The following is a 72089-nucleotide window of genomic DNA, read 5'->3' as shown; positions in this document are numbered from 1 at the left end:
AGCAACAAGTGAAACCCTACTCATGCTCGCTTTCATAGCAAAGGTAGTCTCTCCTACTAAGGTTGGGATCCCTGCTTGGCAAAGGCAACATTTTCACAAAAAGAGTAATAGTGAAGAACAAAGGGCGGAATTAGACCTCATTGAGGAAAGGCAAAAGCAAGCGCATATGAGAATTGTTGTGTACCAACAAAAAGTGGCCAGGTACTACAACACTCGTGTTAAAGTACGGACATTCCACCCAGGAGAACTGGTCCTCAAGAAGAAGTGAACCAACCCGATAGAGCCTGGACCCAACAAGCTGAAGCCGAATTGGGAGGGGCCCTACCGAGTAGCATCAGAAGTAAAATCGGGAACATACACCTTGGAGGGCTTAGGGGGAGGGGAGATAAAAAAACACATGAAACTCTGATATGTTGAAAAAATATTACTCTTGAAATTTCATTGCTCAAAAAGCTGTACAGTAGAATTGAAATTCCATTACCCAAAATGTCATGCCTCGAACCCGCGAATGGGTCCCAAGTGTGATTTTAGTAACCTAACTTGTCTCTGTATCATTTAAAACATACATGATACTATATTGAATGAGGGTCTGATCCCATGGGGTACACGTACACCCTATACACATTCACACACACATATCCATACTCATCAAATACATAGTGAAAAATTTTCTTTCTATGCATACATCATACCATACCAGAGTCTATACATAGCGGGAAATATACATCCCAAAATACAAAACATACTTCGGGTGTCTACAAAACCCAACACTGACAGCCTGGTTACAAAACTCATACCTACTCAGGTACTAAACGTAGCTAAATGACACCCCCGCTTTCGGATGATAGGATGCTAGTTTCAGCTACCTAAAGGTCTTGAAAAACATTTGTATATTCAGGGTGAGGCACCTCTCAGTAAGGAAGAAAGCATGTTATATTAGTGTGTGGCATACGAATGTTATTTCAGCGTAAAACATAACACAATACAATACAATACAATACAATTAAATATAGTTCTAGTATTTTTCACAAATTCGTCCCAATACATACGATACCAAACATACGGTCAGTGTCGTCACACTCAAGCACCCGATACCCCACAATAACCGAAGCCTCGCAGCGATATCGTTGCCAGTACGGTATAGCTCACACCCATCAGTGACCAACCAAAAAGAACAGGTAATATTTCACACTCTCAGATATAGATTCGGACACTCTCACCCATGGTAATTAGCCAAAACATGGCGTCAGCATACGGTAATTAGCCGCCCCTAGCTGATTTACAAAATCTGGAACAATTTTTGAACTCGTGTCCCTATACTCATTAGCGCATGGTAATTAGCCACCCCTAGCTGTTTTTACAAAACTTGAAACATTTACATACAACAATTCATTCCACACTTATTTTGTATACAACAAATCATATCGTTTTCAGTTCAAGAATATAGTTTAATACAAATATGGGTACGGTCATCTCAATACTACAATATTAATACAACATATGGTTTCTCCAACAAAATAGAGATGATACTCGAAACCCTCAAATTTTCCCAAAAACTGTAATCCAAAAATCTTGCATTTTCACCCTATAGATTTTCCCCAATAAGTAATCAAAACATACATACGATCGTAACCTACAGGTTTACCGATCCTAGTTTCAAAAATAACTAATATAAATAGAATCCCTTTACCTTTTTCCCAAATACCAAAATACGAACTCTACGGCTCCAAAATTACAAACTGAGGCACCAAAACATAAACATCCAAGAACTATACTTCACTACAATTCGTACTACTACATATATTCCAAAACGAAACTGAAATTGGACCCTTACCTCGATTTTGGGTCAAAACTTGAAAATCATCGAAACGACTTTCTGATCTGCTAAAAATGTAGAGCTTCTCCTCCTGATCTACGTAGTAATGTCAGATTGTCAAATCAGGCAACAAACATCGAAGAATCAAAGAGAGAGAGAGAGAGAGAGAGAGAGAGAGAGAGAGAGAGTATGAGGTTTCTTAGCACCTAAGCAATGAAATCGGATATTTATAGCCCCTTTGACTTGGCCAACCTCGTCGACGAGATGGCGCCTTCGTCGACAAATCATCCATGCATTTCGTCGATGAACCGGATCCTTCGGCGACAAACCCTATTCCGATATTTTACAACACATTCGGTATCTCTTCATCGACGAGGCTATGAATTTCGGCAACAAAGATTATAGTGGCCTTCGTCGATGAGAACAATGGCTTTGTCGATGAAACCTACAGAATTTACCTTTTTACCCTTTCACTATTTAATCAATCTACATATCTCGGGTTGGGTTCTTACAACCTTCCCTTCTTACAAAAATTTTATCCTTGAAATTTGAAATCTCTCACTTACCAACTTACAACATACCCAAACGCATACTCGACTCTAGGAAGAGCAGGCGGCCACCCACATAGCAGCCCCGCCCCAAATATATATATATACCCTCACTTATTGTGGAGGAATATCGTGGTTACATACATACACTGTCTCGGGAGCTCACAATATCACATACTCTCCTTGTGACTAACCACACAATACTACTATGATAACAGAGTATTACATACATACATATATACCCATACCGACCCTGTTATCAAAACTACTACTCAAAACAGCTGCGAATATTTCTGGCATATTTCTGTCTCTAACTCCTAAGAAGCTTCCTTAACCGCGTGATTCCGCCACAATACCTTCACTAACGGTATCTCCTTGGTACGCAACTTCTAAAATTTATGGTCCAGAATCTGAATATGCTAAAGCATTCCCAATCTCTAAAGATTCATAACTAATCACATGCCATGAATTTGACACATACCTCCTCAACATGGATACGTGGAACACATCATGGATCCTCGAGAGCGCTGGGCGTAGTGCAACCCTGTAGGCCACTAGACCCACTCATTCCGGTACCTCGAATGGTCCGATATACCTCAAGCTAAACTTGCCCTTCTTCTCGAATCTCATCACCCCTTTCATCGGAGCAATTCTTAAAAATATCTTACCCCCAACCTCGAATTCCAACTCATGATAGCGAACATCCGCATAACTCTTCTGCTAACTCTGAACTGATCCAATCCTATCCCTGATCAATTTGACCTTCTTAGAAGCCTGTTGTATGAGTTTGAGACCTAATATTTGTCGTTCACCGACCTCATCCCAACACAGAGGAGACTGACACCTCTAACCATACAATGCCTCGAATGGTGCCATCCTGATACTAGCTTGGAAGCTGTTGTTATAGGCAAACTCCACCAATGGTAGAAATTGAATCCAACTACCACCGAAGTCTAATATACAAGCCCGTAACATATCCTTCAAGATATGTATCGTCTCTCTGATTGTCCATCAGTATGGGGGTGGAACGTTGTACTGAAAGTAAGCTTCATCCCTAGTGCTTCCTGTAAGCTCTTCCAGAATCAAGAAGTAAACCTCGGGTCTCGATCTGAAACAATGGACACCAGTACCCCATGCATTTTGACTATCTCATGTAAGTATAACCCTGCTAACCTACTCAAAGAGTAGCTAACCTTCATCGGTACAAAGTGAGCATATTTAGTCAACCTGTCCATGATTACCTAGATGGCATTCTGCCTGTGTAGTGCTGGTGGTAACCCGATGACAAAGTCCATGAAAATATGCTCCCATTTCCACTCCAAAATACTCAATGGTTGCAACGACCCTGCCGACCTCTGATGTTCAACCTTTACCTGCTGACACATCAGACATTGCTCCAAAAATTGAGCAATCTCCTCCTTCATACCACTCCACCAAAAGGACTCACGTAAACCTCGATACATCTTCTTACTACCTGAATGTATAGTATACAAAGAACGATGCGCCACCTCCAGAATCATCCTCTTTATCCCCTCATCGTTTGGAAGACACAGCCTGATCCCAAACCTCAGCACACCTCCCTTAGAGATGTTAAAGTCTAAAGTCAACCCTTGCTTCACTTTCTCTACAACCTCGACTAACTCCACATCATTAGCCTATGCAGCTTTAATTCTCTCAAATAATGTCGGCTGGATCACCAAGATAGAAATGAAAGCCTGATGATTACCATCCACCAACTCCACACCAAGACTTTCTAGATCTCATCTGATATGATGCTGACCTACTACTGCAGATACTGACACATGCTCTGACTTCCGACTCAACACATCAGCTACTATGTTAGCTTTTCTCGGGTGATAGCTAGTCGTGTAATCGTAGTCCTTGATCAGTTCCAACCACCTCCTCTACCTCATGTTCAACTCCTTCTATGTGAAAAGCTATCTGAGGCTCTTGTGGTCCGTGAAGATCTCACATTGTACACCATACAAGTAATGTCTCCAGATCTTCAACGCATATACTACTGCCGCCAACTTTAAATCGTGTGTGGGATAATTCTTCTCATACTCCTTGAGTTGTCAATAAGCATAAGCAATTACTTTCCCCTGTGGCATCAGCACACATCCCAACCCCTTCAGCGATGTGTCGCTATAAATCACAAATCCACCATCCCCAAATGGAATGGTTAAAACCGGAGCAGTGACCAGTTCGCGTTTCAACTTCTGGAAACTCTGCTCGAACTTGTCGGTCCAATCAAACCTCACACCCTTCCTCGTTAACTGTGTCAGAGGGCCAGATAGCTTAGAGAATCCCTCCACGAACCGCCGGTAATACCCAGCTAGTCCTAAGAAACTCCGAACATCCTGTACGCTTTTCGATGTCACCCAATCAACCATTGCTTCTATCTTACCAAGATCAATTGATATACTAAAATTAGGAATAGCTTCCCAAGAGAGGGGGGTGAATTGGCTTTTAAAATTTTCTTTTTAAAGTCCTTAACTTCTTTTAATATTTAACCAATTCTTTGACTTGTTTATCTATTTTTTTCAACCAAACAAGAGCTTGGTTTATTTTAAACAATCAACAAGACAACTAATAAAACATTTAATCTTCAACCATACAAATAATTAAACTAGTCAAACCAATCAACCACAATGCTCAAACCAACAACCAATTTGTTTGCCAAATATACGTTTACTGCAGCACTATTAGATTGATAAAATCATTCATGATTTAAGACTCTCGGAATATAAAACAAATCTTTTATACCATCCAATCACAATCAATATAATATATGTAACTTTCAGCTTTTGATGTTTTTAGCCCTGTGGTGAATGTGAGTTTTGAACAAAGCCCTGTATATATGAAATTTCTTCTTCAATATGATGTTTAATATAAAATCCAATTACTCTTTCCAAACTTCAGAATTCAAATAAACTATTAAGTTAATTTATCTTTGGGATGTTTAACCAAGTAACGTACTCCCGTATGGTTTCCGTAAAGTATGGTTTAAACAACATACTCCCTTTCGGTTTCCGCAACCCAAATCAAAATTAAACTTTAAGTTTACTTGATTCCCAAATATACGTAGTATATATGATTTCCAATTTAAACCATCCACGCAATTTAAATATATTGAAAATAAAGAGTAAGGGAAAGAGAAAGTGAGACCGGGATTTTTACAAGGTTCGGCTTACACCCAGCATACGTCCTCGCCTTTGGCAAACCACCAAAGGATTCACTAGACCTGTTCCGTTGATGGGCAAAACAAACCTTTACAACACTCCTTGGTTAAGGCTAGAGCCCGCCTTCTCCAAATGATATCCCCTCGTCTGGTCACTCCTTACATAGGCTAGAGCTCGCCTCTCTAAGCAATATTCCCTTGCTTAGCCAACCATCCAAACAATCCTTGGAATCGTCTATAAACAAGAATCAAGATAGAGAAAAGTTTGTGTACGAAAGACACTCTCACAGCAGAGTAGATTAGTACAACAATCAGCACAAGAATACTTCAAAGTAAATCAAATATAAAATGATTGAAGCTCAATACTGATTTTAGATCACCAAATATCTTCTAAGTATTGAAAGATTCAGACTTTGAAAGCTTTACTTCGGAGTTTGAATCAGCAGCAACTCAGTATTTGAAGTTGGATGAACACAAGAGAGTTTGAGAGCTTTTTGAGAACTTTGATTGCTGGAATATTTCTTGGTGTAAAAATCTTAGAAGTTTGGGGCTATTTATAGATGTTTAAAAGTAATTCCTTGCCCCCAAAGTTTCCTTGAAGTAATCCCTAAGTTTTTCAATATAGTAGTACCCAAAAAATCCATTTAAAAAATCTACCCATTGGAAGTTTTTAAGCAACGTTCGAGTGGCAGTCGCCTGCCATAAAAGAAACTTAAAACACAGAACATTGGCAGTCACTTGGCATGACCACCTAGGCACTTGGCAGTGCTCAGGTAGTCGTCGTGCACCCTACTACCTCTTTGAAAATAGTCATTTAATTTGGGCAGTCGCCTGGCAAGAGTAGGCAGTCGCCGACCCTTCTGTTTTGTTAAAAAAAAAAAAACTTTTATTATTTAAACCCTTCTTTTCTTTGATTTGAAAAACATACTTTAGGGTTTTACTAAAACTTTATTTCTAAGTTTCTTTTGATTTTATGAGAGCTTCAATTCAGTTTATATTTTGAAGTTCACTTGAAGTACTTACATACAAAACATCATTTAAAAACTCTATTTCTTTGATCTTCAAGTAAGTCATTGTTCTTCTATCATCTTTGAGCTTCTAGTCATCTTTCTTTCTTGATCTTTCCATGTTGTTCACTTGGGCTTTCATTCTCGAAGCTTTTTCTTTAATATCAATGCTCTCATGAACTTCAAGTTTTAATTCATGCCTCAAGCTTTGATATAGTCATCCTTCTTTGAAGTACATGCTTTCATGAGTTCTTTAACAGTGCATTCATTATTGAGTCCTAAAAATATATCACTTAAACAAAACATGTTAAGTTCTACTTGTTTGTTAGCATCAAAATAAGATGTTAAGTCTTATAAGGCCAACAATCTCTTCCTTTTTGATGATGATAAACAAGAAGCAAAAATTGGAGTGAGTCTTAAAAAAAAACTCTCCTTTTCAATAAGCATCATCTTAACAATATTTGCAAGATCAATATCAATTTCAAAACCTTTTTTACAATCATGCTCATCACTATCAAATACTTCTTCTTTAATATCAATGCTCTTTACTATCAAATACTTCTCCTTTTGATATATATTATGTTCATGCTCAGTTTTTGCAATTTGCAATACTATGCTCAATTTTTGCTTTAAAACTTCTCCCCCTTTTGACATCCATCAAAAAGGAAAAAAAAATGATTAAGTTCAAGTAAAATCACATGTTGAGCATATCATCAAACATGCGTATCAAACATATGAACATACTCAATTTATTATTTTTCAATATAGCATATGTAGTGTGTTATAACATTCAAGTATATGAGTTGTAACTTCATTACTAACAACTTTTTTCCTTTAGAAAATATTCAAGATTTCAATTGTTGATTTTATGATACCGATTTAAAATTGAATTCATGATATCTATTTAAAATTCATGATACCAATTGAAAATTTAATTCATGATACCAATTGAAAATTCTCTGAATTGATTAATAGGGAAACAATCATAATATAAGCAATATGACATAACACTCCCCCTGAATTAAATACATTCAGTTTTGTTATCAATTTTGCTTTCATCATCCTATATTTCAAAACATTGATTCTCATTATGTATCAAATATCAATATTATGCTCATATCATCAATGTCATACCATGCTCATAGATATAATTATTCTTGTCATGCTCAAAAGACAAATTGAACTTCTAGATTGTGATACAAAGTGAGCTTTTAAATTTTGATACCAATTAAAATTTTTAAAATGTGATACCAAAAATATTCATGGATACCAAAGACTTTATAGATACGAAAGTCATATTCACATTATGCATAACTTATGGATACCAATATAACCATTATATCTCTCTTAGCTCATGGATATCAATATAATCATTATATCTCTCATAGCTCATGGATATCAATATAAAAAGCAGTAAGTCTATCCATGTAATTCATCAATAGCATGCATGATCAAGAATTAATCTCATATCAGAATTCATGCTTATACTCAATAAACTCATGCTTAAATTTTCAACATAGTGAGCCATAAATTTTCAATATAAGTCAAGCATATCATATAGGCATGTAAGCATATAGCATCTCATATAGTTATTCATTCTCAAACTTATCTTAAACTTCTTCTTTAAGCTTTTCTATTTTAACTAGTTTGTTTGTTGATTATGAATTAAGTTACTTTCTCAATTTTTTAAAGGGAATGACTTAATACATGGAGTTTTTCATTTATGAACTAGTCTATCATTTCAGTACCCATACTTTCTTGGGTCCGGTTAGTTTCATAAAGGATGTTTCTTTAACTCTCCATATTTGTTTAGTTTTCACACCTTTTCTCTTAAATGGACATTCAAACTTTAGATGCCCTTTTTTCTTACATTGATAGCATATGGTGTTAGTGTAAGCATTAAGGGATGTGCTTGCATTATCTTTGGAGGCTTTAGAGAAATAAGCCATGTAAAGACTCTTTATCTTTTTATTTTCAACTCCATTGAAACCAATGCCTTCTTTGTTTAATGACATTCTTTGTGAGCAAATCATCTTATAAAAGTTTTCCTTTCCTTTTGTAAAGTTGTAAATAATTTTGTCCTTATCTTTGATTTGATTCTTGAGATCATTTAACTCTATGTTTTTCTTGTTATCAACCTTCTTTAATGATTTCTCTAGCTCTAGAGATAATTTTCTTATTCTATCCTCTAATCCAGAAATATACATATCTTTCTCATATACCATAGAGGATAGGGATCAAAGGTCTTCTATCATTTGTTCATTCTTGCTTTCTAGTTTCTAAATTTTCAAGTTGTTTTCTTTTTCAGCAAGATTTTTGGATTCTATTTCTTTCATTGCTGATTCATACTTATGTTCTATTTTCTTCATCCTTGAATTCTTTTCTCTTTTATTTTCTCTTTCAGCATTTCTAAGGGATTCTAATTCTTTCATTATACTTTCATTTTTATTCTTCAATGAAATATTTTGTTTATTTGTTTTGATCAACATCTTATGTACTTTAAATAAATTACTTTGAAGTTCATCATAAGATGGCATACCCTTATCACTTGATTCATCACTACAAGAATTATTTGAAGATTTAGTTGAGGAGCTTTCTTCATTATCCCATGCCATAAAGCACATGTAGGCAACCTCTTGGTCACTTATTTCATTCTCCGTTTCGCTGGAGCTTGAGTCATCCCAAGTAGCCTTCATGGCTTCCTTCTTTTTCTTCTTGTCTTTCTTAAGCAATGAGCAGTCCGGTTTGATATGCCCTGGTTTGTTATAGTGATAGCGTATAGGAGGTTCATTTTTTTTTTTTTTTTTCTTTTCTACTTGATTCTCCTTTTTCAGTTTTCCTTTTGTTGAACTTTCTAGGAAATCTTTTATTCCTTCTATAAAACTTTCCTAGTCTCTTAGTGATGAATGCTAATTCATCTCGATCTAAGTCACTTGTTTCACTTTCTTCCTCACTTGAGCTATGGCTTGAAGCTTTTAGTGCAATAGATTTCTTATGCTTTGGTTCAGGATTTCTTTCTTTTAGAGCCATTTCATAGGTAAGGAGTGAACCTATGAGTTTATCTAAGGAGGTGATCTTAAGGTTTCTTCCTTCAGTAATTGCTGCAGCCTTTGGTTCCCATATGGAGGGAAGGCCTCTCAAAATTTTCCTAATCATTTCATAGGTGGTATGAGTTTTTCCTAAGGCACTTAAGGAATTTATTATGTGGGTGAATCTAGCGTACATACTTGATATGGTTTCATCTTAATTCATCTTGAATGCTTCATATTCGCTTGTTAACATGTCTATCCTATTGTCCCTAACATCAATAGTTCCTTCATATGTAACTTCTAATTTGTCCCATATTTCTTTTGTCGTCTTATAAGTCATGACCCTATTAAATTCGTTAACGTCTAAAGCACAATATAGAGCATTTATAGCACTTGAATTTATTAGAAACATTTTATAATCTGAATCAATCATATCCTTTTTCTCTTTTGGAATTTGTTTTCCATCTACTATGTAGTGGGAATAAGATCTCCATCCATAACTACTTCCCATGCTATCCAATCCATGTGTTTGAGGTAGATTTGCATTCTCTTTTTCCAAAAGGTGTAATTGTGTCCATAAAAGATTGGTGGACGAGTTGAGGATTGGCCCTCTCCAAAAGGAGCTACTCCTATGTTTGCCATTTAGATCTTTTTATAACTTCTTGTTAGGAATTTGCTATAACTAGGCTCTGATACCAATTGAAATTAGGAATAGCTTCCCTAGAGAGGGGGGGGGGGGGCGGAGTGAATTGGCTTTTAAAAATTTCTTTTTAAAGTCCTTAACTTCTTTTAATATTTAACCAATTCTTTGACTTGTTTATCTATTTTGTCAATCAAACAAGAACGTGGTTTATTTTAAACAATTAACAAGACAACTAATAAAAACATTCAATCTTCAACCATACAAATAATTAAACTAGTCAAACCAATCAACAACAATGCTCAAACCAACAACCAATTTGTTTGCCAAATATATGTTTACTGCAGCACTATTAGATTGATGAAATCATTCAAGATTTAAGACTCTTGGAATATAAAACAAATCTTTTATACCATCAAATCACAATCAATATAATATATGTAACTCTAAGCTTTTAATGTTTTCAGCTCTGTGGTGAATGTGAGTTTTGAACAAAGCCCTGTATTTATGAAATTTTTTCTTCAATATGATGTTTAATATAAAATCCAACTACTCTTTCCAAACTTCAGAATTCAAATAAACTATTAAGTTAATTTATCTTTGGGATGTTTAACTAAGTAACGTACTCCCGTATGGTTTCCGCAAAGTATGGTTTAAACAACGTACTCCCTTTCGGTTTCCGCAACCCAAATCAAAATTAAACTTTAAGTTTACTTGATTCTCAAATATACGTAGTATATATGATTTCCAATTTAAACCATCCACGCAATTTAAATATGCTGAAAATAAGGAGTAAGGGAAAGAAAGAGTGAGACCGGGATTTTTACGAGGTTAAAGCTTATATCCAGCCTACGTCCTCAACTTTGGCAAACTACCAAAGGATTCACTAAACTTGTTCCGTTGACAGGCGGAACAAACCTTTACAATACTCTTTGGTTAAGGCTAGAGCCCGCCTTCTACAAACGATATCCCCTCGTCTGGTCACTCCTTACATAGGCTAGAGCCCGCCTCTCTAAGCAATATCCCATTGCTTAGCCAACGATCCAAACAATCCTTTGAATCATCTATAAACAAGAACCAAGATAGAGAAAAGTTTGTGTACAAAAGGCACTTTCACAGCAGAGTAGATTAGTACAACAATTAGTACAAGAATACTTCAAAGTAAATCAAATATAAAATGATTGAAGCTCAATACTGATTTTAGATCACCAAATATCTTCTAAGTATTGAAAGATTCAGACTTTGAAAGCTTTACTTCGGAGTTTGAATCAGCAGCAACTCAGTAATTGAAGTTGGATGAACACAAGAGAGTTTGAGAGCTTTTTGAGAACTTTGATTGCTGGAAAATTTCTTGGTGTAAAAATCTTAGAAGTTTGGGGCTATTTATAGATGTTTAAAAGTAATTCCTTGCCCCCAAAGTTTCCTTGAAGTAATCCCCAAGTTTTTCAAAATAGTAGTGCCCAAAAAATCCATTTAAAAAATCTTCCCATTGGAAGTTTTTAAAGCAACGTTCGAGTGGCAGTCGCCTGCCATAGAAGAAACTTAAAACACAGAATACTGGCAGTCACCTGCTAGAACTCAGGCAGTCGCCTGGCATGACCACCCAGGCGCCTGGTTATGCTCAGGTAGTCGCCTGGCACACTACTGCCTCTTTGAAAATATTCATTTAATTTGGGCAGTCACCTGGCAGGAGTAGGCAGTTGCCTGGCCCTTCTGTTTTGTAAAAATAAAATAAAAATTTAAACCCTTCTTTTCTTTGATTTGAAAAACATACTTTAGGGTTTTACTAAAACTTTATTTCCAAGTTTCTTTTGATTTTGTGAGAGCTTCAATTCAATTTATATTTAGAAGTTCACTTGAAGTACTTACATACAAAACATCCTTTAAAAACTATATTTCTTTGATCTTCAAGTAAGTCATTGTTCTTCTATCATCTTTGAACTTCTAATCGTCTTTCTTTCTTGATCTTTCCATGTTGCTCACTTGAGCTTTCATTCTTGAAACTTTTTCTTTAATATTAATGCTCTCATGAACTTCAAGTTTTAATCCATGCCTTAAGCTTTGATATAATCATCATTTCTTTGAAGTACAAGCTTTCATAAATTCTTTAACAATGCATTCATCATTGAGTCCTTACAATACATCACTTAAACAAAGCATGTTAAGTTCTACTTGTTTGTTAGCATCAAAATAAGATGTTAAGCCTTATAAGGCCAATAGATACCACCCTTCGACACGACATGGCCTATAAACGTGACTTGTATCATCCAAAACTCACAACTTAGCATATTGCTTCTTCTCTCGTAATACCTGAAGTACCAACCTCAAATGGTTTTCATGCTCTTTCGAACTCCTAGAGTATACCCGAATGTCGTCGATGAACACCATTACAAACTGATCCAGGTATTCATGAAAAACCCTGTTCATTAGGTCCATAAATACTTTTGGAGCGTTAGTCAACCCGAAAGGCATGAACAGAAACTCGCAGTGACCATATCTGGTTTGGAAAGCACTCTTTGCAACTTCTTTAGTCCTAACTCTCACCTGATGATACCTTGACCGTAGATTGATCTTCGAAAAGATGTGCGTTCCCTGCAGCTAGTCAAACAGATCATCTATATGAGGCAATAGGTACCGGTTCTTCACTATCACCTTGTTGATCTCACGGTAAAAAATGCACATTCGCATTGACTTGTCCTTCTTCTTTACGAACAATACCAGAACTCCCCAGGGCGAAACACTAGGTCAAATAAAGCCTTTGTCCAGTAGTTCGAACAACTACTCCTTCAACTCCCTAAGTTCAGCTGGAGCCATCCGGTATGGAGCTTTAGAAATCGGTGCCTTACCTGGCAGCAACTTGATAGCAAACTCCACCTCTCGATCAGGAGGTAAACTAGGTAAGTCTTTCGAGAATATATCCGGAAATTCGTTAACCACTCAGATATCTTCAAGTTTTTTTTCATCCCAAGGTGGTTCCTTCACGCAAGCTAGGTACCCATGACAACCCTCCAAGAGTAACCGTCTCGCCTGTATAACTGACAGAATATGTGGCATCGAACGTACACACGATCCCACGAACTCATACTCTTGCTCCCCAAGAGGTCTAAACACTACTACCTTCCTACGACAATCAATCACCACATAACTAGAGAATAACCAATCCATCCCAGTATGACGTCAAATCCATACATGTCATACATTACTAGGTTCCCCGGTAGCAGTCTTCCCTGAATAACCACTGGCCAGTTTCCTAACATCTTACTACAAATCGTTACACTCCCAGTCGGTGTAGCCATAGACAACCCCTCATCCATTACTTGAGTTTCAACCCCACACAGTTTCACAAAGCTAGCAAATATAAACAAATGGGTTGCTTCCGAATCAAATAAAACAACAACTCTATTTGAAAGCAATAACATGGTACTTGTCACCACATTCCCAACGTGTTCCGCATATGCTGGAGTAAGGGAGTACACCCTCGCCAGAGCCGTATTTGTTTGATAATTTCCCCGAGGCATCTAATTACTCCCACGGTTCTAGCTCTGTGCAGGCATATCACTCCTCTGTGCCTGACAGTTTTGGGATATGTAGCCTAGTTTGCCACAGTTGTAGCAATTACCCCAGAATGGTTGACATTCCCCATCATACCATTTACGACACTTGGCGCACGGTGTGGAGGATGGATCCCCCTGAGAACTCTGCCGCTTAGTATTATAGCGATAACCCGAACTATAGTTCTTCTTCTTCTTCCATTATCCCTGTCAAATACCAGTTTGAGAACCAGAAGATACCGACCTCTTCTTCTGTTCCCGTACCATCTCATCCCCCAGGAGGTCAGTTTCAACTATGGTGGCTTTATCCACCAGCACCGGAAACTCTCAGATCTGCAACATCCCCACAAGCCCGCAGCTGTCCTTCCTCAGACCCTTCTCGAACCTCCGAGCCTTCTCATACTCGTTCGAGACCAGGTATGATGCGAAACGAGATAAATCGATATACTGGTGGCATATCTCTACATCGTCAGGGTTCCTTACATCAGGCTCGAGAACTCATCAACCTTCGCGTCACAAGTGGAAGCTGGGAAGTATCTCTCAAAGAATACCTCCTTGAAGCGGCTCCACGTCATACCATATGGACTAGCTCTATGCTTCTCAAGCACACTCATAGTCATCCACCATCTTTCAGCCTCTCCTGCCAGCTGAAAAGTAGAATAGATAACTTTTTGCTAGTCGGTGTATTGCAGAACTTCCAATATCTTCTCGGTCTTCTGCACCCAGTTCTCTACCACTATCGGATTGGGTCCTCTCATAAACATCGGAGGGTGCAAGCGAGTGAACCTCTCTATGTTATAACCTATAGCAGTAGGAGAGTACTCACGTCTCCTAACACTCCGTCTGATCTCCCGCATAACCCGCCTCGTCAAACCCCGAGGCACAGAAGGAGACCCATCACTCACAGTCCCCTCGAAACTATTATCTAAGTTGTTATACTTAGGCTCCATTATGAAAATAAGATAGGAATTGGTTAGAATTCCTATATCCTATACAGTTATCACAATCATTGAAAGTTAATCATGTCAACTACTACTCTCATAGGTCCAAGTTTGTCCTACCACACCCATACGAAACCATCAATGGTTTGCTGTGATTTTACTGAAATCGTCATTCCAAGAAAAACACAAAATACTGCCAATGAGTCCCTATCTAGCAACACAACAACCCTCGACCTACTCTATCCATTTCCTACATCCTATACTTTGGTATGTACACATAGCTACGCCTAACCAAGTCTACAAGACCTAACAACCTAGTTTAGCTTTAATACCAAGTTGTCACGCCCTGAACCCGCGGATGGGTCCCAAATGTGATTTTAGTAATCTAACCTGTCTCTGTATTATTTAAAACATACATGATACTATACTGAATGAGGGTCCAACCCCGTGAGGTACACTTACACCCTATATACATTCACATACATATTCATACTCATCAAATACGCAACGGAAAATGTTCTTTCTATGCATACATCATACCATACCAGAGTCTATACATAACTAGAAATATACATCCCAAAATACAATACATACTTCGGGTGTCTACAAAACCAAATACTGACAACCCGGTTACAAAACTCGTACCTACTCAGGTACTAAACGTAGCTAAACGACACCCCCTCTTTCGGACGCTAGGATGCTAGTTTTGGCTACCCAAAGGACCTGAAAATACTTGTATATTCAAGGTGAGACACCTCTCAGTAAGGAAGAAAGCAGGTTATATCAGTATGTGGCATACGAGTGTTATTTCAATGTAAAACATAACACAATACAATACAGTACAACACAGTTCAATATAGTTCCAATATTTTTCACAAATTCATTCCAATACATACGATACCAAATATACGTTTAGTGTCGTCACACTTAAGCACCCGATACCCCGCAATAACCGAAACCTCATAGTGATATCGTTGCTAGTACAGTGTAGCTCACACCCATCGGTGACCAGCTGAAAAGAACATGCGATATTTCACACCTTCGAATATAGAGTCGGACACTCTCGCCCACGGTAATTAGTCGAGACATGGCGTCAGCGTATGGTAATTAGCCGCCCCTAACTGATTTAGCATATGATAATTAGCCACCCCTAGCTGATTTATAAAACCTGGAACAATTTTGGAACTCATGTCCCTATACTCATCAATGTACGGTAATTAGTCGCCCCTAGCTATTTTTACAAAACCTGGAACATTTACATACAACAGTTCATTCCACACTTATTTGGTATATGACAAATCATATCATTTTCAGTTCAAGAATACAGTTTAATACAAATATGGGTATGGTCATCTCAATACTACAGTTTTAATACAACATATGGTTTCTCCAACAAAATAGAGATGATACCCAAAACCCCCAAATTTTTCCAAAAACTGTAACCCAAAAATCCCGCATTTTCACTTGATCGATTTTCCCAAATAAGTAATCAAAACATACATACGATTGTAACCTACAAGTTTACCGATCCCGATTTCAAAAATAATTGATATAAACAGAATCCTCTTACCTTTTTCCTGAATACCAAAATACGAACTCTAGGACTCCAAAATTACGAACCGAGACACCAAAACCTAAACATCCAAGAACTATACTTCACTACAATTCATATTACTACATATATTCCAAAACGAAACTGAAATCGGACCCTTACCTTAGTTTTGGGTCAAAACCTCAAAATCCTTGAAACGACTTTCTGATCTACTAATAATGTAGAGCTACTCCTTTTGATCTACGTGGTAACATCGGATCGTCGGATTAGGCGACAAACAACGAAGAATCGAAGAGAGAGAGAGAGAGAGAGAGAGAGAGAGAGAGAGAGTTTGAGGTTTATTAGCACCTAAGTAAAGAAATAGGATATTTATAGCCCCTTTGACCCAGCCAACCTCGTCAACGAGATGGCGCCTTTGTTGACGAATCATCCATACATTTCATCAACAAACCAGCTCCTTCGGCAACGGACCCTATTCCAATATTTTACAACACGTTCGGTATCTCTTCGTCAACGAGGCTCTGAATTTCAGTGATGAAGATTATGATGGCCTTCGTCGATGAGAACAATGGCTTCATCGACGAAGCCTGCAAAATTTACCTTTTTATCCTTTCGCTATTTAGTCAATCTACATATCTCGGGTCAAGTTCTTACACAAAAAGTTGTACGATAAAAATTTCAAAAGCACAATATTAATAAAACCACTAGCTAGTCTATTCAATCATCAGCCTTGCTTCCTTCTGCAAAATCCTCTTCCCCAAGCTCATCCTCTTCGTCCATCTTCTCCTCTGATGCTGGACTCTCATTGTCGTAGCCATCTAAACACACGCTGGCAAGGGAAAGGTTAGGGTACATCGTTCTGACTTGTTCTCGGCACCTCTTGAAGCCTTCACGTTAGGTTCGCAGTATCCAGGATGAACTTCTTGGAGTGCCGGTACTCCAAAATAGCAACAGGGATCTCTTCACAGTGGATCCTCGCTATCGCCTCTTGATGAGCCCCCTCGCGGCATTCAGCATCAGCTCGAGCTTCATGCAACTTGTTCTGGACAACCACATACTTTTCCCTCGCATCGAGGGTCTAACGATTCATCTTGACCACCTTCTCCTCTTGGGCCAAGGCCATGGTCACCATCTGTAAGCAAGATTAGCCAGAGTAAGGAGACTCAAAAGCAAGGTTATGGACAAAGACTAAAAAACACACTTGATAGGAAGTATGTTGTATCGTCACGAACAAATGATCTGGAAGCGACATCTTAGCCTCCACAAGGTCCTTCATACGCACCACCTGGCGCAAGGTAGGACCAGTAAGAGTAGGCTCGTGAAAAATTAGGCCTGATGCTGGAATAGGCACAATCGAGTCCACCATAGGTGAGGGATCGCTAGTCACTATTAGGGCATCCCTCATTTGAGAGGAGCCCGCATCAAAATCTTTCTTCTTCTTCTTCTTCTTCTTACTTGACCTCTACTTCTTCGCCTCCGCCATCACTGCCTCATATTGGTTAAAGTCCATGTCTGCAAGAGGGAACAAGGGAAAATTGAGAAAATATAGCACGACGAAAATATGAGCATAAACATCATAAAACGGGAAAGGTAGTTACTCGAAGAGATGCGGCTAAGCCCGTACTGCACAAGAACCTGTTCCTTGAGCAGTTTGCTATGCGAGGCAATACCCTGCCGACTACTATCTAGCAGATCCTTAAGAATGGTTTGTTCTGCTTAGGAAAGAGTAGGTGCCAAGTGCCATAGACGATCTGAAACAAAGAGAAAAGATTAGAGACAAACATATAAACACCAACATAACCCAGGCACACCAAAAAAAAAAAAAAAACAGACAAAGGAAGGAATATCACCATCAAGAGGAGTAGCCCAGATGTGGGGCCCACAATAGTTTAGCTCCCCCGAGGGAAAGAAGAATAGAAACTTCCACTCGTGAATGGAAGAACTATCAGGAGTAAATAGTTTATATTGGGGAAGGGAGCTGAAGTAGTACAGCTCCTTCTCTACGGAGTGCGTCCTCATCTAAAAGCAACATCGAAACAGAGGCACGGTGGGTTGGTGACCTCATTTTAGGAGGAGGACGGTGAATGACACCAATGATAGGTATGAGTTGGGGACGAGTTATGATTAAGCTATGTTATAAAATCGAAGGACATCGGAGAAGAAAGGATGAAAGGGCAACCGAAGACCTAAATCCATGAATTCAGTGTATAAACATATCTCATTGGGCCCCGGAGCAGACTCGGAGTCATTGGGCAACCTAGTGTGAATATCGTCAGGAATAGCAAATAAGCAATTAACATTACACATATCTTCCTCGGAAAGGTAACACCGGGCAATCTCTACAGTAACATGAGGCTTAGACTGAGCCCCCGAGGACTTCATGAGAATCAAAATCGAAGGAAAGCATAACAAACAACTTACAACACTCTATAGTTTGGATCAACAAAGCCTATTTTCTACAAATTTGCTAATAAACCCAATCGAAGGAAAAGAAAAATACGAAGAAAAATTACTAAGAACACCAAGAACAAGTGAAGAACAAAGAAAAACTTAACATACAAAAGCAAAGAAAGACACAGAGAAAGGCATAGGAAAAGCATACCTAATAAAGTGCCTCTGGAGCGGGACAAGAGGCAAATGAGCAAATAAATGCCTTTTATAGAAGGAAGCTTACTCAAATCTTGAGAAATTGCGCATCCCAAGAAGGCGGGAAGGTTTTAACTAGTTCACGTTTCCAAGGAAAAAAGCTAAGTCCCCGTACAAACACATTGTCTAAGAAAGATATATATATATATATATATATATATATATATATATATATATATATATATATCATGCTAGATGCAGAGGCTGACGTGACCCTATCCCATCCAGAGAGGACATCCAACTGGCGCGACCTCAAGTCCCAAGACATCTCAAATTCCTAGTTATGATGCAAATAACAAGAAATTTTTTGATACATTGTAGGCACTATTATGGAAGACCTTGAAAATCTACAAAAATTGGCCCAACATGACAAAGAAAGCTCATGAGGCCTTGACCAACAAATGAGCACAGCTCATTAGGCAAATTCGGCCCAACTACTGAGCAAAGCTCGTGAGGTCATGCCCAATAACTAAGCACAACTCATTAGAAAAATTTGGCCCAACTGATGAGCAAAACTCATGAGGCCATGCCCAGCAAATGAGCATAACTCATTTAGCAAGATTGGCCCAGATGACGAGCAAACTCGTGAGGCCGTGCCCACTAAATGAGCATAACTCATTAGGAAAATTGGCCCATTGACGAGCCAAGCACGCGAGGCCACAAGAAACAACACAGCAAAACATGCCACAAAGAGTAGCTCGGCAAGAATTGCCACAAAAAGCAGCTCGGCAAGAATGCAACCAAAAGCAGCTCAGTAAGAAATGCCGCAAAGAGCAGCTCGACAAGAAATTACCTGAAGAGCGGCTCGGCAGAAATGCCACCAAGAGCAGCTCGACAAGAATGCCCTAGAAGTAGTTCAGTAGAAACAGTTTGGTAAGAAATGCCCTGAAAAGCGGCTCGACAGAAATGCCACCAAGAGTAGCTCAGTAAGAAATGCCCTGAAGAGTAGCTCGGTAGAAACAACTTAGCAAGAATGCCACTAAGAGCAGCTTGGCAAGAAATGCCGCGAAGAGCAGCTCGGCAAGAAATTCACTAAAAAGAGGCTTGGAAAAAATGCCACCAAGAGCAGCTCAGCAAGAAATGCCTTGAAGAGCAATTCGGCAGAAACAACTCGATAAGAAATGCCCTGAAAAGCAATTCGACAGAAACAACTCGGCAAAAAATTCCACGAAGAATAGCTCGGCAAGAAATGCCACGGAGAGCAGCTTGGTAGAAACAACTCGACAATAATGCCACCAAGAGTAGCTCAGCAAGAAATGCTGCAAAAAGCGGCTTGACAAGAAATTCCCTAAAGAGCAACTTGACAAAAATGCCACAAAAAACAGCTCGACAAGAAATGCCACGAAGAGCAGCTCAGCAAGAAATGCCCTGAAGAGTAGCTCGGCAGAAATAGTTCAGCAAGAAATGCCCTGAAGAACAGCTCGGCAAGATATGCCACTAAAAGCAGCTCAGCTAAAATAGCTTGACAATAACGGCTTGGCAAGATCAGCTTAGCAAAGGCAACTCGGTAAGGGAAGCTTGGTGAAATGTCAGCATCGGCTCGGCAAGACCAACTCAGCCGAACATCAGCTCGACAAAATTGACCCAGCCGAACCCCCCATATCATAGGCTCGGCGCAACGCAACCCAGCTTGGCGGAGCAAAACAGAATTCCAACCAGCTCGGACCAGCCGACCTCAAAAAAAAAAAAAAAACACACACACACACACTAGTTCGAAATTTCAAGAACATGTTCCAAAATTTTGAAACTAGGGGGGACAACTGATATACCCTAAATGTATCAAGGTATAGTCAATTTGTAGCATTAAGGCACAACTACAATCAAGACCACCATCTCTCAAGGACAGCTGCCCTGAAGGGGTCAACCCCATATAAACCAAAGCAATCCATGCTCACACCATAGACAGTTGTTGTCGACTCATTAATGGCCAGAGCGATTCACTCCCGTGCCATAACTCGTCAATAAATGGCCATACACCATCGGGTCAACTTTTGCCATTATAAATAGGGACTTGGGCAAGAGGTCAAGGTAAGTCATTCTGAATCCACTTTACTGTTGCATTCAAACTCTTGAAAACGTTCCCTTACTTAGGCATCAGAGTGATCCCCCGGAGTACACCCCGGACCCTTCAAGCTTACTTTGTTTTCCCCATTTTCAGGTCATTGGAAGTTAGAGAGCAATGTCGCAGGTCCCAACCATTTTTATCCCGTAACAGTAGTAATTAGGATAAGGATAGGAATGGGTAAATTATGATAGTTTTAAACGTAAGATTACGTTAGATTTCAATTAGGGTTATATGTACCAAAATTTTGAGGACGAAATTCTTATGAGGGGATAATGTAACGACCCCTAAAATAATATACATGTAAGTGTAATTTTTTTTAAAAAAATAATTAATTAATTAAATTAAAAATAAATAAATAAATAAATTATTATTATTAATTAATTAATACAATATAATTTTTATATATATATATATATATATATTAAAAGAATCTGGATGCTTCTATAAGCATCCAAATCAACTCAATTTCAATTGAATTTCAAGCTACCCCAGTCGTACACTCTCTCTCTCTCTCTCTCTCTCAATTTCTCTACCATTTTTTGGCGGAATTGAAAAACAAACATCATTCTCGGGTCCCAACTCCGCTCTCCAAGGATTTAACAGGAGAGATTTCATCATCCACACACCGTAGGCACCACTCCATGATTAGGGTAAGTGGACTAGATTATGTCGTGTTTTATTTTAAAATATTTCCAATTAAATTTGAGTACGTGAATTTAACTATATTAATGTTATTTAAATATATGTCTATGTTAGATTAAATCGCGTGGGTTTTATCATATTGAGTTTTTTTTAGAATATATTGGAATTAAATTAAATATGTGAATTATTATACATTTTTCCTAATAATTTATTAAATTATAATTAATACACAAATTGTGTGGCATGAGTTTATTTTAAGCAAATTTGAGATTTTTGCGATGTTATGTTTATTACCTGATTTATTGTGAATAATGATGATATTTATGTACAAATTTTATATTGTAAAAAGTGATGAGTTTATTTTATTATGACTTTTATGTTGGTAAAATGATAAGGTCATTGTACATTTTAACTGTATAAATTGTATTATATGTTTAAGAACCCCGATGACCATGATTACAGATGAATATTAGTGCACCCACACTATTATGGAAGTGTTGACGGTTGATAGTTAGTTTGACCTGAATATGAGAATGAGTATGAGGACGTGATAGACAAATTGATCTTACAGACATAAACTTTTAATTTAGTATGGTTGGTTGGTGGTCAATCAGCTAAATCCAGGCTAACCAACTAAATTCAATTTTTGGACACCACAACTCGGTCATGGGGATTAAACATGACATGGTCAAAAAGGAGTTTTTTATACATATTTGTGTATTTATGTGATTATGATCATATGATAGACTTAAATTATGATTTGAAGTACGAATATTTGTTTATATGTGATTCACTGTTTTACAAATGCAGGTTTAAGAGTTAAATTATTAAATTAAATATTTACAAATGTGATTTTTTATTAAAATAGAATTATTGAATGTATTTTTATACTACAACTCATTTTAACCACACACTGATAATAATTTAGTCCATACTTACTTAGAGGTGTCTCACCCCAATTATTTTCATACATTTCAAATACCTTAAGAAGTATAATCGAAATCAAAGTAGCGTAGCGAAAGCATGAGTGGGATAAAAGAGTTATTTAGAATAGATATTAAATTAATTATGTTTTTAATGTTTTAGAATTTTTAGGGATGTTAATTTTGATATTAGAGATATTATTGTATAAGGGTTTTTAATATATACTCTAGTATAATATATTCGAGATCTTTCGCTATGCAAATATTCGGGTCATCACATTATTCATATGTGGGGTCAATTTACTGCCCTATAATAAAAATTATTATCTAAATACCTGTAACGACCTGAAAAATAATGGTATTTAAATAATAATAATAATAATAATAAAGAAAGAAAGAAATGAAAACAGTATCAGAAGGAGGTAGCCGACTTCATCGACGACATCGCATTTTGGATGGAATAACCCAAAAGATTTTCCACAGGGCCTTGTCGACGAAGCTACGACTCGTCGACGAGAAGATACCGAGAATAGAATTTGGGCTACTCTGAATTTCGTCGACGAAGGGCAAGGTTTGTCGACGAAATTATTTAAGGACTCGTCAACGAGATGACGTGGCTTGTTGATGAATTTCGCAGTATAAATAGTGAAAATTTGGATTTTTATCCTATTTTAGCTCAAATTACCCTCTCTCTTTCTCTCTCTCTTCTCTCTCTCTCCTATGGTCTCTCTCTCTCTCTTCTCTCTTTGATTTTGGCCCCGTCAGTCTCCAAATTGACGATCTGAGGCCACCACAACGTTCCTGGTGGAGTTCTCTTCAAGTCTGTTGGAATGGATCATTGGTGAAACGAAGTTGGAATTCATCCCAAATCTAGGGTAAGGTCTTTTATTCAGTTTTGGCCTTCTGACAGTTGTAAGAAATGATGTAGGCCAAGAAATATTGATGTTTTGTTTTGAAAAATGTGGTTTTCAGGATGTTGAGTGGAGAACCCTGTAGGTGTTGGACCCGTTACAGTAGGAGAGTTGAGCAAAAATTAGGTAAGGGAAATATGCTATGCTAGGTTATTTGAGTATGTTTTCAGTATAAAATTATAAATGTTCCATCAGAGTATTGTTTACAATAAAGATTTATACAGTTTATCAAATATGATTAATATGTTTTAGAATTACTGTGTGGCTTGAGAATATAGTATAGTATAAAAACATGCTTTATAGTATTTTTTTTAGATATGTGTTTTACAGAATATACAAACAGTGAATGTATTTTACAGAAATTATAGAAATACCATGATTATACAGTTTTACAGTACCATGACATACAGATTTACAGTTGATTATAGAAACACAGTTGATATAGACACAGTTTTCTATAGTGTCATGGTTTATACAGTTATTACAGAATCATGGTAAAACAGATAGTTGTATATAGAGATGTACTATATAGCATCAGACCTTGTTGGACCATACAGTTACAGAGCACGATACTGTAGCTACATATAGTTTATAGAGTGCAACCACCTATTCAGATAATACGTGGTATAAAGGTCGATCACATACAGCCCACGAGTGGACAGGCTCCCCATCAGATATGGGTAAAGGAGGGTTGATCAGACTATGGAGTATAGTGATTTATTCTTGATTGGCCAGCTAGGGTAAATTCTGTCTACAGGCCGCACAACCCTATCATGAGGGGTTAAATCATGACACAGTTATCCACAAGGAAGTTTACAGTTATTACTATGTTTATATAGGTTTACAAAAACAATATATATATATATATATATATATATATATGTTAGCAGTATTTTAAGTAGAAACCTAAAGTACAGAAATGTTAAGCAACAGGTAAAAGATGAAGATTATATTACCGGTATTGTACTTTATAGATTCAGTGATACATGTCTATATAATAATAGATTCACAGTATTGTAAGTTATTCGCCACACACTAGCAATAGCATATTTCGTCTTACTGAGCGTTGGCTCATCCAGTTGTTTTAACATTTTTTAGGTGATCCAAGTCGGCGAGCAGACCAAACTCGCAGATAGAGTGGCCACAGTACTGCCCTGTCAGTAGAGAGTGAGTATATTTTTTGTAGTATTTTTGTATAACCCTCACCAGTTGAGGATATTTGGGGAACAATCATATATGTATATTTTGGGAAATCTGTTAGCACTCTGATATTGTGTATAATTATTTATGGATATGTTTATTTGATTTCCACTTCTCGCTACTTAAGTTGATGGTTGCGTTTAATCCAGTTTGGTATTAGAGTATTATAAATGTTATAGTATATAAAAAATAAAAAAAACCCAAGTTAAATAGCAGGTCATTACAATACCACTTATTTTAAATACAACCAAACACTACTTATAACTTTCATCACTTTTCTAGTTCAATACTTACTAAATTCAACACCTTTCCTAAAAACACACTTCTACATAAGTGGTCCAAACAATCCTAAAACCTTTTGATGATCGGACCACTTACGCACTTAGTACAATTGGACACTTGAAAGAACAAATTTATTAATATTAAGTTATTTTGTTTCCATGATAACAGATGAATTTTTTTATTCATATCTCTCATTTTTTTGGCTAGGCATTCATATCTCCTAATTGATTCAATTAGAGAATATATATACACATACACACATGTATATGCTCACACAAGCTCCACTTAATGGGTTATCTCATATTTGTAAATTTATTATTTTTTTAGAGATAATGAGAAATAAAAAAAAATAATGAAAAGTTTAAAAATATTTAGTCCTCTAGAATATATTTGATTTTTATTTTTAGTTTTTTTTTGGAGATTTATACAAATATAAGCTTAGTTTTAGGTTTTTCATATTTGTATAGAAAAATAAAAAATAAAGATTTTGTCAAGTTTTGAATTTTAATTTTAATTTTAGATTCCAAAATAATTAAAATAAAGACAGCTGATTTTTAATTTTTCAAAAATTATATCAAGTTGTGTCTAAGAGAATGATTTTGAGGTTTGAATAATTTGGAAGAAGTTTAATATAATTTTATATTATACTTCGTCTAAATTCAGACATAAATTTTTAACAATACCTTTTTTTTTAAAAAAAAAATTTTATATAAATTTAAAAAAATTTTAAAATAAGGTGATTATTTTTATAATTATTTTAAAAATAAAAAAAAATAAAACTATTTTCACAAGCAAATAGTATCAAAATATTTTATTATCTATTATTAACCTCAAGCTCTATTACTCTCTCCCTTGGGATAAGGGATTACATCACACCCTCAATGTGTTTCATCATATTCTCCAGGCGTCAATGCTCTCCTCTAACATACCTCAAACTCTATTGGCCTCTTTATACAAATATTGCGCAACTAAAAAAATAGCTAACATTTTTGTGATTCTTTAAAAATTAAAAATAGAGAATAAAAAATATTTTTCAAGATTAAACAAGCACAAAGATTTTTTTTTTAATTTTAAATTAAAAAGTTATTGCTAAGTTATTTATAATTTGCAAAATTATAATAATGAGATAATTTATAAATTGAGGGTTTGTTTTAAAAAATTAAAAAACCTAATAAACTTCTCTATGTATATAATATTATAAATAAAAAGGAGAAAACTAAGAACCGAAGCATTTGTGTTATTAAATATTATTGGGAGGCATTAAAGTAAATAAAAATAATGTGTACTTATTATTATTATTATTATTATTATTATCTCCTATTCAATTTAACTTTCTCTTCTCTTTTAAAACCAACACACAATGATATTTATATGTGTAATATGATTCTTTTGCAATGATATATATATTAAATAAGATGACATTAATGTGTATCAAGTGCATTTGAAAAATTGAAATTTGTGAAAAGCCCGTTTTATTTAATTTAAAAAAAAAACATGAAGAAGTCGTGGAAGAATTTAAAATATTAAATAAAGTTAAATTTTTAAAAAATTTCACATCACAAGAATACTTTAAAAAACTTTTATGGAACATAAAAAAAAGAAAAATATTTTTATAATATTTCAATAATGTGACAACTTAGTGCTACAGAATAAGAACCCAACCAAATTATTAATTAGGCTATGTAGTTTCATAATTAAAATTTGCCTTTCAACATCCTTTTTCAACAGTTTATTTATAAAGCCTTCAATATCCTAACAAGAAACAATTAAGAGTGATATAACTTGTCTCCCACTTTATATTTTTTCATTATAAAAGTTTATGACTTTAAATCTATCAAGTTAGAGATGTTCTAGAAGTTCTTGAAAAGCAAAAATGAGAACTAGATACATATGATGAGTTTTATTTCCAAACTTGTATTTTGGTGCTAATTAAGAAGGCAATGCTATATTAATTGGGTTGGTATTGATGGTTGTCACCCATGCACCCATCTTGAGAAGAAATTATACAGGAACTCTCTCCATCCACGTGTTTATGTGTCTGTTTTCTTAATTATATATATTAGGACATGAGGAGCCTATGAGTGGGCTTGATACACATGAGTGAACACCAACTTGACCTAAAAGCTTAAACCTATTGGGTCTTGGACCTAACCATGTATATAAGCACCCATCATCCACTTTAATTTTCCAATGGGATAAGGTCACAAGTGGAATTCTCAATAATTTCCTCCTCACTTGTCAATTCCAACTGCTCCCCCATTGAACGGAAACCATCTCTCTTATGGGAGTAAGCCTGATTCCCCAACAATTGCTCAAGTAGACCTTACCACTAGCACCTTACATGTCTCAGATTGCATTTCACGTGCCTCTCAACCAATCCTACCTCCCACATTTTGACCCCATTCGAATCCATCTCAGGGTTAGTTGATCTTTATTGGTCTTGGTCACACACTTGGTGCTTTAACTGTTAGCACGTCAGGAGAATTAGATTCATGTCTCGACTTTTATGATGTCGCTTGCCCATAGGCCTGGCAAAATGGGCGGGCGGGCCGGGTTTGGGCGGGTCACTAATGGGTCGGGTCATAAACGAGCTGGGTCATTAATGGGTCGATGTTAAACGGATCACACACATGCCAACCCTAACCCGCCCATTTAATAAACGGGTGGGTAACGGGTCACCCGTTTAAAAAATATGATTTTTTTTTTTATTTTAAAATTTTTAAAAATTTCATATAAAATGACATTTTTTTTAAAAAAAAAATTTGCATTTTATTTATTAATTTCTAAATAAAAAGAACATAAAATGTAAAAAAAAAATACATCCCTTTAATGAATACAATTTTTAAAAAATGTAAAATTAAAAAAAACACACTCACACCTCTAAAAAAATTAAATATGCATAATGCATGCATAAAATATTTATATATAAATCTAAATTTAAATGAGTCCCATAATATTTACATACAGAGCTAAATGTAAAATATTTAATAAGTTCATTCATCATTCACATTTTTTTAATTCACGCATTATGTATAACACATGAATCAAATATTCAAGTCCCATAATCAAAAGATTCAAAACATAATCTTAAAAAATATAACAGTTAAATATTTAGAAACAAAACCAAATTTAAATGAGTTCCATAAAAATTCACAAAATTACAATTTTCAAAAGACAACAAAAAAACTTAATTAGTCATGATTGTTTGTAGAAGCTTCTCCCAAATCATTAATCAAAATATTTTCAAATTTGACTTCTAATTATTCAGCTTCTTCTCTTTCTTCACTTGGATCCACTGCAATGATAAAATAAATAGATAACAAATAAGAAACAATAACAATTGACAAAGGATATGAAAATAAATAAAATGTAATTATTGAAATTATTGAAATAATATTGGAAAAACTCAAAAAAAAAAAAAAAAATGCATACTTGCGTAATCAAACAACCAATTTCGAGTTGTTATCATGCTCCTGCATTTTCCGGCAAAAGTGATCTTCGATATTTGTTAAGAACCTGGGCTCCAATGCTGAATGCAGATTCTGATGCAACGCTTGTGATAGGAATAGTAAGTACATCACTCGCCATAAGAGATAAATCAGGATATCGAAATCGATTATCTTTCCAATACCGCAATATATCCATTTCACCATGTTCCACATGATTTAGCCTGGGCTCTTCCAAATATAAATCTAATTGAGATTTTTCTGTAGTAGCACAATATTGGCTTTCATAAAATTCAAATTCCTGTCATATATTAGAATAGAAAAACAAACAATATAAATATAACAACTAAAAATAATATATAAAATAAGAAATAAAAAATTAGAAAATATAAATGAAGTTACCGAAAGCTCATCTCTAATGAAATTGTCACTACCACCAGTACCCCCAGTAGATGTAGTAGATTTCAAAGAAGAGTTTGATTTGTTTGCATAATTTTGGAATAGAGAGTATAACTTCTGACGAAGGAGATTTAGCTTTTGTCGAGAAGTGGATGAATCAATATTTGAGTAACAAAATTCGACAAATTGAAGCTTGTAACGAGGATCAAGAACAATAGCAAATGCCAAAACAACACTGTAACACTTCCAATATTTATCGAACTTCTCTTTCATTTTTGCAGCCATACTATTAACAATGCAGTTCGGATTTTTCATTGTTTCAAGTAAATGCAATTGAATTTTCCATATATTTGAAAAATACAAATTAGATGTAGGATAATCCAAACCCGAGAAGAGTTTTGTCATGTCGTAAAATGGCTTCAAGAAATTGCAAATGACCTCAGCTCTATTCCACTCTTCATTTGACGGACAATACTTATAATTTGCATGAAGTAAAGCATAATGAATTAAAGCCCGTCGATATGTAAGTGCACTTTCTATCATCATGAAAGTTGAATTCCAACTAGTTGGTACATCCAAGCGCAAACTGATTGAAGCAAGTATACCAACTTGTTTAATGCACTCTTCAAACTTAAGTTTTCTGCCTTCTGAACCCTTAATGTACTTGACACTTTCTCTAATGTTATACACAACACGTTCAATCACTTTTAAGCCTTCTTGAACAATAAGATTCAAAATATGAGCACAACACCTTACATGAAAATATTCACTGCCACTTACTAAAGGTGCTTGCAAAGACAATTGACTTGAAAGAATATCTTGCATACTATCATTGGCAGTTGCATTATCCAATATGATGGAAAATATCTTCCTATCAATACCCCATTCCTTCAATACATTAAATGTTTTTTCTGACAAAGCAACTCCTGAATGTGGGGGTGGCATGTGAGAAAAGTTAATAATCTTACTATGCAATACCCAATTTTCATCCACAAAATGAGCTGTAATGCATAAATATCCTTCAGTCGTAGGAGAAGACCAACAATCAGAAGTCAAACACACTTTACCAAAAGCACTCTGTAGTGTAAGTTTAAGTTTCTCCTTCTCCCTTTTATGTATTTTCAATACATCAGCTTTAGCAGTGTTTCTAGTAATTGGTTTAACATCAGGATTAAGATATTTATGCACATCTCGATTTCCTTCATGCTCAACCCATGAAAAATGATAGCAATGTTTTATTACGACAATTGCCATCTTCTCACGATAAACATCTTGTTTAATTTTTTTCTCATGAAGTTTGGTTCCACAATCCAGATGCATCTGCTTCACATCATAGTTATCACGTAATGGACAACTATTAATGTGGCGTCTCAAATTTACCGTCCCATGGGTTGAAGCATTAGCAACATATTCAGCCCCACATTTTTTACATTTTGCCTTCTGTTTTCCATCAACATCTATAGGTAACAAATAGAATTCACCCCAAGCAGTTGATGTTTTTCTACGTTATCTCTTTTTGCTAGTGCCATCATTGATAGAAGAACTGTTCTTTTTAGATTTATCTGAAGATGGAGTAATATTACACTCATCATCAAAATCTAAGTTTATGGTATCCATTATTTGCAATTTGTATTCTTCCTAACAAAGAATAATTTTTTTGAATACAATGTCTTAGGCTTTCGCACCAGACTAATTTCCTAACAAAGAAAAATTGTTAAGACTCCGAAAAATAGTAAAATAAAGAAAATAATGAAAATTTTATACAACAAACACAAATCTGGGTTTTATAAAAATTATTAACTAAAAAATCGTTAGTTATTTGTGTGTATCTGTGTGTGTGTGTGACAACTAATTTATGTAGGGGAAACACAATAAACAATTATCTACTGTTTATTCATCAGTAATTCATGAAACCAACAGCCAAGAACACTTCTATTTATTTTTGTAGTTTAATAAAATATCAAAACAATGGAAGGTTTATGGTCCCACCCTTCTATTTACAGAACACCACAAGGTCCACAGGACCACAACACAGGACCAAAGCATAAACAGAAAAAACAAAAAGAACAACCATCTCTTTTTTAATTTCTGATTCCTTTCTATTAAAAAGCCATTCATGGCTTATTTATACTAAAAATTCATACCTATTTAAGTTTCGATATACAAATTCAAAAGCAAACATGAGATATGCAGATATCTAGATTTTAAATAAAATAATAATCACACTTTCAACAAAATTTCTGAACACAGAGTAATATAAGATTTTAAATATACACTTTCAATATACAAATTCAAAAGTCATTCATTGGTCATTTAATTAATGACCTAATTAGATAAAAATACTAAAAAATCTTACCTCCACGGCTCCACCTCTGGTCGGCTGCCGGTTGGTCCTCTGCGCGTGTCTGTGGATCGTTCGAAGGAGACGATGACTAGTAGCCTGGTAGATCCGGCACGTAGCAGCGCACCAGTCACCAGAAGAGAGGAAAGATTGTCGGAGGAAGAGGAGAATCTGAGAGAGTGAGAGCTGAGAGCTAAGAGCCGAGAGTCGAGAGCCTCTCTTAGAGACGATCCAGACGGCCAGACGAGGAGACTGGAGACTGGAGTGGAGTCTGGACTGTGGTCCGTGGAGAGGCGCGGCGTGGGTTAGGGTTAGGGGTTTCTTTTTTTCAAGTGTGTGTGATTGTGTTTGTGAAGAGAAGACTGAAGAGTGAATTGACTCCGTGAGGCACTGAGGCCGTGAGGCGTGAGTCGCGTGAAGGGCCGAAGCGGAAGGTACAGTGAATTAGCGGGTCACCCGCCGGGTGACCAGCCCAATTATTAAATGGGTTAACATTCTTAAACCCGAACCCGTTTTAAACGGGCGGATCCGGGTGACCCGACGGGTTATGACCCGTTTTGCCAGGCCTACTCGCCCATAGTTACGAATCGTTGGCTCTGATACCATTTCTTAGGATCGAAGGAGCCTATGAGTGGGTTTAATACACATGAGTGAATACCAACTTGACCCAAAAGCTTAAACCTATTAGGTTTTAGATCCAACCATAGCACACATCATCCACTCTAATTTTTTAGTGTGGGACAAGCTTATAAATAAAATTTTCAACAATATACTATCTAAAAACGGATCTCTCTTTTATATGAATGACTCTAGGACCAATTTGTCATATATATATATATATATATATATATATATATATATAACATTAAGAAAATAAACACATGCACACGTGCAGGAAGATGTGCACTGTATAATTTTTCCACCCTGAGCCATCAAATTTTCTTAATTCAGCCACTCATTTTTTATTACTTTATTTTTCATATAATTTTTTTTCATTGAAATGCAATTAATTCAACATATTTAATCAAATCAAAAAAGGACTGCAGCACCAGCGGTCCTCCTTGATGGCCATTTTCATTTTCTTGTTCTCGGTAAGCACGAGAGAGAGAGAGAGAGAGAGAGAGAGAGAGAGAGAGAGAGAGAGAGGAGGAAAACGTGGTTGAAGAGTGGGCAATTGAAACTGTAACTGTAAATGGGCGAACCTTCTTGGTAAGTGGGTGAAAGAAATTTGGGTATGGACTTTTTATTTTATTTATTTTTTATGGTCTGCAAAGGAAAGAAAATGGCGAAAATGAATTATACAACAGATGAAAGTCAGACCCTCTCTCCCTCTCCCAAATGCCAACAGCCAAGTTTTAACGAGGACCGCCGAATTCAGCGAGCCCAATAATTAGAATGAAAAGCCACCCGCACAAAAATACAAAAAAGAAAGAAAGGTACTTTACAATTTTTTTTTTATTATAAAATAAATAAATAATCAAAAATTATAATTTGTAAGAAAAAATAAATATAAAAATAATTATTCTCCAACTTTATAATTTATTTTGTATTGTACTTCACATTGAATTAACTTGGATCATTTATCTCTCTTCTTCTTTTTTTTTTTTTTTACCCAACCCAACCCAACCCCAACCTCTTAAAAAACAATTTACAATAAAAAAAATGAAATCCAGCTCATCATAAATTCAAAAACTAAAATTGATCTTAAGTTGTGGCGTTGCTGTGTTTCACATAAAATATTTTGCCAAAAAAAAATGTCAGCCGCGCACATGAAAAATTAATTAATTATTACACAATCAGTGAAGCTGACCATCGGAAGACTTAACCATGGTTAAGAGGGTTAGGTGGTTTGACCAGTCTAGTTTGGTAGGCGTTGGTTCGCTCCACCCTCCCTCTATAATACTTCCAACCTCTCCCCCCTCTCTCCCTCTCTGTCTGTATCAGAGAGTCTCTCCTACCTCCCCAACACCAACTCCTTCAGGAAGAGACTCTCTGCCCTTCTCCCCATTTCCCCCTGTTTCTACCCACTGTATCTGTTGCTTCTTTCTCTTCTGTTTCTTGGCTCACTGACTTCCGCGTCTCGCCGGTCTGTCAACGGGTTCCGGTCAGTTTGGATCCGACCTTTAACCATGCAATCGGGCTCAGTGAAGGTGTCGCCTCTGGATCTGATGTCGGCTATTCTCACGGGCGGTGGCGCAGCGGAGCAGTCCAACGTGTCCGCGGATTCCGGCGAGGCGTCGCCGGTGACGATGATCATGGAGAACCGTGAGCTACTGATGGTGCTGACGACGTCGTTCGCGGTGCTGATCGGCTGCGTCTTCGTGTACTTGTGGAGGCGATCGAGCGCCCAGAAGGGTTCGAAGGTCGCGGAGCTTCCAAAGAGGCCATTGATCGTGAAGCAACCAGAGACGGACGCTGATGAGGGAAAGAAGAAGGTTACCATCTTCTTTGGGACGCAGACTGGCACAGCCGAAGGCTTCGCAAAGGTTAGACTCTTTTGTTCTTCCCAGATTCCCTTGAATCTCCCTTGAAGATTAGCGCAATATTTATAGTGGATGATACAGGCATTTGAACTGTAGAATTTTTTTTTTTTAATGTATGGGTCCATGCTTTGATTAATCCTGTTCAGGCGCTAGCTGAGGAAGCGAAAGCACGCTATGATAAGGCCGTGTTTAAAGTGGTTGATTTGGTTAGTTTTCCTCTTTTTTCATTTCATTCCATTGATCTCTCTCTCTCTCTCTCTCTCTCCAAGACACGTGTGCGGTAAAACACACATACAGATGTATTTTTTTCGCAGACACAATATATGCTTTTCTGTTATGGAGTATGGGGTTAATCTTTTGAATTGAATTATTGATAGGATGATTATGGGGTTAATCTTTTGAATTGAATTATTGATAGGATGATTATGCAGCCGATGATGATGAATATGAGGAGAAGTTCAAGAAAGAGACTCTATCTTTTTTCTTTTTGGCCACGTGAGTTGAAGGAGTTTATTTTTTTTTGGTTGAAAATTTCTGTTTTTGGGGTCTAATCTGCTTATGTGTTAGTCTTTTAAAAATATTTGGTTAATTTGGGGATTGTTGATGTTGGTGTAGATACGGAGATGGCGAGCCAACAGATAATGCAGCGAGGTTCTATAAATGGTTTACAGAGGTAAACTTGGTTGATTATGCTGAAATGAGAGATGACTTTGGTTTATTCATTCAAGTATGTCTTGTATGGGGTGTTCTCTGATTGATCATTTGTGACCTTGGGCATAGGGAAAAGAAAGAGGGGAATGGCTACAGAACCTTCAATATGGAGTGTTTGGCCTAGGCAACCGGCAATATGAACATTTCAACAAGGTTCATAATACATAATCTTATGTTGTAGCTGTGTTTTTCATTATTAGGTTAAGGCCTTTGATTAATTCTCCTTTTTACGCGAACAGATTGCGAATGTGGTGGATGAGATTCTTTGTGAGCAAGGTATGTTTTCAAATTTTTTTTTTTTTTTTTTCTTTTGAACAAATATTTGCGTGGAAATGTGGACTTTGACATGGTTTAATTTAGCATCATCACCCATGCAATTGCCTTATTTATGATGTCTACACAGTGGACATACTGACAAGAATGTTACGACAATGCCATTTTTCCTCTTTCAAAACCTCAGCTTGCTTTACACTATTTTCTACATGTATATAAATAATTTTGACTGTAGTTTTTGGATTTTTGTGAATTTCTTGAACCTGTCTACGTTTGTGGGGCACTGAGTCATTGACAATTGGTGCTATCTTGAGCTAATATTAGCTAATTTATGTGGCATACACACAGCCTTGTTTTCATTTGACTGTCCTATTTCATCTACTTTAGCAAGGTTTTTACCCATCCATTTTGTTCTTCATGCTGTATCAGAAGAACTCAACTCTTTGTGGCATGTGCCTATGATTTTCCAAGGACACCATGGTTGGAATGTTGCTGGATTGAATAAAATCTATTGCCAAATCCTTTTCTGGATCATACACGATACATTTGGCCTAGTGCACTTGAAGTTTGCCTTACAAAATTATCTTCGTCGCAACCATTTTGATAAACCAAGATAGAAAGAATTTTAGGGCTTGTTTAGTTATGAAAAATAGTTTTCATTTCCCATTTCCCATTTTCCATCAAATTATGAAAATGCCACCTTGTTTTCTAACATCTCTATTTTGCACCGTAGTTATTGGTGCATTACAGTTAACACATCCCCTAGTGCTCCACCCACAAACACTCTTTATTTATGTTTTTACCCTTCTTTCCCTTTCACAGTAGCGATGGCATCTTGGTGGTTAACTGATGTCGCTGTTTTAATTTTATTTTTCCGTGAAATATTCCCAACTTTAAGCCATTTAGTGTATTGTGTGAATCTCAAATTTTCATACAAAACAGAAATGGTATAGCATATGCTGATATTTAAAGGTTATCCTTGGAAATTGTGTCCCAAGTATGGAAGAATGATTCTGTTGTTAGGCTGTTCATATTGTACTCTCTTTTTCACTTCATTTGTGGCTTTCTTTTCACAGCTAATATAATCTACTTATTCATGTACAGGTGGAAGGCGCATTGTGCCTGTGGGTCTTGGGGATGATGATCAATGCATTGAAGATGACTTCACTGCATGGTATTTTGAGAACAAGAAACACTATATCGAATTGAAAGCATGAACATTCCCTTTTTATTTTTAATTTGAAAGATTATTGTAGGAGACAAAAATTCACTTCCTTTTTTGCTGTGTGACTTGTTATTATGATAGGCGTGAGTTAGTGTGGCCAGAGTTGGATAATCTGCTTCGTGATGAGGATGATGCAGCTGTTTCTACTCCTTACACTGCTGCCATACTAGAGTATCGAGTTGTATTTCATGATTCTGCTGATGCATTCCTGCAGGAGAAGGGCTCTAGTTATGCAAATGGTCATGCTGTTCATGATGCTCAACATCCGTGCAGGTATCAAAGAGTTCTTTAGTTCCCAAATGCGGTATTTCTACCCCCCCTCTCTCCCTCTCCCTCTCCCTCTCCCTCTCCCTCTCCCTGTGTTTGTATGTGCACGTGTGATCTAAATTATTTTTTCTCTGCTTGAAGAGCTAATGTGGCTGTGAAGAAAGAACTACATACTCCTGCATCTGATCGTTCTTGCACCCATCTGGAGTTGGACATTTCTGGCACTGGACTTGTGTAAGTTGCTTCCCTAAGTCTCTTGGGACATAATTTTTACTGGAATATTTACAACTTTTCTGATGATTTATTTAACTTATGGATAGCTTCAACCATTTGATGTGTTTCAAAAATGAAAAAAATGGATTCTCAAATTCATTTTTAAGTTTTATACAACCCTTGTTCATGTATTTGTGTGCATTCTCTTCAGATATGAAACAGGAGATCATGTTGGCGTGTACTGTGACAATCTCATTGAAACTGTAGAAGAGGCTGAAAGGTTACTAGGTTTGTCACCGGACACCTTTTTTTCAATCCATGCTGATAAAGAGGACGGCACACCCCTTGGAGGTTCCTTGCTGCCTCCTTTCCCACCTTGCACATTGAGAACTGCACTGACTCGATATGCAGATCTTTTGAGCTCTCCCAAAAAGGTTTGTCCATTTTCACGAGTCCATTCATCATAGTAACAAAAAATTATCATTGTAATAAAAAATTATTGTAGTAACTAAAAACCTATTTGTGTGCATGTTGGATAGGCTGCTCTACTTGCTTTAGCAGCTCATGCTTCCGATCCAAGTGAAGGTGAAAGGTTGAGACATATTGCGTCCCCTGCTGGGAAGGTTGTGAATTCTCCATCAACTTTGATACTAAATTGGTCTCTGGCAATGATTCTTATTTGGATTTATATTTTGTTTTACAGGATGAATATGCACAATGGGTGGTTGCTAGTCAGAGAAGCCTTCTTGAGGTCATGGCTGAATTCCCATCAGTAAAGCCTCCACTTGGTGTTTTCTTTGCGGCGGTTGCCCCACGCTTACAGCCCAGATACTATTCTATCTCATCCTCCCCAAGGTAAATAGTTTTTCTTCCTCTCATGTATAACTTTTTTCCTAAGAGTATGAAATAAAGGCTGTGCCAGCTGCTACCGTTGCTTGAGGTTAATTGGATCCACTAAGGAGGTCCAAATATGATGGAAGTAGTCTAGTGGGTTTATGATGTACACTTGTTACTTGTGCCCATGCATTAATGTGGCTGATTCTAATTTATGATGTATCTATGTACTACAATACCCTTGAACATGGGAAACGTGTGTACTGCGTAGTGCCTACATGATGGCACCAGGAACACAAAAAAACTATGAGCTATGATTTTGTCATAGAATTTGAACTTCTCAGTTATACTTTTTCTATTTTAGTTTCTGGGCTGAACTTTGGAAAATTTGGTGTTGATTTCAGACCCTTTATTTTCTTTGACTTTGTTCTTTAACATCTGCAACTATGATCTACAGGATGGCACCATCTAGAATTCATGTTACTTGTGCATTGGTTTATGATAAAACACCAACTGGACGGATTCACCGGGGAGTGTGCTCAACTTGGATGAAGGTACTTAAATTTTATTATATTTTTCCTATGCATGTGGTAGCAGATGTTATATCTGAAATAATTAGACACATTTTGTGGGTCTTCTGTGGAAAAGAATGAGTTGGATTTGATTGAAAAATGAATACTAAAAATAGGCAGTCTTTTGAGTGGTAAAAGAGCGAAGTTTTTTATGGATGTGATTTTTTGTTCATGTGTCTTGACTGCCCACTCTAGCTGTATAAAGAGCCAAACCTTCCAATTCACGTCAATATAGTAATCAGTTTTATTGATTTGTATTGTTGGGTTAAGCCTGTATCCTACATGGTTATATATTTTAATTTTCTATTCTTTTGATTATCTTGTCATATTTTGTTAGACTGGGTTTTGCATTGTTTTGAGTAATTTTTCTCAATTGTAACATTTTACTTGTGTATTCATGTATGCAGACTCGAATGTTCTCATGGTTCAGATCTCATCTTCAGTGAATTTACTCTTTTGTTTCCTATTTTGCAGAATGCCATACCTCTGGAAGATAGCCATGATTGTAGCTGGGCACCTATTTTTGTTCGGCAATCTAACTTTAAACTTCCTGCAAACACTAGGGTGCCTGTTATTATGATTGGTCCTGGCACTGGATTGGCTCCTTTCAGGGGTTTCCTGCAGGTATTTCTACATTGAAATTAGTGAAGTTATTTGGTCCTTGTTACTAGTATTGCATCAACTGTTTTCATTTATTTTATGTATTGAATTTTCAGGAAAGATTAGCTCTGAAGGAAGCTGGAGCTGAACTGGGACCAGCCATATTATTCTTTGGATGCAGAAACCGCAGGATGGTAAGTGAATGTGCGCTCTAATAAATGCTCATGCATGATCTGTGGATGCATCAGCATAAAACTGTGACGTGCCTGCAGGATTACATTTATGAGGATGAGCTGGCCAACTTTGAAAAAAATGGTGCGCTTACAGAGCTGATTGTGGCTTTCTCACGGGAAGGACCCAACAAAGAATATGTCCAGCATAAGCTGATAGAAAAGGTATGGGCAACCAGGTTATTCACCACCATTTTTGATGAAATGTATGATCTTATATTAATCCTTCTTACAATCTGTGGATATTTATTTGAGATTGAACCACAAATTTTCTTTACGTGCAGGGCTCAGATGTTTGGAACATAATTTCTGAGGGAGGTTATATTTATGTATGCGGTGATGCCAAGGGCATGGCCAAGGATGTCCACCGAACTCTCCACACTATTGTGCAGGAGCAGGTACGGTTAAACTGAGCTTTGGAATTACTGAAAAAATGCATGTGGTTGCTGCGTCCAGCATGATAGTTATGTGGTTGAATAATATGACCAATAGTTTTATTTCACATAGGGAGGAGAGGGAGAGGGTTGCATCCCCCACTTTTCTGGTTTTTATGTTTCCGATGTTGGCAATAATCATCGAACAACAAATATGTGCACAAATGGATCAAAAATAGAAAAAAAAGATGTCATATCCCCGTGAAAATCTCATTATCAATCCACAGATCCATCATTCTCATTTTACTGGTATATGCATGTGGTTGCAGCATCCAGCATGATAGTTATGTGGTTGAATAATATGACCAGTAGTTTTATTTCACATAGGGAGGAGAGGGAGAGGGTTACATCCCCCACTTTTCTGGTTTTTATGTTTCCGATGTTGACAATAATCATCGACCAACAAATATGTGCACAGATGGATCAAAAATAGAAAAAAAAGATGTCATATCCCCGTGAAAATCTCATTATCAATCCACAGATCCATCATTCTCATTTTACTGGTATATGCATGTGGTTGCAGCATCCAGCATGATAGTTATGTGGTTGAATAATATGACCAGTAGTTTTATTTCACATAGGGTGGAGAGGGAGAGGGTTGCATCCCCCACTTTTCTGGTTTTTTTGTTTCTGATGTTGACAATAATCATCAAACGACAAATACGTGCACAAATGGATCAAAAATAGAAAAAAAAAAGAAGAAAAAAAATGTCATATCCTTGACAATCTCATTATCATCCATCATTCTCATTTTACTGGTATAATGTGAATTCAGGGATCCCTAGACAGCTCAAAGACCGAGAGCCTGGTGAAGAATTTGCAAATGAGCGGAAGGTATCTGCGGGATGTATGGTGAGTTTTGGTGAAGTCGCCTTGGGTCCGGTCAGGATGTGATATCAACATATAAACCATATGCAAAAGAAGGGTGCAGCTTGTGGGGATAACGAGCTCAGGCTGAAAATTAAGCTACATGCTCGAGAGGAGGGGAGGTTGTGTTGCATTGCCATCCCTACAATGCTTGTGTTGTCATTAGAGTTGGGAGATTATGATTCTTTTTCACTCTTCCTAGAGCTTGAAGGATATTTTTTTGCGTAATGTGATTTATACATATACATAATATGTACAAGCTACTGAAATAATAATTATTTGTAATAATTAGTAAGGAATTATTTTATGGGGTCTCTAGTTTCACTTGTATTATGAGCCAACAAGAAGTTTCAAGTGACATGTTTGTATGCAGACGTTCACCCTGTATTTCAAGGGTAAACTTAAGAAGTATTTGGGAGCATTGATTTTTTAAGATTTGAATTTGAATTTGTATAAATTTAGATAAAATGTTTCATAAAATTATATAATTTTTTTTTTAAAAAAAATTACATATTTAAATTTAATTTTCAGAGTTCATGTTCCTAAGCGGGAATCAAAGTTCATGCGTCTAAGATGGTCAAAGAAAACCTGTGTTTTGGCTTATTGTCATCTTCTTTATTTTTTTCACTCTTATGTTTGTTGTGGGGGGCGGGGGTGGAAAATGTTCTCTTATAATTAAATCCAATTTTGATATATGAAAATACAATAAAATTTGAATGAAATAAAAAAATAAAATTAAATTATGTAAAATAATCTATTTCATTCCTTCTTAGTGAATCATAAATTCTTAATTTAAAGAGGTTTATGAGAAAATCTGCACTCAAAACGTATTTTCTTTGGTTGAGAATTGGTTTCATGAACCTATTTGGTTTAGCTCGGCACCTAGATTAATAATTGGATTAATAATCAAATTTGTTTATAAAACTAGAGGGGTTTTTATTTTTATTTTTATTTTTATTTTAATGTTATTTTAGTAAAAATTATTTAATAATAGTTTGAGCTGAAACTTTATTTCTCATATTGATGCATGTAAAAAAATGTTGCTCTATCCAGCGTTTATTAAACAAAAAATGTTGAATGGACCAGCATTTTTTAATTTGGGTGAAATCCCATTGGCTAATATGTGGCGATTAAAAACCGTTACACTGAGTAGACTTTTTGCCAAATAACGTTGGATGAACGAGCCTTTTTTGCATGCCTCATGCACATGCCCCATTAAGATATTAGAAGAGAGTAAAAATGAAGATCAATTTAGGACAATATTGTTTAGTATTTCAATCTGCTTCTCTTGGTTACATACCCCAAACATTTATACAGGCTTCTCCTAATTCTAAACAATAAGAAATAATAACAGATTCCTAAATAGGTAAACATAATGTGGAAATAATAACAAATCATTATGAAACATTGTTGTAAATGCCTAAATGCTGAAAATTACATAATACAAATCATCTTTTTTTTTTTTTTGATTCGTAAATGTAAATTATATTGATCAAAATGGATATGCACAGAAATTCTGGGCATACCCTAAAGAAGGAAAGTCAAAGCTCCGCATCAAAACAATATCAAAACTAGTACAATCAACGTGGGCCTCCACAGGGCTTAAAAGGCCATCAAACAACTAAAAGTCCAAAGATAAAACAAAAATAAACTCAACAAAATCACAAAGGTACCTTTGAAACCAACTTCAACCAACGCCGGAAAGAAAATCATGTAGATTAAACTGTCGCGGGACTCGAACCATGCATCGAAAGGGAAGCCACAATGCAGAATCAGATAAAACGACTTCTAAACCATCACCATAAAACCAGAAACTGACGCCGAAAAAATAGGAAAAGTCGCTGGAAAACCAGACAAATTTCACCAGAAAACCAGAAAATGACACTGGGAAACCAGAAACCTTCGCCAGATAAAGAAACCCATTGCCGGTAATCAGAATAACCAGCCCCAAAATCATTCGGGAAATCAGTAAAGCATTCAACGCACCCTGCAATATTGAACCCAATCTGAACACAACACTGCAGAGAAATAGCACTGAATAGTGAACAGCACAGTGAACAGTGCACTTTCTAGACACAATCAAAATTTCCAATTTGTATCAACACCACTTGCATCCATAATTTTGAAGCTGCCAGCATCTTCCAAGTAATCAGAAATCAGAAATATGAACTGAACCCAGCAAACAACACCACAAAACTAGAAAGCTGTACTTAGAAAACATAAGCTTTCAGGAGAGGAATACAATACTGCAGAACTGGGAAGACTAAAACAGGTAATCTTCAAACTTTTAGGAACCTGAACAAATCATAAATCTGAACTATCCTATAACAGCAACTCAAGCACCTATTGAAACTGAATACATTCAGTCTCCTAAATACTTTAGATCCAAACTCTGTAGAATATGAGGAAATCTATCAAAGATGATTCTAAAAGTGTGGGTCTTAATTACTTTAATTATGACTTCTGACTTAGTAATAGTGCCCTCAAACTTCTTTTTTGTTTTGAAAATGCCAAATGTAGTAAACCATTGTAGCCCAGCATATTCTCTTTGCAATTGCCTGAACTTCTGTACCCTTTGCCCTCTTGTGCATCCATTTAAGTGCTGCTTTAATGGTTGACATAGACCTCCTCATGCCCAACCAACCCTTCTTATGATTCCAAATAATATTTGTAACTCTGCACTTGAAGAATATATGGTCCAATATTTATGTGTTTGTTCCACAAAAGACACAGGATTTATCAATTCCTTCTATCTGGACTTTGTCACTAGTAAGCAGTTTAGCCTTTGCACACAGCCACAACACAAATGAGTATTTGGGAGTACAACTTGATTTACAAACCACTGAATACCACATAGCCTTCTGACCCTTTGCCCTCCAGAACTGGTATGTCTTTGAGCAATTCAACTGCTCTCCCATAACCCACTGTCTAATCAGATTGTTAGCATCTTCTTGATCTCTACCTTCTTGAAGAATCATATTCTTTATCTCTAATATCTTCTTAAAAAGAGGAGAGTCCTCATGTTTAGGACACGCCTCCCAAATGTTACATACCCTCAAGTATACTTGATTCACCCATTTGGACCATAATGAATCCTTCTTATCATTAATATTCCATAGGGTTTTGGTTAGTAAAGCCCTATTCCAAATGTTGAGGTCAAACACTCCAAGACCTCCTTTCTTCAGCAAGCAAACCTCTTTCCATGCCACCAAAGGTTTTTTCTTGCCTCCCTTTAAGAATGTCCTACACAATTTAATCACATGATTCAACACTGATTTTTGGTATAGGGAATATTGCAAACCAAAAACACTCCACTCCTTGAATAACTGAATTTGTTAGCTCCAACTTCCAAGCAAATGATAAAGTATGACCAGGCCAAGAAGCAATCAAGCTTGCAATTCTATTTATTAAAGGAGAAAAATGCATTGAGTTTAACCTGGTGGAAGCAAGAGGGATACCTAGGATCTGAAAAGGAATTCTCCTTCAGAGAAACTTGTTATTCTTCTAATTTCCTTTAGGTCATTATTACCAATACTAGCATAGAAATATTTGATTTGAAGCAGTTTGCATTTAGCCTAGAGCAATTAGAAAACTTTCCTAGACACTCCAACAACAACTCCACCGATTGAATGTCACCTCTTGCAAATAAAATTAGATCATTCTTAAAAGCTAAATGTGTTATCTTCATCTCCCCATATGTAGGATGGAATTTAAATCCTGGATTTTCTTCCAAAGCCTTCAAAAGTTTTGAAAGATATTCTAAAAAAATTACAAAGAGTATAGGTGATAAGAGGTCCCCTTGTCTGAGCCCTTTCCTACCCTTAAAGAAACCATGGATCATACCCTTAAAGAAACCATGGAAGCCTCCATTCAATGAAATAGAGTATGAGGTTGTTGTAACACATTGCATGATCCAGCCTATCGTGGTTCTAGGAAACTTAATGTGTTTCAGCATATCCTTAAGGAATTTCCAAGAGACTAAATCATAAGCCTTCTACAAGTCAATTTTCAGCATACATCTAGGGGATATCCTCTTCCTTGCATATTTTCTAATCAATTCCTAAACCATATACACATTTTCGATTATACTCCTTTGAATCACAATGTAGAGACCCGGAAAAGAAAAATAATAATAATAAATAATGAAAATGGTAAAGAAAATGAGGGAAGTGGGTTTGACATAGGCCAAATCGTCGACGGTTTTCTAAGCTCAGGAAAAATTGTCAATGGTTTTGAGTTATCGAGGCTCAGCAAGGGTTAAACGGTAAAAATCAGGTTGGATAAAAACCAAACTGTTGACAAATTCAAGAAAACTGTCAACAGTTTTGTCTGGGATAGTTGCTTATAAATAGGGCAGCAGCTCATTTTGTTTGGGATTTTAATCACTCTCTCTCCTCTCTACTAGGGGTGCTAAGCTATGCTTCTCTCTCTTCATTTTCTCTCAAACCATGTGCCTAATTGACGATCAAACGCCATTTCTAAGGCTTAGCAGCGACCCTCATCAATTTAATCGAAGCAGATTAGCCGTTTGGGGGCCCTAGGCACCACTCCAAAGTTAAGGCAAGGATAATGAATAATGTAAGTTGTTTTTAAATATTAACCGGTTAAACTGAGATAAGAGAGCCTAATAATGTTATAGGGGTAGTTATCCCGAAATTAAACTAATTAAACTAAGGTATATGAACACAAGGTTTTGTACGAACGCCGCAGACACCATTTTAGGATCCTTGTAGGCATTTCTCTAGAAATCATGTAAAGGGAATAAATTATGTTGGACATTTTGGAAATTAACTGATTAATTTATAGCCTGAGAATATGAAAATATTTTATATGATTTCCTGATGTATCAGACATTTGAAAAATATTGGTTTGGATTATTATATATTTTTCTGGGCAATTATAATACTATGGAATATTACTTAAAATTTGTGTGGCATGAGAAATGGTTTTGTTACCGTATATTAAACATGTGGGAATCTTTTATAATGAAATGTGATTTATACTGGTTTATGAGAAATATTGAAAGTGTAGACACGATATTTGGATACTGAGAAGATTTATACAGACATGATATTTTTGATATTGAAATATGCGATGATGGTATTATACCGGGAAATGAAAAAACAAAAATGACAGTTTTTATACTGAGATTACCATGAAATTGTAGAAATAAGAACCTTGATGGACCAGTGATGTACATGAGAGCACGGTACCGTTGTTAGGAAATGAGTCAGTTCAACCACACTACTCGGGGAGAGTGTTGGTATTGGAAGTTGATTGGACCTGCGAAGAGATGTTGACCACCACTGGGTCCGAACTAGGCTATGGTGGGCCAATCGTACTACAGACAAGATTTGTTTTAACTTAATTTGGTAGGCCAACCATGACTAAGTCCCGCCTTCGGGGTGCACAACCCGGTCATGTGGGGTGGTTACATGACGGTGATATATGAATGTCCACTCAGGTTGGTTCCTCATTACCGACGTGATGAATTTATATTTACACATATGCTGGGTTTCGAGCCCAGAGAAACGTATTGAGCACGTGCATAATTTTGAGAAAAATATATGGTTGCAAATGTATATATATGTATATGGATATGAGTATAGTTTTCATGATTACTCAGTTAAATTATTTATTAAATGAACGTGTTATGATACATTAAAACTTCTATTATCATACACAGAAAATAATTTATTCTATCTTACTGAGAGGTGTCTCACTCCTTAAAGTTTTAAATATTTCAGGTAATCCAGAGAGACGAGCTTAGAGAGCTCTGAGCAGGATTAGTGGTTTTGGGGTTGAAGTTAGTGCCGGTGAACACTGCAATTTATCTATGTATGGATATGTATTATGTACCTTGGGTTGTATGAGTGGTTTTGGGATAGAGATATTGTAGTAACCCGAATTCATAAAAATAAAATAAAAAAATAAAAAAAATAAAAGGTGAAAAAAAAAGAAAGTAAAAGAAAGAAAATTTGGAGGGCATCACAGCAGGGCCTCGTCGATGAGTGCCCTGTGCTCGTCGACGAGGAGATCCCAAGAGCAGGAAAAATTCAAGTTTTTAAACGATTCATTGACGAACCTGATGTTCTTGTCGACGAGTGTCCTTCTTTGGTTTGTCGACAAAATTTTTAGACTCATTGATGAATGCCAGCCTATAAATAGGCCCTGGATCCATTTTATCGTAAAATTATCTCTCCTATCTCACACTCTCTAGGGCTACAACTCCTTCTCCTTCTCTCTTCGATTCGGGCCCGGATTCAGCTCGATTCGAAGATCGGAAACCACCACGAGGTTCCTAAGGTGATTCTCTTCAAGTTAATCAGAACAGAATCGTGATTCGGAGTTCTTGGGTACCACCCCAAAACTTGGGTAAGGGAGTTATTTTCGAGATTTATTAATTATTTAACATTACGAACTTGAAAATGTTAGGATATCAGGCATTCTAGGGCTAAAACTGATTAAGATAGGATTTTTGGAATACAAGGTCTCATTTTTCTTTCGGTAAGGCAGAATTTTGGAGAACCAGGTAAGGAAAAATAAATTATACCAAGATTTATTTTAATTTGAACCGGTTACCTTTGAGTATAAAAAGCCGTATATTTATAGTATGATTTTTTTTTTTTTCTGAACGGTTTAGGCAATTGAAAATAAAGGTTTTAATTATAATATATATTTGGAAAAAATTGTGTGGCATGAGAATAATCTTTTATAATTAACTGGTTGTGAATACTGTTGGTAGAGAATACTTTTTGCTTGTGAATACTGTTCATATGAGAATACTGTTTGCTTATGGAAACTATTCGGTTGTGAAGACTGCTTGTTTGTGGATACTGTTTGATTGAGAATACTTCCTGGTTGTAAATACTGTTTGGTGGTGAATAATGTTGTAAATGCATTGGATGTGTAATGTGGTTCATGTAAGTTGTGATATAGCGTTGGCAATGGTATGAGGAGGTTGTTATATCGTACCTGATATAAATTACCATATAACGTTGACAGTGGCATGAGGAGGTCGTTATATGATCATTTATATTAAAGGGGCAAAACTTTGGCAATGGAATGAGGAGTTTGTTTTACCGATTTACTATGATTAGGGTTGTGTGTGTGGAATGGTAACCTGTGTGATTGTGAAGCTTGTGTAGTAACCTGTGTGGTTGTGAATCCTGTGTGGGTGTGAATGAAGTGTGTGGTATCCTGTGTGAATGTGTTGTGGTTTGTATACATAAATCTATATGGAATGATTAATATTGTATGTGTGAAATAAATTGCATGAATATTTATGGCAAAGTAAAACTCTCCGCCCGAGTGCTTACTGAGTAAGGTGAGTGCCCTGATCAGTATGAGTTGTAGCCACACCCAGATTAAAGGGTAAGGTTACAAACGGTATCAGAGTAAAGAGGCGTTACATGTATGGGCGTGTAAACTCCCCAATCCTCGAAAACTTTCACTATAAATATTGGTTATGTTTGTATGACTATAGTCTGTATGCGCCTTGCCAGTTATTGTTGATTAATTAATGAATATATTTTATATCTACTAAAATCCCTTTTTCCACACACTGTTATAGTTTATTTCTTCCTTACTGATAGGTGTCTTACCTCGGCGTATTATCATCTTCTCAGGTCCTTTAGGTGATTGAGCTTAGAAAGCTCTTGGGATAGGGTTTAGACTTTTGGTAATATTGAGCGGTAAAAGAACGGTTTATGTTTTAGAATTTCTAGTATGTAATATATGTGAATGAATACTCCTTTTTGGGTTGTATATAGTACTCTAGTGAAAAGCAAGGTATAGTCCTAAGAGGGGGGGGGGGGGAGGTGAATTGGATTATAAAAATTTCTTTTAACTCTTTTTAGGAAATCTTAATTTGTTTGTCAAATTAAAACGTTGACCGCTCCCTTGCATGCCAAATGACGCGTGGCGGGTCTGTCCCCTGGCCATTAATGCCTAAAACGACCACATACCAGCTATTGGATCTCTCTTCCCTGTGGATGCCCACGATGCTGCCACATAGCCTATTCCCACCTGCATCCTCCTAGCAATCCAGCACTAACACGTGGAATAGTCCTGACCCAGACCTTAAACAGGTCTCCTTCAGACCGGTCAAAGTTTGATCGGTCTCCCCCCCCCCCTCCAACTTTGAATTTGGGTTGTATATAGTACTCTAGTAGACTTTTTGCCAAATAACGTTGGATGAACGAGCCTCTTTTGCATGCCTCATGCACATGCCCCATTAAGATATTAGAAGAGAGTAAAAATGAAGATCAATTTAGGACAATATTGTTTAGTATTTCAATCTGCTTCTCTTGGTTACATACCCCAAACATTTATACAGGCTTCTCCTAATTCTAAATAATAAGAAATAATAACAGATTCCTAAATAGGTAAACATAATGTGGAAATAATAACAAATCATTATGAAACATGGTTATAAATGCCTAAATGCTGAAAATTACATAATACAAATATTTTTTTTTTTTAATTCATAAATGTAAATTATATTGATCAAAATGGATATGCACAAAATTCTGGACATACTCAAAGCTCCGCATCAAAACAATATCAAAACTAGTACAATCAACGTGGTCCTCCACGGGGCTTAAAAGGCCATCAAACAACTAAAAGTCCAAAGATAAAACAAAAATACACTCAACAAAATCACAAAGGTACCTTTGAAACCAACTTCAACCAACGCCGGAAAGAAAATCATGTAGATTAAACTGTCGCGGGACTCGAACCATGCATCGAAAGGGAAGCCACAATGCAGAATCAGATAAAACGACTTCTAAACCATCACCGTAAAACCAGAAACTGACGCCGAAAAAATAGGAAAAGTCGCTGGAAAACCAGACAAATTTCACCAGAAAACCAGAAAATGACACTGGGAAACCAGAAACCTTCGCCAGATAAAGAAACCCATTGCCGGTAATCAGAATAACCAGCCCCAAAATCATTCGGGAAATCAGTAAAGCATTCAACGCACCCTGCAATATTGAACCCAATCTGAACACAACACTGCAGAGAAATAGCACTGAATAGTGAACAGTACAGTGAACAGTGCACTTTCTAGACACAATCAAAATTTCCAATTTGTATCAACACCACTTGCATCCATAATTTTGAAGCTGCCAGCCTCTTCCAAGTAATCAGAAATCAGAAATATGAACTGAACCCAACAAACAACACCACAAAACTAGAAAGCTGTACTTAGAAAACATAAGCTTTCAGGAGAGGAATACAATACTGCAGAACTGGGAAGACTAAAACAGGTAATCTTCGAACTTTTAGGAACCTGAACAAATCATAAATCTGAACTATCCTATAACAGCAACTCAAGCACCTATTGAAACTGAATACATTCAGTCTCCTAAATACTTTAGATCCAAACTCTGTAGAATATGAGGAAATCTATCAAAGATGATTCTAAAAGTGTGGGTCTTAATTACTTTAATTATGACTTCTGACTTAGTAATAGTGCCCTCAAACTTCTTTTTTGTTTTGAAAATGCCAAATGTAGTAAACCATTGTAGCCCAGCATATTCTCTTTGCAATTGCCTGAACTTCTGTACCCTTTGCCCTCTTGTGCATCCATTTAAGTGCTGCTTTAATAGTTGACATAGACCTCCTCATGCCCAACCAACCCTTCTTATGATTCCAAATAATATTTGTAACTCTGCACTTGAAGAATATATGGTCCAATATTTATGTGTCTGTTCCACAAAAGACACAGGATTTATCAATTCCTTCTATCTGGACTTTGTCACTAGTAAGCAGTTTAGCCTTTGCACACAGCCACAACACAAATGAGTATTTGGGAGTACAACCTGATTTACAAACCACTGAATACCACATAGCCTTCTGACCCTTTGCCCTCCAGAACTGGTATGTCTTTGAGCAATTCAACTGCTCTCCCATAACCCACTGTCTAATCAGATTGTTAGCATCTTCTTGATCTCTACCTTCTTGAAGAATCATATTCTTTATCTCTAATATCTTCTTAAAAAGAGGAGAGTCCTCATGTCTAGGACACGCCTCCCAAATGTTACATCCTCTCAAGTATACTTGATTCACCCATTTGGACCATAATGAATCCTTCTTATCATTAATATTCCATAGTACTCTAGTGAAAAGCAAGGTATAGTCCTAAGAGGGGGGGGGGGGGGAGGTGAATTGGATTATAAAAATTTCTTTTAACTCTTTTTAGGAAATCTTAATTTGTTTGTCAAATTAAAACGTTGACCGGTCTGAAGGAGTATAAATCACACACAACCATTGAGCCTAATAATGTTATCCTAAGTATAGGTGATAAGAGGTCCCCTTGTCTGAGCCCTTTCCTACCCTTAAAGAAACCATGGATCATACCCTTAAAGAAACCATGGAAGCCTCCATTCAATGAAATAGAGTATGAGGTTGTTGTAACACATTGCATGATCCAGCCTATCGTGGTTCTAGGAAACTTAATGTGTTTCAGCATATCCTTAAGGAATTTCCAAGAGACTAAATCATAAGCCTTCTACAAGTCAATTTTCAGCATACATCTAGGGGATATCCTCTTCCTTGCATATTTTCTAATCAATTCCTAAACCATATACACATTTTCGATTATACTCCTTTGAATCACAATGTAGAGACCCGGAAAAGAAAAATAATAATAATAAATAATGAAAATGGTAAAGAAAATGAGGGAAGTGGGTTTGACATAGGCCAAATCGTCGACGGTTTTCTAAGCTCAGGAAAAATTGTCAATGGTTTTGAGTTATCGAGGCTCAGCAAGGGTTAAACGGTAAAAATCAGGTTGGATAAAAACCAAACTGTTGACAAATTCAAGAAAACTGTCAACAGTTTTGTCTGGGATAGTTGCTTATAAATAGGGCAGCAGCTCATTTTGTTTGGGATTTTAATCACTCTCTCTCCTCTCTACTAGGGGTGCTAAGCTATGCTTCTCTCTCTTCATTTTCTCTCAAACCATGTGCCTAATTGACGATCAAACGCCATTTCTAAGGCTTAGCAGCGACCCTCATCAATTTAATCGAAGCAGATTAGCCGTTTGGGGGCCCTAGGCACCACTCCAAAGTTAAGGCAAGGATAATGAATAATGTAAGTTGTTTTTAAATATTAACCGGTTAAACTGAGATAAGAGAGCCTAATAATGTTATAGGGGTAGTTATCCCGAAATTAAACTAATTAAACTAAGGTATATGAACACAAGGTTTTGTACGAACGCCGCAGACACCATTTTAGGATCCTTGTAGGCATTTCTCTAGAAATCATGTAAAGGGAATAAATTATGTTGGACATTTTGGAAATTAACTGATTAATTTATAGCCTGAGAATATGAAAATATTTTATATGATTTCCTGATGTATCAGACATTTGAAAAATATTGGTTTGGATTATTATATATTTTTCTGGGCAATTATAATACTATGGAATATTACTTAAAATTTGTGTGGCATGAGAAATGGTTTTGTTACCGTATATTAAACATGTGGGAATCTTTTATAATGAAATGTGATTTATACTGGTTTATGAGAAATATTGAAAGTGTAGACACGATATTTGGATACTGAGAAGATTTATACAGACATGATATTTTTGATATTGAAATATGCGATGATGGTATTATACCGGGAAATGAAAAAACAAAAATGACAGTTTTTATACTGAGATTACCATGAAATTGTAGAAATAAGAACCTTGATGGACCAGTGATGTACATGAGAGCACGGTACCGTTGTTAGGAAATGAGTCAGTTCAACCACACTACTCGGGGAGAGTGTTGGTATTGGAAGTTGATTGGACCTGCGAAGAGATGTTGACCACCACTGGGTCCGAACTAGGCTATGGTGGGCCAATCGTACTACAGACAAGATTTGTTTTAACTTAATTTGGTAGGCCAACCATGACTAAGTCCCGCCTTCGGGGTGCACAACCCGGTCATGTGGGGTGGTTACATGACGGTGATATATGAATGTCCACTCAGGTTGGTTCCTCATTACCGACGTGATGAATTTATATTTACACATATGCTGGGTTTCGAGCCCAGAGAAACGTATTGAGCACGTGCATAATTTTGAGAAAAATATATGGTTGCAAATGTATATATATGTATATGGATATGAGTATAGTTTTCATGATTACTCAGTTAAATTATTTATTAAATGAACGTGTTATGATACATTAAAACTTCTATTATCATACACAGAAAATAATTTATTCTATCTTACTGAGAGGTGTCTCACTCCTTAAAGTTTTAAATATTTCAGGTAATCCAGAGAGACGAGCTTAGAGAGCTCTGAGCAGGATTAGTGGTTTTGGGGTTGAAGTTAGTGCCGGTGAACACTGCAATTTATCTATGTATGGATATGTATTATGTACCTTGGGTTGTATGAGTGGTTTTGGGATAGAGATATTGTAGTAACCCGAATTCATAAAAATAAAATAAAAAAATAAAAAAAATAAAAGGTGAAAAAAAAAGAAAGTAAAAGAAAGAAAATTTGGAGGGCATCACAGCAGGGCCTCGTCGATGAGTGCCCTGTGCTCGTCGACGAGGAGATCCCAAGAGCAGGAAAAATTCAAGTTTTTAAACGATTCATTGACGAACCTGATGTTCTTGTCGACGAGTGTCCTTCTTTGGTTTGTCGACAAAATTTTTAGACTCATTGATGAATGCCAGCCTATAAATAGGCCCTGGATCCATTTTATCGTAAAATTATCTCTCCTATCTCACACTCTCTAGGGCTACAACTCCTTCTCCTTCTCTCTTCGATTCGGGCCCGGATTCAGCTCGATTCGAAGATCGGAAACCACCACGAGGTTCCTAAGGTGATTCTCTTCAAGTTAATCAGAACAGAATCGTGATTCGGAGTTCTTGGGTACCACCCCAAAACTTGGGTAAGGGAGTTATTTTCGAGATTTATTAATTATTTAACATTACGAACTTGAAAATGTTAGGATATCAGGCATTCTAGGGCTAAAACTGATTAAGATAGGATTTTTGGAATACAAGGTCTCATTTTTCTTTCGGTAAGGCAGAATTTTGGAGAACCAGGTAAGGAAAAATAAATTATACCAAGATTTATTTTAATTTGAACCGGTTACCTTTGAGTATAAAAAGCCGTATATTTATAGTATGATTTTTTTTTTTCTGAACGGTTTAGGCAATTGAAAATAAAGGTTTTAATTATAATATATATTTGGAAAAAATTGTGTGGCATGAGAATAATCTTTTATAATTAACTGGTTGTGAATACTGTTGGTAGAGAATACTTTTTGCTTGTGAATACTGTTCATATGAGAATACTGTTTGCTTATGGAAACTATTCGGTTGTGAAGACTGCTTGTTTGTGGATACTGTTTGATTGAGAATACTTCCTGGTTGTAAATACTGTTTGGTGGTGAATAATGTTGTAAATGCATTGGATGTGTAATGTGGTTCATGTAAGTTGTGATATAGCGTTGGCAATGGTATGAGGAGGTTGTTATATCGTACCTGATATAAATTACCATATAACGTTGACAGTGGCATGAGGAGGTCGTTATATGATCATTTATATTAAAGGGGCAAAACTTTGGCAATGGAATGAGGAGTTTGTTTTACCGATTTACTATGATTAGGGTTGTGTGTGTGGAATGGTAACCTGTGTGATTGTGAAGCTTGTGTAGTAACCTGTGTGGTTGTGAATCCTGTGTGGGTGTGAATGAAGTGTGTGGTATCCTGTGTGAATGTGTTGTGGTTTGTATACATAAATCTATATGGAATGATTAATATTGTATGTGTGAAATAAATTGCATGAATATTTATGGCAAAGTAAAACTCTCCGCCCGAGTGCTTACTGAGTAAGGTGAGTGCCCTGATCAGTATGAGTTGTAGCCACACCCAGATTAAAGGGTAAGGTTACAAACGGTATCAGAGTAAAGAGGCGTTACATGTATGGGCGTGTAAACTCCCCAATCCTCGAAAACTTTCACTATAAATATTGGTTATGTTTGTATGACTATAGTCTGTATGCGCCTTGCCAGTTATTGTTGATTAATTAATGAATATATTTTATATCTACTAAAATCCCTTTTTCCACACACTGTTATAGTTTATTTCTTCCTTACTGATAGGTGTCTTACCTCGGCGTATTATCATCTTCTCAGGTCCTTTAGGTGATTGAGCTTAGAAAGCTCTTGGGATAGGGTTTAGACTTTTGGTAATATTGAGCGGTAAAAGAACGGTTTATGTTTTAGAATTTCTAGTATGTAATATATGTGAATGAATACTCCTTTTTGGGTTGTATATAGTACTCTAGTGAAAAGCAAGGTATAGTCCTAAGAGGGGGGGGGGGGAGGTGAATTGGATTATAAAAATTTATTTTAACTCTTTTTAGGAAATCTTAATTTGTTTGTCAAATTAAAACGTTGACCGCTCCCTTGCATGCCAAATGACGCGTGGCGGGTCTGTCCCCTGGCCATTAATGCCTAAAACGACCACATACCAGCTATTGGATCTCTCTTCCCTGTGGATGCCCACGATGCTGCCACATAGCCTATTCCCACCTGCATCCTCCTAGCAATCCAGCACTAACACGTGGAATAGTCCTGACCCAGACCTTAAACAGGTCTCCTTCAGACCGGTCAAAGTTTGATCGGTCTCCCCCCCCCCCCTCCAACTTTGAATTTGGGTTGTATATAGTACTCTAGTAGACTTTTTGCCAAATAACGTTGGATGAACGAGCCTCTTTTGCATGCCTCATGCACATGCCCCATTAAGATATTAGAAGAGAGTAAAAATGAAGATCAATTTAGGACAATATTGTTTAGTATTTCAATCTGCTTCTCTTGGTTACATACCCCAAACATTTATACAGGCTTCTCCTAATTCTAAATAATAAGAAATAATAACAGATTCCTAAATAGGTAAACATAATGTGGAAATAATAACAAATCATTATGAAACATGGTTATAAATGCCTAAATGCTGAAAATTACATAATACAAATATTTTTTTTTTTTAATTCATAAATGTAAATTATATTGATCAAAATGGATATGCACAAAATTCTGGACATACTCAAAGCTCCGCATCAAAACAATATCAAAACTAGTACAATCAACGTGGTCCTCCACGGGGCTTAAAAGGCCATCAAACAACTAAAAGTCCAAAGATAAAACAAAAATACACTCAACAAAATCACAAAGGTACCTTTGAAACCAACTTCAACCAACGCCGGAAAGAAAATCATGTAGATTAAACTGTCGCGGGACTCGAACCATGCATCGAAAGGGAAGCCACAATGCAGAATCAGATAAAACGACTTCTAAACCATCACCGTAAAACCAGAAACTGACGCCGAAAAAATAGGAAAAGTCGCTGGAAAACCAGACAAATTTCACCAGAAAACCAGAAAATGACACTGGGAAACCAGAAACCTTCGCCAGATAAAGAAACCCATTGCCGGTAATCAGAATAACCAGCCCCAAAATCATTCGGGAAATCAGTAAAGCATTCAACGCACCCTGCAATATTGAACCCAATCTGAACACAACACTGCAGAGAAATAGCACTGAATAGTGAACAGTACAGTGAACAGTGCACTTTCTAGACACAATCAAAATTTCCAATTTGTATCAACACCACTTGCATCCATAATTTTGAAGCTGCCAGCCTCTTCCAAGTAATCAGAAATCAGAAATATGAACTGAACCCAACAAACAACACCACAAAACTAGAAAGCTGTACTTAGAAAACATAAGCTTTCAGGAGAGGAATACAATACTGCAGAACTGGGAAGACTAAAACAGGTAATCTTCGAACTTTTAGGAACCTGAACAAATCATAAATCTGAACTATCCTATAACAGCAACTCAAGCACCTATTGAAACTGAATACATTCAGTCTCCTAAATACTTTAGATCCAAACTCTGTAGAATATGAGGAAATCTATCAAAGATGATTCTAAAAGTGTGGGTCTTAATTACTTTAATTATGACTTCTGACTTAGTAATAGTGCCCTCAAACTTCTTTTTTGTTTTGAAAATGCCAAATGTAGTAAACCATTGTAGCCCAGCATATTCTCTTTGCAATTGCCTGAACTTCTGTACCCTTTGCCCTCTTGTGCATCCATTTAAGTGCTGCTTTAATAGTTGACATAGACCTCCTCATGCCCAACCAACCCTTCTTATGATTCCAAATAATATTTGTAACTCTGCACTTGAAGAATATATGGTCCAATATTTATGTGTCTGTTCCACAAAAGACACAGGATTTATCAATTCCTTCTATCTGGACTTTGTCACTAGTAAGCAGTTTAGCCTTTGCACACAGCCACAACACAAATGAGTATTTGGGAGTACAACCTGATTTACAAACCACTGAATACCACATAGCCTTCTGACCCTTTGCCCTCCAGAACTGGTATGTCTTTGAGCAATTCAACTGCTCTCCCATAACCCACTGTCTAATCAGATTGTTAGCATCTTCTTGATCTCTACCTTCTTGAAGAATCATATTCTTTATCTCTAATATCTTCTTAAAAAGAGGAGAGTCCTCATGTCTAGGACACGCCTCCCAAATGTTACATCCTCTCAAGTATACTTGATTCACCCATTTGGACCATAATGAATCCTTCTTATCATTAATATTCCATAGTACTCTAGTGAAAAGCAAGGTATAGTCCTAAGAGGGGGGGGGGGGGGGGGGCGGGGAATTGGATTATAAAAATTAATTTTAACTCTTTTTAGGAAATCTTAATTTGTTTGTCAAATTAAAACGTTGACCGGTCTGAAGGAGTATAAATCACACACAACCATTGAGCCTAATAATGTTATCCTAAGTATAGGTGATAAGAGGTCCCCTTGTCTGAGCCCTTTCCTACCCTTAAAGAAACCATGGATCATACCCTTAAAGAAACCATGGAAGCCTCCATTCAATGAAATAGAGTATGAGGTTGTTGTAACACATTGCATGATCCAGCCTATCGTGGTTCTAGGAAACTTAATGTGTTTCAGCATATCCTTAAGGAATTTCCAAGAGACTAAATCATAAGCCTTCTACAAGTCAATTTTCAGCATACATCTAGGGGATATCCTCTTCCTTGCATATTTTCTAATCAATTCCTAAACCATATACACATTTTCGATTATACTCCTTTGAATCACAATGTAGAGACCCGGAAAAGAAAAATAATAATAATAAATAATGAAAATGGTAAAGAAAATGAGGGAAGTGGGTTTGACATAGGCCAAATCGTCGACGGTTTTCTAAGCTCAGGAAAAATTGTCAATGGTTTTGAGTTATCGAGGCTCAGCAAGGGTTAAACGGTAAAAATCAGGTTGGATAAAAACCAAACTGTTGACAAATTCAAGAAAACTGTCAACAGTTTTGTCTGGGATAGTTGCTTATAAATAGGGCAGCAGCTCATTTTGTTTGGGATTTTAATCACTCTCTCTCCTCTCTACTAGGGGTGCTAAGCTATGCTTCTCTCTCTTCATTTTCTCTCAAACCATGTGCCTAATTGACGATCAAACGCCATTTCTAAGGCTTAGCAGCGACCCTCATCAATTTAATCGAAGCAGATTAGCCGTTTGGGGGCCCTAGGCACCACTCCAAAGTTAAGGCAAGGATAATGAATAATGTAAGTTGTTTTTAAATATTAACCGGTTAAACTGAGATAAGAGAGCCTAATAATGTTATAGGGGTAGTTATCCCGAAATTAAACTAATTAAACTAAGGTATATGAACACAAGGTTTTGTACGAACGCCGCAGACACCATTTTAGGATCCTTGTAGGCATTTCTCTAGAAATCATGTAAAGGGAATAAATTATGTTGGACATTTTGGAAATTAACTGATTAATTTATAGCCTGAGAATATGAAAATATTTTATATGATTTCCTGATGTATCAGACATTTGAAAAATATTGGTTTGGATTATTATATATTTTTCTGGGCAATTATAATACTATGGAATATTACTTAAAATTTGTGTGGCATGAGAAATGGTTTTGTTACCGTATATTAAACATGTGGGAATCTTTTATAATGAAATGTGATTTATACTGGTTTATGAGAAATATTGAAAGTGTAGACACGATATTTGGATACTGAGAAGATTTATACAGACATGATATTTTTGATATTGAAATATGCGATGATGGTATTATACCGGGAAATGAAAAAACAAAAATGACAGTTTTTATACTGAGATTACCATGAAATTGTAGAAATAAGAACCTTGATGGACCAGTGATGTACATGAGAGCACGGTACCGTTGTTAGGAAATGAGTCAGTTCAACCACACTACTCGGGGAGAGTGTTGGTATTGGAAGTTGATTGGACCTGCGAAGAGATGTTGACCACCACTGGGTCCGAACTAGGCTATGGTGGGCCAATCGTACTACAGACAAGATTTGTTTTAACTTAATTTGGTAGGCCAACCATGACTAAGTCCCGCCTTCGGGGTGCACAACCCGGTCATGTGGGGTGGTTACATGACGGTGATATATGAATGTCCACTCAGGTTGGTTCCTCATTACCGACGTGATGAATTTATATTTACACATATGCTGGGTTTCGAGCCCAGAGAAACGTATTGAGCACGTGCATAATTTTGAGAAAAATATATGGTTGCAAATGTATATATATGTATATGGATATGAGTATAGTTTTCATGATTACTCAGTTAAATTATTTATTAAATGAACGTGTTATGATACATTAAAACTTCTATTATCATACACAGAAAATAATTTATTCTATCTTACTGAGAGGTGTCTCACTCCTTAAAGTTTTAAATATTTCAGGTAATCCAGAGAGACGAGCTTAGAGAGCTCTGAGCAGGATTAGTGGTTTTGGGGTTGAAGTTAGTGCCGGTGAACACTGCAATTTATCTATGTATGGATATGTATTATGTACCTTGGGTTGTATGAGTGGTTTTGGGATAGAGATATTGTAGTAACCCGAATTCATAAAAATAAAATAAAAAAATAAAAAAAATAAAAGGTGAAAAAAAAAGAAAGTAAAAGAAAGAAAATTTGGAGGGCATCACAGCAGGGCCTCGTCGATGAGTGCCCTGTGCTCGTCGACGAGGAGATCCCAAGAGCAGGAAAAATTCAAGTTTTTAAACGATTCATTGACGAACCTGATGTTCTTGTCGACGAGTGTCCTTCTTTGGTTTGTCGACAAAATTTTTAGACTCATTGATGAATGCCAGCCTATAAATAGGCCCTGGATCCATTTTATCGTAAAATTATCTCTCCTATCTCACACTCTCTAGGGCTACAACTCCTTCTCCTTCTCTCTTCGATTCGGGCCCGGATTCAGCTCGATTCGAAGATCGGAAACCACCACGAGGTTCCTAAGGTGATTCTCTTCAAGTTAATCAGAACAGAATCGTGATTCGGAGTTCTTGGGTACCACCCCAAAACTTGGGTAAGGGAGTTATTTTCGAGATTTATTAATTATTTAACATTACGAACTTGAAAATGTTAGGATATCAGGCATTCTAGGGCTAAAACTGATTAAGATAGGATTTTTGGAATACAAGGTCTCATTTTTCTTTCGGTAAGGCAGAATTTTGGAGAACCAGGTAAGGAAAAATAAATTATACCAAGATTTATTTTAATTTGAACCGGTTACCTTTGAGTATAAAAAGCCGTATATTTATAGTATGATTTTTTTTTTTTCTGAACGGTTTAGGCAATTGAAAATAAAGGTTTTAATTATAATATATATTTGGAAAAAATTGTGTGGCATGAGAATAATCTTTTATAATTAACTGGTTGTGAATACTGTTGGTAGAGAATACTTTTTGCTTGTGAATACTGTTCATATGAGAATACTGTTTGCTTATGGAAACTATTCGGTTGTGAAGACTGCTTGTTTGTGGATACTGTTTGATTGAGAATACTTCCTGGTTGTAAATACTGTTTGGTGGTGAATAATGTTGTAAATGCATTGGATGTGTAATGTGGTTCATGTAAGTTGTGATATAGCGTTGGCAATGGTATGAGGAGGTTGTTATATCGTACCTGATATAAATTACCATATAACGTTGACAGTGGCATGAGGAGGTCGTTATATGATCATTTATATTAAAGGGGCAAAACTTTGGCAATGGAATGAGGAGTTTGTTTTACCGATTTACTATGATTAGGGTTGTGTGTGTGGAATGGTAACCTGTGTGATTGTGAAGCTTGTGTAGTAACCTGTGTGGTTGTGAATCCTGTGTGGGTGTGAATGAAGTGTGTGGTATCCTGTGTGAATGTGTTGTGGTTTGTATACATAAATCTATATGGAATGATTAATATTGTATGTGTGAAATAAATTGCATGAATATTTATGGCAAAGTAAAACTCTCCGCCCGAGTGCTTACTGAGTAAGGTGAGTGCCCTGATCAGTATGAGTTGTAGCCACACCCAGATTAAAGGGTAAGGTTACAAACGGTATCAGAGTAAAGAGGCGTTACATGTATGGGCGTGTAAACTCCCCAATCCTCGAAAACTTTCACTATAAATATTGGTTATGTTTGTATGACTATAGTCTGTATGCGCCTTGCCAGTTATTGTTGATTAATTAATGAATATATTTTATATCTACTAAAATCCCTTTTTCCACACACTGTTATAGTTTATTTCTTCCTTACTGATAGGTGTCTTACCTCGGCGTATTATCATCTTCTCAGGTCCTTTAGGTGATTGAGCTTAGAAAGCTCTTGGGATAGGGTTTAGACTTTTGGTAATATTGAGCGGTAAAAGAACGGTTTATGTTTTAGAATTTCTAGTATGTAATATATGTGAATGAATACTCCTTTTTGGGTTGTATATAGTACTCTAGTGAAAAGCAAGGTATAGTCCTAAGAGGGGGGGGGGGGGGAGGTGAATTGGATTATAAAAATTTCTTTTAACTCTTTTTAGGAAATCTTAATTTGTTTGTCAAATTAAAACGTTGACCGCTCCCTTGCATGCCAAATGACGCGTGGCGGGTCTGTCCCCTGGCCATTAATGCCTAAAACGACCACATACCAGCTATTGGATCTCTCTTCCCTGTGGATGCCCACGATGCTGCCACATAGCCTATTCCCACCTGCATCCTCCTAGCAATCCAGCACTAACACGTGGAATAGTCCTGACCCAGACCTTAAACAGGTCTCCTTCAGACCGGTCAAAGTTTGATCGGTCTCCCCCCCCCCTCCAACTTTGAATTTGGGTTGTATATAGTACTCTAGTAGACTTTTTGCCAAATAACGTTGGATGAACGAGCCTCTTTTGCATGCCTCATGCACATGCCCCATTAAGATATTAGAAGAGAGTAAAAATGAAGATCAATTTAGGACAATATTGTTTAGTATTTCAATCTGCTTCTCTTGGTTACATACCCCAAACATTTATACAGGCTTCTCCTAATTCTAAATAATAAGAAATAATAACAGATTCCTAAATAGGTAAACATAATGTGGAAATAATAACAAATCATTATGAAACATGGTTATAAATGCCTAAATGCTGAAAATTACATAATACAAATATTTTTTTTTTTTAATTCATAAATGTAAATTATATTGATCAAAATGGATATGCACAAAATTCTGGACATACTCAAAGCTCCGCATCAAAACAATATCAAAACTAGTACAATCAACGTGGTCCTCCACGGGGCTTAAAAGGCCATCAAACAACTAAAAGTCCAAAGATAAAACAAAAATACACTCAACAAAATCACAAAGGTACCTTTGAAACCAACTTCAACCAACGCCGGAAAGAAAATCATGTAGATTAAACTGTCGCGGGACTCGAACCATGCATCGAAAGGGAAGCCACAATGCAGAATCAGATAAAACGACTTCTAAACCATCACCGTAAAACCAGAAACTGACGCCGAAAAAATAGGAAAAGTCGCTGGAAAACCAGACAAATTTCACCAGAAAACCAGAAAATGACACTGGGAAACCAGAAACCTTCGCCAGATAAAGAAACCCATTGCCGGTAATCAGAATAACCAGCCCCAAAATCATTCGGGAAATCAGTAAAGCATTCAACGCACCCTGCAATATTGAACCCAATCTGAACACAACACTGCAGAGAAATAGCACTGAATAGTGAACAGTACAGTGAACAGTGCACTTTCTAGACACAATCAAAATTTCCAATTTGTATCAACACCACTTGCATCCATAATTTTGAAGCTGCCAGCCTCTTCCAAGTAATCAGAAATCAGAAATATGAACTGAACCCAACAAACAACACCACAAAACTAGAAAGCTGTACTTAGAAAACATAAGCTTTCAGGAGAGGAATACAATACTGCAGAACTGGGAAGACTAAAACAGGTAATCTTCGAACTTTTAGGAACCTGAACAAATCATAAATCTGAACTATCCTATAACAGCAACTCAAGCACCTATTGAAACTGAATACATTCAGTCTCCTAAATACTTTAGATCCAAACTCTGTAGAATATGAGGAAATCTATCAAAGATGATTCTAAAAGTGTGGGTCTTAATTACTTTAATTATGACTTCTGACTTAGTAATAGTGCCCTCAAACTTCTTTTTGTTTTGAAAATGCCAAATGTAGTAAACCATTGTAGCCCAGCATATTCTCTTTGCAATTGCCTGAACTTCTGTACCCTTTGCCCTCTTGTGCATCCATTTAAGTGCTGCTTTAATAGTTGACATAGACCTCCTCATGCCCAACCAACCCTTCTTATGATTCCAAATAATATTTGTAACTCTGCACTTGAAGAATATATGGTCCAATATTTATGTGTCTGTTCCACAAAAGACACAGGATTTATCAATTCCTTCTATCTGGACTTTGTCACTAGTAAGCAGTTTAGCCTTTGCACACAGCCACAACACAAATGAGTATTTGGGAGTACAACCTGATTTACAAACCACTGAATACCACATAGCCTTCTGACCCTTTGCCCTCCAGAACTGGTATGTCTTTGAGCAATTCAACTGCTCTCCCATAACCCACTGTCTAATCAGATTGTTAGCATCTTCTTGATCTCTACCTTCTTGAAGAATCATATTCTTTATCTCTAATATCTTCTTAAAAAGAGGAGAGTCCTCATGTCTAGGACACGCCTCCCAAATGTTACATCCTCTCAAGTATACTTGATTCACCCATTTGGACCATAATGAATCCTTCTTATCATTAATATTCCATAGTACTCTAGTGAAAAGCAAGGTATAGTCCTAAGCAGGGGGGGGGGGGGGGGGGGGGGGGGGGGGGGGGGGGGTGAATTGGATTATAAAAATTTCTTTTAACTCTTTTTAGGAAATCTTAATTTGTTTGTCAAATTAAAACGTTGACCGGTCTGAAGGAGTATAAATCACACACAACCATTGAGCCTAATAATGTTATCCTAAGTATAGGTGATAAGAGGTCCCCTTGTCTGAGCCCTTTCCTACCCTTAAAGAAACCATGGATCATACCCTTAAAGAAACCATGGAAGCCTCCATTCAATGAAATAGAGTATGAGGTTGTTGTAACACATTGCATGATCCAGCCTATCGTGGTTCTAGGAAACTTAATGTGTTTCAGCATATCCTTAAGGAATTTCCAAGAGACTAAATCATAAGCCTTCTACAAGTCAATTTTCAGCATACATCTAGGGGATATCCTCTTCCTTGCATATTTTCTAATCAATTCCTAAACCATATACACATTTTCGATTATACTCCTTTGAATCACAATGTAGAGACCCGGAAAAGAAAAATAATAATAATAAATAATGAAAATGGTAAAGAAAATGAGGGAAGTGGGTTTGACATAGGCCAAATCGTCGACGGTTTTCTAAGCTCAGGAAAAATTGTCAATGGTTTTGAGTTATCGAGGCTCAGCAAGGGTTAAACGGTAAAAATCAGGTTGGATAAAAACCAAACTGTTGACAAATTCAAGAAAACTGTCAACAGTTTTGTCTGGGATAGTTGCTTATAAATAGGGCAGCAGCTCATTTTGTTTGGGATTTTAATCACTCTCTCTCCTCTCTACTAGGGGTGCTAAGCTATGCTTCTCTCTCTTCATTTTCTCTCAAACCATGTGCCTAATTGACGATCAAACGCCATTTCTAAGGCTTAGCAGCGACCCTCATCAATTTAATCGAAGCAGATTAGCCGTTTGGGGGCCCTAGGCACCACTCCAAAGTTAAGGCAAGGATAATGAATAATGTAAGTTGTTTTTAAATATTAACCGGTTAAACTGAGATAAGAGAGCCTAATAATGTTATAGGGGTAGTTATCCCGAAATTAAACTAATTAAACTAAGGTATATGAACACAAGGTTTTGTACGAACGCCGCAGACACCATTTTAGGATCCTTGTAGGCATTTCTCTAGAAATCATGTAAAGGGAATAAATTATGTTGGACATTTTGGAAATTAACTGATTAATTTATAGCCTGAGAATATGAAAATATTTTATATGATTTCCTGATGTATCAGACATTTGAAAAATATTGGTTTGGATTATTATATATTTTTCTGGGCAATTATAATACTATGGAATATTACTTAAAATTTGTGTGGCATGAGAAATGGTTTTGTTACCGTATATTAAACATGTGGGAATCTTTTATAATGAAATGTGATTTATACTGGTTTATGAGAAATATTGAAAGTGTAGACACGATATTTGGATACTGAGAAGATTTATACAGACATGATATTTTTGATATTGAAATATGCGATGATGGTATTATACCGGGAAATGAAAAAACAAAAATGACAGTTTTTATACTGAGATTACCATGAAATTGTAGAAATAAGAACCTTGATGGACCAGTGATGTACATGAGAGCACGGTACCGTTGTTAGGAAATGAGTCAGTTCAACCACACTACTCGGGGAGAGTGTTGGTATTGGAAGTTGATTGGACCTGCGAAGAGATGTTGACCACCACTGGGTCCGAACTAGGCTATGGTGGGCCAATCGTACTACAGACAAGATTTGTTTTAACTTAATTTGGTAGGCCAACCATGACTAAGTCCCGCCTTCGGGGTGCACAACCCGGTCATGTGGGGTGGTTACATGACGGTGATATATGAATGTCCACTCAGGTTGGTTCCTCATTACCGACGTGATGAATTTATATTTACACATATGCTGGGTTTCGAGCCCAGAGAAACGTATTGAGCACGTGCATAATTTTGAGAAAAATATATGGTTGCAAATGTATATATATGTATATGGATATGAGTATAGTTTTCATGATTACTCAGTTAAATTATTTATTAAATGAACGTGTTATGATACATTAAAACTTCTGTTATCATACACAGAAAATAATTTATTCTATCTTACTGAGAGGTGTCTCACTCCTTAAAGTTTCAAATATTTCAGGTAATCCAGAGAGACGAGCTTAGAGAGCTCTGAGCAGGATTAGTGGTTTTGGGGTTGAAGTTAGTGCCAGTGAGACACTGCAATTTATCTATGTATGGATATGTATTATGTACCTTGGGTTGTATGAGTGGTTTTGGGATAGAGATATTGTAGTAACCCGAATTCATAAAAAAAAAATAAAAAAATAAAAAAAATAAAAGGTGAAAAAAAAAAGAAAGGAAAAGAAAGAAAATTTGGAGGGCATCACAGCAGGGCCTCGTCGATGAGTGCCCTATGCTCATCGACGAGGAGATCCCAAGAGCAGGGAAAATTCAAGTTTTTAAACGATTCATCGACGAACCTGATGTTCTCGTCGACGAGTGTCCTTCTTTGGTTTGTCGACAAACTTTTTAGACTCGTTGATGAATGCCAGCCTATAAATAGGCCCTGGATCCATTTTATCGTAAAATTATCTCTCCTATCTCACACTCTCTAGGGCTACAACTCCTTCTCCTTCTCTCTTCGATTCTGGCCCGGATTAAGCTCGATTCGAAGATCGGAAACCACCACGAGGTTCCTTGGGTGATTCTCTTCAAGTTAATCAAAACAGAATTGTGATTCGGAGTTCTTGGGTACCACCCCAAAACTTGGGTAAGGGAGTTATTTTCGAGATTTATTAATTATTTAACATTACGGACTTGAAAATGTTAGGATATCAGGCATTCTAGGGCTAAAACTGATTAAGATAGGATTTTTGGAATACAAGGTCTCATTTTTCGTTCGGTAAGGCAGAATTTCGGAGAACCAGGTAAGGGAAAATAAATTATACCAAGATTTATTTTAAGTTGAACCGGTTACCTTTGAGTATAAAAAGCCGTATATTTATAGTATGATTTTTTTTTCTGAACGGTTTAGGCAATTGAAAATAAAGGTTTTAATTATAATATATATTTGGAAAAAACTGTGTGGCATGAGAATAATCTTTTATAATTAACTGGTTGTGAATACTGTTGGTAGAGAATACTGTTTGCTTGTGAATACTGTTCATATGAGAATACTGTCTGCTTATGGAAACTATTCGGTTGTGAAGATTGCTTGTTTGTGGATATTGTTTGATTGAGAATACTTCCTGGTTGTGGATTCTGTCTGGTTGTAAATACTGTTTGGTGGTGAATAATGTTGTAAATGCATTGGATGTGTAATGTGGTTCATGTAAATTGTGATATAGCGTTGGCAATGGTATGAGGAGGTTGTTATATCGTACCTGATATAAATTACCATATAACGTTGACAGTGGCATGAGGAGGTCGTTATATGATCATTTATATTAAAGGGGTAAAACTTTGGCAATGGAATGAGGAGTTTGTTTTACCAATTTACTATGAACAGGGTTGTGTGTGTGGAATGGTAACCTGTGTGATTGTGAAGCTTATGTAGTAACCTGTGTGGTTGTGAATCCTGTGTGGGTGTGAATGAAGTGTGTGGTATCCTGTGTGGATGTGTTGTGGTTATTTGTATACATAAGTCTCTATGGAATGATTAATATTGTATGTGTGAAGTAAATTGCATGAATATTTATGGCAAAGTAAAACTCTCCGCCTGAGTGCTTACTGAGTAAGGTGAGTGCCCTGATCAGTATGAGTTGTAGCCACACCCAGATTAAAGGGTAAGGTTACAGACGGTATCAGAGTAAAGAGGCGTTACATGTATGGGCGTGTAAACTCCCCAATCCTCGAAAACTTTCGCTATAAATATTGGTTATGTTTGTAACTACAGTCTGTATGCGCCTTGCCAGTTATTGTTGATTGATTAATTAATGAATATATTTTATATCTACTAAAATCCCTTTTTCCACACATTGTTATAGTTTAATTCTTCCTTACTGATAGGTGTCTTACCCTGGCGTATTATCATCTTCTCAGGTCCTTTAGGTGATTGAGCTTAGAAAGCTCTTGGGATAGGGTTTAGAATTTGGTAATATTGAGTAGTAAAAGAACAGTTTATGTTTTAGAATTTCTAGTTATGTAATATATGTGAATGAATACTCCTTTTTGGGTTGTATATAGTACTCTAGTGAAAAGCAAGGTGTAGTCCTAAGAGGGGGGGCAGGTGAATTGGATTATAAAAATTTCTTTTAACTCTTTTTAGGAAATCTTAATTTGTTTGTTTAACTCTTTAATCATAAAAGAACTTAGATTCTTTTATCCAATCAACAATACTATTGCTTAGCCAAACAAGTAATCAATCATTCAACCAAATAGCCAAGCCAATCAATCAATCACAAATTAAAAGTAAACAACCAAACCAAAATTAACACATACACCACTTTGGCAATGTAAGCACTTAAAATAGTTTGTTTGTTTATATAAGCCCTGTATATATGAAATTTGTACTTGTTGATATAAAGCCCTGTATTGATGGTTTTGCTTCTTCAATATGATGTGCAATATAACATCCAATCAACACAATATCTACACTCTTCTCAATATTCAGAACTCAACTAAACTCTCAGTTAATTTATCCTTGGGCTGTTAACCAAGTAATGTATTCTCGTATGGTTTCTGAAAGATATGGTACAACCAACATACTCCCTTTCGGTTTCTGCAACCCAAATCAAATTTAAACTTTAAGTTTACTTGATTCCCAAATATACGTAGTATATATGATTCCCAATTTAAACCATCAACGCAATTTAAATATGCTGAAAATAAAGAGTAAGGGAAAGAGAGAGTGAGACCGGGATTTTTACGAGGTTTGGCTTATACCCAGCCTACGTCCTTGCCTTTGGCAAACCACCAAAGGATTCACTAAAAATGTTCCCTTAACGGGCGGAACAATCCTTTACAACATTCCTTGGTTAAGACTAGAGTCCGCCTTCTCCAAATGATGTCCCCTCGTTCGGTCACTCCTTAACTAGGCTAGAGCCCGCCTCTTTAAGCAATATTCCCTTGCTTAGCCAACAATCCAAACAACCCTTGGAATCGTCAATCTACAAGATACAAATCAAATATTTGTGTACAAAGAATTTGCTCCTAAAAGAGCTGATTAGTACAACAATTAAGAACTATAATATACTTCAAAGTAAATAACAATATGGAATTTAACTTGAAGCTCAATGAAGTATATCACCAATTAATCTTTCAATGATTGAAAGATTTAGAATTTATAGTACAATTCCGGTGGAAGAAGATTAGCAAAAACTTAGTTGAATTCGTGCAAGTTGAGAGCAAGAGAGAGCCTTGAGAATTTGAGAGCAATTGAGAAAGATTAATTTTTGTAGAATTTGGATTCTTGGTGTATTGATTCAATGATCTTTGAGGCTTATTTATAGACTTGAAAAGGTATGTAACTTGATCACCAAGTGACTTGGAGTATTCCCCAAGTTTTTACAAAGTTTGAGCCCCAAGCAAACCATTTAAAAAATGTTTTCGTTGAGTTTTTTTTTAAAATTCTGTTCAAGTGGCAGTCGCTTGCCATGTTATTTTTAAAGGGGCAGTAGGGTGGCAGTCGCCTACCAGAACACAACCAGTCGCCTGGCTTGACCACCTAGGCTGCTGTCAGGTTACTATTAACTTCGAGTACCCTTTAATATTTTAGTCATAACTCTTTCCATGTAACTCCAAATTTGATGATTTTGGTGTCAAATGAAATATAAGAGAAAATCCTACAACTTTTATGTTGAACACTTTTTAAAATAAATAGTTTTGGATAGATAAAAATGCACTTTAATGCGGATGTATAAAAATTGACAGCATTTGGAAAGTCCTCGTTTTGGTGCTTTTCATTCCAAAAAAAATTCTAACCTTTTTGAAACAATTTTTGAACTTATAAAAATATTTTCCAAGTATGTTCAAAGGCATCTAGGTCCAATAAGTTTACCTAAGAGTTTCATGCATCCATATTGAAATTCTTTAAAGTACTTACATGAAATTTCCTATAAACTCTTTCAAATTTTCAATTCTTGAATTCTTTGAGGTCTTTATGCTTGCTTCATCTTTGTTAGAGCTTTCATCAAGTTCTCTTTAATCCTCATGCTCTCATGATCTTCAAGCTTTATCGTTAAATCCATTTTTGAATCCATGCTTTAAGTTTCATATTGATCACCCTTCTTTGAAATATAAGCTTTCATGAATTCTTTAACCTTGCATTTATCATTGAGTCCTGAAAATACATCACTTAAACAAAGCATGTTAAGTTCTACTTGTTTGTTAGCATCAAAACAAGATGTTAAGTCTTGTAAGGCCAACAATCTCCCCCTTTTTGATGATGACAAATAAGAAGCAAAAATTGGAGTGAGCCTTAAAAAGACTCCCCCTTTTAATAAGCATCATCTTAACAATATTCGTAAGATCAATATTAATTTCAAAAGTCTTTTACAATCATGCTCATCACTTCATTTTACAATCATGCTCATCACTTTATTCAAGTTCAAGTTTATCAATATCAAATATCAAATACTTCTCCTCCTTTTGATATATATTATGTTCATAATCAATTGTTAGCAATGCCATGCTCAATTTTTGCTTAAAGATTTCTCCTCCTTTTGACATCCATCAAAAAGGAAAAAAAAAATTATTAAGCTCAAGTAAAATCACATATTGAGCATGTCATCAAACATGCGTATCAAACATATGAATACACTCAATTTATTATTTTTCAATATAGCATGTGTAGTGTGTTATAACATTCAAGTATATGAGTTGTAACTTCATTAGTAACAGTTTTTTCCTTTAGACAATATTCAAGATTTCAATTGTTGATTTTATGATACCGATTTAAAATTGAATTCATGATATCTATTTAAAATTCATGATACCAATTGAGAATTAATACTAATTGAAAATTTTCTGAATTGATTAATAGGGAAACAATCATAATATAAGCAATATGACATAACACTCCCCCTAAATTCAATACATTCAGTTTTGTTATCAATTTTGCTTTCATCATCCTATATTTCAAAACATTGATTCACATTATGTATCAAATATCAATATTATGCTCATATCATCAATGGCATACCATGTTCATAGATATAATTATTCTTGTTATGCTTAAAAACCAATTGATCTTTTAGATTGTGCTACCAAATGAGCTTTTTTTTTTTAAAAAAAAAAATAAAATAAAATTGTGATACCAATTAAAAATTTTAAAATGTGAAACCAAAAATATTCTTGGATACCAAAGACTTTATAGATACCAAAGTCATTATCACATTATACATAACTCATGGATACCAATATAACGATTATATCTCTCACAGCTCATGGATATCAATATAAAAAGCAATAAGTCTATCCATGCAATTTATCAATAGCATGCATGATCAAGAATTAATCTCATATCAAAATTCATGCTTATACTCAATAATCTTATGCTCAAATTTTCAACTTAGTGAGCCATAAATTTTCAATATAAGTCAAGCATATCATGTAGCATATCATATAGACATGTAAGCATATAGCATCTCATATAGTCATTCATTCTCAAACTTATCTTAAACTCTTCTTTAAGTTCTTCTATTTTAATTAGTTCGTTTGTTGATCATGAATTAAGTTACTTTCTCAATTTTTAAAGGGAATGACTTAATCCATGGAGTTTTTCATTTATTAACTAGTCTATCATCTCGGTACTCATACTTTCTTTGGTCCAGTTGGTTTCATAAAGGATGTTTCTTTATATGCCCCTTTTTCTTACATTGATAGCATATGGTATTAGTGTAAGCATTAAGGGATGTGCTTGCATTATCTTTGGAGCCTTTTGAGAAATAACCCATGTAAAGATTTCTTTTCTTTTTATTTTCAATTCCATTAAATCTAATGTCTTCTTTGTTTAGAGACATTCTTTGGGAGCCTACCATTTTGTCAAAGTTTATTTTTCCTTTTGTAAAGTTATAAATGATCTTTTCTTTATCTTTAATCTAATTTTTGAGATCATTTAACTCTATCTCTTTCTTGTTGTCAACCTTCTTTAGTGATTTTTCTAATTCTAGAGATAGTTTTCTTATCTTATCCTCTAATTCAGAAATATATATATATATATATATATATATATATATTTCTTATATTCTATAGAGGATAGGGATTGAAGGTCTTCTATCATCTTTTCATTCTTGCTTTCTAATTCTTTAATTTTTAAATCTTTTTCATTTTCAGCAAGATTTTTAGCTTCTAACTCCTTTGTCATAGTTTCATTCTTACTTTCTATTTTCTTGATTCTAGAATACTTTTCTCTTTCTGCAGCCTTATGGAATTCTAACTCTTTCATTATTCCTTCATTCATATTTTTCAATGAAGTATTTTGTTTAGTTCCTTTAATTAGCATCTTATGAACTTTGAATAAATCATTTTGAAGTTCTTCATAAGATGACATGCTCTCATCATCGGATTCATCACTACAAGAATTATTTAAAGATTTAGATGAGGAGCTTTCCTCATTGTCCCAAGTCATAAAGCAAGTATAAGCAACCTTTTGGTCACTTGATTCATTTGTCGAACTACTTGAACTATCCCAAGTAGTGGCTTTCATGGCCTTTTTGTTTTTCTTCTTAGACTCTTTCTTAAGTAGTGCATATTTCGGTTTTATGTGTCCAGCTTTGTTGCAATTATAACACGTAGGAGTTTTATCTTTGGATTTCTTTTTGCTAATATCTTCTTGTTCTGATTTGGAGTCTTAGTTTCTTCTTTTAAGTTTGTTTCTCCTTCTTAGTATCCTTGCTAGCTTTTTAGATATGAAGGCTTCTTCATCTTCATTCATTTCACTACTTGAGTTTTCTTTTAAGGCTTTAAAGGCTATTGAATCTTCGGCTTTGGTTTTTTCACTTTTTTCATTCATTGCCATTTCATATGTGAGTAAAGAACCTATAAGCTCATCTAAGGAAGTGGTTTTTAGATTTCTTCCATCCGTTATAGCAGTGGCTTTTGATTCCCATTTAGATGGCAGCCCTC

The 72089-nt window shown here is 36.1% G+C and overlaps 1 protein-coding gene across 1 annotated transcript; it reads left to right on the top strand.

Moving 5' to 3' along the window:
• The first annotated feature begins 33033 nt into the window (after nt 1–33033).
• Nucleotides 33034–40259, top strand: LOC131165779 (NADPH--cytochrome P450 reductase-like). Its single transcript, XM_058123831.1, has 18 exons — nt 33034–33606; nt 33750–33809; nt 34022–34098; nt 34219–34276; nt 34384–34467; nt 34554–34590; nt 35692–35761; nt 35894–36085; nt 36221–36313; nt 36504–36726; nt 36832–36915; nt 36996–37147; nt 37584–37680; nt 38173–38322; nt 38415–38492; nt 38571–38693; nt 38813–38926; nt 39738–40259. Exons 1-18 carry the CDS (start codon nt 33250–33252, stop codon nt 39816–39818), a joined length of 2130 nt encoding a protein of 709 aa, XP_057979814.1. The 5' UTR covers nt 33034–33249; the 3' UTR covers nt 39819–40259.
• The last annotated feature ends 31830 nt before the right edge of the window (nt 40260–72089 follow it).

Source organism: Malania oleifera, chromosome 10 (genome assembly GCF_029873635.1).
Source record: "Malania oleifera isolate guangnan ecotype guangnan chromosome 10, ASM2987363v1, whole genome shotgun sequence".
NCBI classification, from domain to species: Eukaryota; Viridiplantae; Streptophyta; class Magnoliopsida; order Santalales; family Ximeniaceae; genus Malania; species Malania oleifera.
This window is presented reverse-complemented; position numbering and strand designations above follow the sequence as displayed.

Bases quoted from the DNA above. Each gene is read 5' to 3' on its own strand.
- LOC131165779 (XM_058123831.1), top strand. From the start codon at position 33,250: ATGCAATCGGGCTCAGTGAAGGTGTCGCCTCTGGATCTGATGTCGGCT. The intron at 36,916-36,995 runs GTTGTGAATTCT...TTTGTTTTACAG, and splicing joins TTGCGTCCCCTGCTGGGAAG to GATGAATATGCACAATGGGT. The intron at 37,148-37,583 runs GTAAATAGTTTT...TATGATCTACAG, and splicing joins TCTATCTCATCCTCCCCAAG to GATGGCACCATCTAGAATTC.